This window comes from Dendrobium catenatum, unplaced genomic scaffold (assembly GCF_001605985.2).
Source record: "Dendrobium catenatum unplaced genomic scaffold, ASM160598v2 fragScaff_scaffold_670, whole genome shotgun sequence".
Taxonomy (NCBI): domain Eukaryota; kingdom Viridiplantae; phylum Streptophyta; class Magnoliopsida; order Asparagales; family Orchidaceae; genus Dendrobium; species Dendrobium catenatum.
This window is the reverse complement of record NW_021319132.1, coordinates 464523-524357: the sequence shown is the minus strand read 5'-3', so window position 1 is coordinate 524357 and position 59835 is coordinate 464523. Positions and strand designations below refer to the sequence as shown.

At 32.7% G+C, this 59835-nt stretch overlaps 2 protein-coding genes across 2 annotated transcripts; one reads left to right on the top strand and one right to left on the bottom strand.

Moving 5' to 3' along the window:
• The first annotated feature begins 15380 nt into the window (after window positions 1-15380).
• Window positions 15381-20384, top strand: LOC110094813 (putative transcription factor bHLH041). Its single transcript, XM_028695740.1, has 8 exons — window positions 15381-15496; window positions 15626-15748; window positions 15850-15985; window positions 16106-16120; window positions 16222-16284; window positions 16364-17011; window positions 17398-17751; window positions 20307-20384. Exons 1-8 carry the CDS (start codon window positions 15381-15383, stop codon window positions 20382-20384), a joined length of 1533 nt encoding a protein of 510 aa, XP_028551573.1.
• Window positions 20385-41677: 21293 nt separating this feature from the next.
• On the bottom strand, window positions 41678-42680 carry LOC110094803 (PRA1 family protein F3-like). The gene has a single exon (XM_020820130.2). It carries the CDS (start codon window positions 42568-42570, stop codon window positions 41992-41994), a length of 579 nt encoding a protein of 192 aa, XP_020675789.1. The 5' UTR covers window positions 42571-42680; the 3' UTR covers window positions 41678-41991.
• Between the last annotated feature and the right edge of the window lie 17155 nt (window positions 42681-59835).

Here is a 59835-nt window from a genome sequence, read left to right as displayed (position 1 = left end):
GAGAGAGAGAGAGAGAGAGAGAGAGAGAGAGAGAGAGAGAGAGAGATTTAACTAATTTGTGACTCATAAAATAGCATGTCTCAATAAGGCCTTTGCAAATGAGCCAAATTTAAATGCCTACGATGTTTGGCTAATGGCACTACATTTTATACTAAAAAAATAGGATATACTAAGATTCATTTAGATTTTTAAAATATTAACCAACAAAGTATGTAATGATTTTCTTAGTTAAAAAAAGTTTTAAAGGTCACTTTAGATGAATTAATTTTATGCTATAAAAAAATATAATACTTAAGAACCTATTAACAAATAAGTATTATTTCATACAAAATTACATTACATTAAAAATGAAAAAAAATATGATTCGATTCATCATAGAAAATATTAAAAATTTAAAAATATTTATCAAAGATCAATATAGACAAATTATTCTTAATACACTCTAAAAATGAAATAAATAAATATACATAATACATCTATGATCGTAGATATATATTGAAATAAAAATGCACGTGCGTTTAGAAAATGCACGTGTGTCTTCAATTGCTCCACTTATATAGAATATCCTAACTCTAATATGCCTAAGAGTGTGTTCTATTGTAATAACTAGTGTATCTTAAATTAGGTGGATGAGCAAGTTAATCAAATTAATTAATTTTGATTGTAAGAATGTTTAATAAATTTTGAATAATTTAAAAAATTAATAATTTAAGTTTTGAGGGTGAAGTAGAAATAATTCACTAAAGGGTTGATTATTATGCCACAACATATAATCCTAAGTTTCTAATTTTTCTAATATTGAGATTTTTTTTCATGTTCTTATTGTTTTTTAGAAAATTATTCATTAATGGATTTATTGATTAATTGAACTTTTTTTTTTGAAGAGGATGGATTTATCTTTATTGCGTCTTAGAATATTCACGGCGGTTGAGAAATATAAAGTTTAACGCCTTAGCTTTGTACGAAGATCTACACGCATACAGATAAAGAGAGAGGTGCAACATTTATAAGAGACACTAAGACTTTTACGTAAAAAATCCTAATAGGAAAAAAACCATGGTGCATAGCCCAGCTTGAATAATTCTATTATTATTTATAGTCGATTACAAATGAGACCCTTCCTTGGAAGAAGGCCTTGACTTGATGTTATAAATATATATCATATAACGTGTAGTACATGATGGGAGTTGAAAGAATCATTATTGATATGTCTGCTTGGTTAGCAGAACCATAGTCGGCGAGCTATCGATGGGAGCTCGAAAGACCTTTTTTTGGCGACGGAGGTTAGAATGACTATAGTTGGCTGGCGACAGTAGTCATAAAGACTATTATCTGGTGGAGGAAGTCGAAAAGACTATAGTTGGCAAGCGACAGAGGTTGGATGGACCGTAGTCGGCGGGCGACAGTGGTCTGAAAGACTATTGTCTTGTGGAAGAAATCAGAAGGATTATTGACTGGCAGAAGTCTGATGTCGGGTTGAAATCCTACGACGGGCTAAAGTCCGACATACGGTGGAAGTCAGAGTAGAAGTCCGACGATAGACAAAAGTTTAGCGAAGTGTCAAAGTTCAGCATCGAGTAGAAGTCCAACAAAAGTCTAGCTAAGGGGAAACGTTTGGCCTCGGGTAGAAATTCGATGTCGGATAAGAGTCTGATGATAGGCGAAAGTCCGGCGTCGGGTAGAAGTCTGGAGGCGGGCTGAAGTCCGGCGTCAAGTAGGAGTTTGGGGTTGGGTAGAAGTCTGGTGATGGGCGGAAGTCCGGCAGTGGTTGAGGAGGAGTCTGGTGGCAAGAGAGCTCTCTTCCTTCTCTTTATTTTCTTCCTTCTCTTCTTGCTTCCTTCTCTTCTTGCTTCCTTCTCTTCTCTTCTTTCTTGGTCCCCTTCTTCTCCGCTTCCCCCTCTTGGGTGATCTATTTATAATTGTTTGAGAGTGGCATGCCTAGTAAATAGAAGGAAGATTAAGGGTAAATTGGGAGTAGTTTGAATGGACGACTGATGCTAAATCCCTTAATCTTGGACTGTTTATTGAGCATTTGAATGTCTTAATAATATCAAAATTTGGTGATCTTGGGCTCATTGGATTTTTCACATTGAGCCTCTTGATTTGACTTATGCATGTCATATTTGGAAAATGTTTGACAATCTAAATTACGGATTGAATCTTCAAGATGCACTTTTGGTCTTTGATTTGGACTCATTTGAGCTCAGATTGAGTCGAATTTGGTGTCGTTGGATTTATATTTTTGAGACATTTAGTATGACTATAAATTTGTTAAAATTAGAGTTTAGATGATTTCCAATTTAATTTTTAAAGTTTCTAACTTGATTTTTGCTTCGAGATTCATGCCTGATTAAGACAATTTTTTGATGATATATTAGTTTCTCCTAATTTTCAGACATCGAAGTTTCAGAAGTTCAGAAATACTTGTCACAACATTCCAAATTTGGTGAATCATAATAAATGCTGAAAAATTGCATTCCAACATTTTTAATTGGCTAAAAATTGATCATAAAAATACTGTTGAGCTCCAAAAGTATCAAAATGGGATCCGGAACATCAAAAAATTATTCTAGAGACCCCAAAAATGTCTGATTTGGATTGTTTGGATACTAAAATCAGGCTCAAACATAAGTGCACAGCCAAATTGGCCGGCCGTTGCCCACTGCCGGTGGTGGCACGTGTGTTGCGCCTAAATAGGCGTGCCCTTCTAGGCGCGCAATTTGAGCAGAGCAGCTAGTATTGAGTCTACTGTAATTGTTTTGATATTTTTTAATTAAGTGGGGCTCACAATTTTTTTAAAGAGGATCGACAGCTGTAGCCTCCCCTCTTATTTTTTTTTTTCACTTTTTCTTTCCTTTTTTTTTTTTTTTGGATTTTCTTACTATTTTTTTTTTAAATCCAAAGATTGCACATTTGGGCCCCAAATGTTTTCTAGAAAAATCTAGAAAATATAAAAAAAGTTTCTAGAAAGATATTTTTAAAAATTTTGAATGATTTTGGATGCAAATTTCCCCCCTATTTTCAAATGAGACCCCCCCCCGTTTCAACCTATAAATAGTCCCCAAAGGCAAGGGAAAATTTGGTCATCTTTTTCTCTGTTCTCCCTCTAACTTTCTTATTGTTGATGCCTTCCAATGTTTTTAGTTGGTGGATCCCCTACTTAAATTCAGTGCCCCTCTCCTTATGTAGAAGTTAGAATTTTTGGCGTTCCCCTCCTTTACTTCCCCACTTTTCTTTTCTACTTTAGAGGCTTTCTATTATTTTTGGTAGGTGGCATCCCCTACCCAAATTCAAAGCCCCTCTTTTGTACAGAAAGAATTTTTTCTACTTTCATTTTCTTCTCCTTTGAATTTTCTCTTACATTAGAGTCATTCCACTATTTCAGATAGGTGACATCCTCTATTAAACTTTAGTGTTCCTCTCTTGTGTAGAAGGAGCTTTCTCTTCCTTTCTTTTTCTTTTCAAGTGTTCTTCTTCTTATATTAGAATAATTTCATTAGTTAAGATATGTGTCATCCTCTATCAAGCTTCAATGCCCCTCTCTTATGTAGAAAAAGTCACGATGAGAGTTTTTTCTCTCCGTAAATAACCCTTGATAGAAGAAGATCAACTGCCTCTTGCATGTGAGGGCGATTTTAGAAGATTTGGCGATAATAGCACCTAGGAGGAAAGTTGGTGATTGTTAGTAGACAGATATAATTTTGATGATATTTGAGTAGAAGTTTGATGGTGTTCAATGATTGGGTGGAAAATTTTACTACGATCAACAATTGGGAGAAAGTCCACCGGTGATCGATAATCGAGTGGAAGTCTGATATCAATCGATTGCTAAGTGGAAATTTTTTTGCAATCGACAGTCGAGTGGATAACTGAAAAAGAGAGTTGAAGAGTGTGTTGTTAATAGAAATCAAGCAAGAAGCTAATGATGGATGATATGAATTAAGTAAATGATCGAAGGCAGACATCAAATTATGTGCTGATGATGGAAGTGGTCTAGTTACATTCTGCTAACGCAATATGCATTCTTACTAACATATGTGGACATTAGATATCTCTGATTGAAGGGGTCAAAGTAGTGTGCCTTGTAGTAGCCTAATGATATATTAATAGTGTCAAATGTGTGGAGGCCTTATAATGACCAATCTTTAACTTTTCTTTGAAGAAGAAGTTGTAGGAGATGCTTATACAGATGATGTTGGTATAACTTTAATTTCATCTTCTTATGAGAATAAATGCATACTTAAATCTAATGTTGAATCTATGTAAATCCAATGATATTATAAATGAAGTTGAGATTATTGTATGAGCTTGATGCTTATTTTTCATTTGAAATAAACTTGTCCCTTAGAGGAAGCTAAATTATTTATGCATCTTAGAAACATGCTTTGATATATTGCCCCTATTTTTTTTAGGCTTTTTTAGACTGTTAAGGTCTTTATATGAGTGATGACTTTATCAATCAATTACTTTCATGAAATCTTTTTAGAGAATGTTGTTCACTCAGAGTATTGCTCGATGATTTTGACCTTTATAGAAGAAGTTAAGAGAATCCACCAAGAATATATGACATATCCGAGGTTGTATGTTAGAGCATTGCTCGATAAAGTTAACATATATGAAAAAAGTTGAGAGAATCCACCAAGGATGTATAAACTTTCCAAGGTTATATGTCAGAGTATTGCTCGATGACGTTAACTTATATAGAAGAGGTCGAGAGAATCCACTAAAGATATATGACTTATCAGAGGTTGTATGTCAGGACACTGTTTGATGACGTTAACCTATATGAAAGAGATCGAGAGAATCCACCAAGGATGTATGATATATCCAAGGTTATATATTATAATACTGCTCGATGATGTTAACCTATATGGAAGATGTCGAAAGAATACACCAAGGATGTGAACTATCCGTGGTTGTTTGTCATAGCACTGCGTTATGTGCAAGAGGTCAAAAAAATCTACCAAGGATGTATGACATATCTGAGGTTATATATTAGAGCACTACTCGATGATATTAACATATATGGAAGAGGTCGAGAGAATCTACCAATGATGTATGACCTATCCGAGATTGTATGTTTGAGCACTATTCGATCATATTAACATATATGGAAGAGGTTGAGAAAATCCATCAAGGATGTATGGCCTATTTGAGATTATACATCAGAGCACTGCTCGATGATATTAACCTATATGAAAGATGTCGAATTGAAACCCCTTGGGATCAATTTTGTCTTGACTAGGAGGGGGTGAATGTCGTATGTATCATGAATCAAATGTGAAGAATGATATATCTTTAGACCATTACTTTCTTTTTGAGGTTAAGACCAAGGAGTAGAAGTCCAACTAGGGACTACATAAAGCTTGAAATTTATTAAAAGCATCATTGCATTTGCTAGAATCTTTATGATCTTAAGATATCGTCTTGAATATTTGAAGAGTTGGAGGAATCTTTTTGACTAGGCTATAGTTAAGGTTGTCCCCCACTCAATTTTTAATTTCCATGAAATTGATGCAGCAATAGTTGATGCCAGGACATAGATATAAACAACCTTTTGAGGTTGGAGCGAAAATTGCCCGCTAGTCAGGAACCACGTTCCCATAGACGATGCCAAAATGTTGTGTTTTAGAATATTTGCTGCGATAGATAAATATAAAGTTTAACATCTTAGCTTTATATTAAGTTCTAACATGCATACAAATAAAGAGAGGGGATGCAACATTTATAAGGGACACCAATATTTTTATGTGGAAAATCCTAAAAAGAGAAAAAAAAAATCATGGGGCTTAACCTAGCTTGAATGAATCCACTATTATTTACAATCGATTACAAATGAGGCCCTTCATTGAAAGAAAGACTTGGCTCAATGTAATAAATATACATCATATAAAGTGCATTACATGATGGGATTTGAAAGAATCATTATTGAAATGTCTATTTGGTCAGCAGAACCATAATCGACGAGCTACGAGGTCAGAAAGACCCTTTTTTGGTGATGGAGGTCGGAAGGAGTGTAGTTGGAGGGCGACGAAGGTCGGAAGGACCATTGTCTAGTGACAGAGGTCGGAAAAACTATAGTTAACGGGTGATAATGGTCAGAAAGAATATTGTCTAGCGGAGGAAGTTGGAAAGACAACCCGCTAGAGGTTAGAAGGACCGTAGTAGGTGGGCAACATTGGTCAGAAAGATTATTGTCTGGTGGAGGAAGTCGGAAGAACCTTTGGTGGGCGGAAGTCCGGTGTCGAGTAGAAATCCAGCGACGGGCAGAAGTCCAGCATCAAGTGGAAGTCCGACACCGGGTAAATGTTTGGCGACGGGTCAAAGTTCAGCATCAGGTAGAAGTCCAACTAAAGTTTGGCTACGGGCAAAAGTCCGACATCGAGTAGAAATCCGAGTAGGAGTCTGGCGGTTTATTTATAATTTTATGAGTGGCATGGTTAGTAAATAGGAGGAAGATCAAGGGTAAATTGAGAGTGGTTTGAATGGATGACCGATGTTGAATCCCTTGATCTTGGACTGCTTATTGAGCATTTATAGTCTTCATGATATTAGAATTCAGCGATCATGGGCTCATTGGATTCCTCTCGTCAAGCTGCTTGATTCGACTATAAGCATGTCATGTTTGAAAATTGTTTGACAATCCAAATTATGGATTGAATTTTTCAAATGTGCTTCGGGTCTTTTATTTGGACTCATTTGAGCTCGGATTGAGTCGAATTTGATGTTGTTGGGTTCGTATTCTTTAGACGTTCAGTTCGAGTGCAAGTTTGTTGAAATTAGAGTTTAGATGATTTCCGATTTAATTTTTGAAATTTTTAACTTGATTTTGCTTCAAGATCGTGCCCTATCAGGATACTTTTTTTATGGTTTGTATTTCTTTTATTATTACTTTAACATTTGCCCAACTTTCAAATCTAGCAAGGAATGTCTCTATTTGGTGCTTCTATTGTGTATTTATAAGATTATTGGTCTATTTGCGGCAGCTGTAATTTTTTATAGATGTGGTATTAAAGTTGTTAGGAGAAAATTGACTTTTTTTGAAACCAAATGTGATTATTATGAATATATTCTTTTTTGAAAAATCATTTAGTAGCGTTTTTATAGCTACTAAATATTAGTAGATCTGATAGCAAATAATAACTTTTTACTAAAGTTTTTATTTAAATAAAGAGAAAATAGCAAGAAAGTAATAGTAAAATAAAATTTTGGTTGTGGCCTGAAAAGTAAAACAATCAAAAAGCTACCACAAATAAAGTATAAGAAATTTTCGTGAAATAAAATTAGAATAAATCATCAAATCAATGTCTACTTATGATTAATTTGATTTTTTGGCTTTAATCTAAATAAACCCTAAAGTTAATTTTTGATGTGAAAGAAGTATAAGAAAATATTTGTTTTGTACAATTGCTCTCTTTTATGATTTCATAGTTATTGACATAAAGTATGCAGACTTATTAATATTTATATAAAATAAAAATAGTTTTCATTTGTGCAATATATTAAGGTCTTATCAAATAAATCCAAAGGCATTATGGAGCAATTCCTCAAATAATATTGAATGTCGATTCATTTCGGAAATATTAAATTTCTATTTCACTGAAGTCAGGAAAAGCAATGAACCTCTCTCAAGTAGAATCCAAGATTCTCAGGACAGCAATTATTCTATTTGTCTTTGTTGACAGTAAATTTGTTTTCTTTTTAATTTCAAAAATTGACGAAAACGGCTAGCTAAGGCTGTTTGAAAATTAAGGGTGTAAAGTATTTTAATTATAGAATATTAAAAATATTATTTTTTGTTTGATGAAAAAAAAAATGAATTTTAAATAATTCATTTGCCCTTTTTGGTGTATTTTAAAATAGGCTGATTTGGCTGATTCCAGAATCTCACTGCCACTATTATTATCGCAGACTGCTGCTAACTGCCATTGCTAGCTATTGTCAATTATCGATTGCTGTTATCACCACCATAGGTTGTTGCCTATAGCTTTTGCCATCGCCTGCTACTATTGATTGATATCATTATCAATCACTGTAGTCACCACTGTCGCTGGTTGCACCACTACCACTAACCATGATTTTCAACAACTGCTATCGAGCTTCATAGGGAATATATTTTTATTTCAAAATAAATACACAAAATAAAATATTCTCTGTATATTTTACTCTCATCATTAAAACTAAAAATTTTCAAATATATTATATTTTTTAATCCAATAATCTTATGATGTTGCATTCATTTTTTCAATCAACCAAATGACCCCAATGCAATTCAACAAAAGAGGGAACCCATCTATTCAAAATATTATTGAAATAATATGAAATAACAATTTTAAAAAGGTTGAAAGATGAACTCAATCATATATATATATAGCTAATAGAGGTGGGGGCGGCGATTATGCGATTGATAACAAAGTTGTGAATGATGTGCCTAGTGAGGAAAATTCACCTGCTTGCAATCTACACCAAAATTCTAATGATATTAATGTTCCGAGTAATGCCATTGCAGTTCAGGAAGATATCTCATTGTATGTTCATTTAGTTGGGGAAGAGGAGGACAACATTACCTTGGCTTTGGAGGAAGGTGAATTTCGACCTTTGGAAACTCATGGCCATACTTCTTATTGCTTAAAGGAATCGGTTTCAAAAGTTAATATTAATTGGGATGAAGATGATAAGTTTATGGAGGATGATTCTCCTTGTTTGCATAAGGAATCAGGTATGGATGGTAAATCTCCTTATCCGTCTAATTATAATAGTGATGCTCTTTATGATTCTAAGGATATGAATATTGAAGCTAGATGCTTTACTAAGGATGACCATGATACTAGTTTTATTAAATTTCAGAGTAAAAGAGGTCGTAAGCCTAAGCATGTTACCATACAAATTGCCAGATCTAATGTTAGAAATACTCACTCAAATACTTCCCATTAAACTTGTGTTTTTATGTTTAACACCATTATTTGGAATGTTAGGGGAATTGGATGTCTTTCTTCTAGGACTCGAGTTAAGAACTTATGTCGTATTCATAATATTTTCATTCTTGTTTTACTTGAACCACTTATACCTTCTACTAGGTTGGATTTTATTACATCTTATCTTGGTTTTAATCATGCTATTTCTAATATGTCAAACAAAATTTGGGTTATGTGGAAAAATCATATTAAAATTGATGTTGTTGGAGATTTTACTCAGGTTTTGCATTGTAAAATTGAGGTCTTTAACTTTCATTGTTGTGCTTCCTTTGTGTATGTTGCGCCCTCTCTTTATATTAGAAAATTACTATGGAAACAACTTAAGAATTTCTATAATATTTGCCAGCATCCTTGGTTGGTGGGTGACGATTTTAATGCTATCTCTAATTCTTCTGAAAGGATTGGCGGAGCTTCTCCATCTTCTCATTCCATGTCCGATTTTAATAATATGATCATGTCTTGTAATTTGATTGATATTAGTTTTGTGGGTAATCAATTTACCTGGAATAGGGCTCACTAATGGCAAAGATTGGATCATGTGTTATTTAATGACTTCTGGATTAATTAATGATATTAATGTTACTACTGTGCATCATCTTAGTAGAACTTTGTCTGATCATTCTCCTCTGCTGGTTACTATTAAGAATAATCCTACTAATGCTAGCTCTACCTTTAGATTTCAAAATATGTGGTTACTTAACAGCTCTTTTTTTTATGTTGTAAATCATAACTGGAATGCCCCTCTTCATCATGATAATTCTATTGTTGGTATGAGTAGATTATGGCTTAAACTTAAAAGGTTAAAGAAAGCTTTAAATTGGTGGAACCATAATGTTTTTAAGAATCTTTTTACTAATATTCTCCTTGCTAAAAATTGTGTTCAGTTAAATGAGATTTCTTGACAGAATGGTCCTTCTGATACCCATTTGTCTGTGCTTCAGCAGTCTAAAATTGATCTTGTTAAACTAAAAGCTCAAGAAGAGATCTATTGGAAGCAGAAAGCTGCTGCTAGGCATCTGGTTGAGGGTGATAGTAATACCAAGTATTTTCATGCCTTAACTAAGAGGAACAAGATTAAGAATAGCATTAAGAACATTCAAAAGGGGGATGGCTCTTATGCTAATGACCAGGGTGAGATTTCTTCTTTAGCTGTTCATTACTTTAATAATCTTTTTAACAAAGGTTTCAATCCTATGGTGTCGATTGATGCCTCTTTTATTCCGAAAATTATTTATCCTGAGGATAATATGCTTCTTTGTGCTCCTCCTTTTGAGGAGGTGAAAAACATGCTAGATTACATGAATTTTTACTCTGTGGCTGGTCCCGATGGTTATACGACTCTCTTTTTTCAGAAGTGCTGGCATACTATTAAAGATGATATTTATTCGATTGTTCTGGATTTTTTTGATGGCAATCCTTTCCCTAAGTTTTTTACATCTACCTCTTTAGTTCTTATTCCTAAAAATAATAGTGTTCAAACTTGGAATGATTTATGGCCAACCAGTCTTTGTACTTTTTTTAATAAATTGGTTTCCAAAATTATCTCTAATCGCCTTCTGTTTTCTTGCCTAAAATTATTTCTCCTTTTCAAACGGGCTCTGTGAATGGTAGGGCTATCACTGAGAATATTCTTCTTGCTCATGAATTAACTCAAGATTTGGATGTTAGGACTAGAGGGGGTAATATTATTTTGAAATTTGATTTCGCCAAAGCTTATGATAATATTAATTGGAATTTTATATACTACATGCTTGATCTTTTCGGGTTCAATTCTTGTTTTATCAACCTTATTAAGAATTGTATTGATAATGTTCATTTTTTCATCATTCTGAATGGTACTAGTCATGATTTCTTTAAGTCCTCTAATGGTTTAAGGCAAGGTGATCCTATTTCTCCTACCCTCTTTATTATTGCGGCTGAATTTCTATCTAGAGGTATTTCAAATTTATTTGAGCTTAACCCTAGGCTGTATTATAAAACTTTGAAAGGTTTTCATATTTCCCACTTATGTTTTGCGGGCGATTTCATTGTATTCACTAATGCAACTATTAATAGATTTCAGAAATTGTTGGATTTTTTTAACAATTTTGAATTAGTTAGTGGGCTCTCTTTTAGTAAACATAAATGTTGCTTTATTGCTTCTAAGAACATTTTGAATACTAGGATTTTAGCTATTAATCATTCCTCTGGTTATACTCACTCTAAATTACCTTTAAAGTATTTGGGGGTTCCTCTTTTTAGAGGTAGGAGACATACTTTTCTTTTCGATGATCTCATTTCTACTGTTCAAAATAAACTCTTATCCTGGAAGTCTAATTTTTTGAGTTTTGAAGGCAGACTTACTCTTTCCAAAAGTGTTCTTTGTGCTTTACCTGTCTACATGTTTCAATCCATTTCTCCCACTAAAGAAGTGTGCTGCAGAATTCACAAAATGCTTAATAAGTTCTTCTGGAAAGGTACATCTTCTACTTCTAAAATTACTTGGGCTTCGTGGAATAATTATTGTGGTGTGTTGAATGAAGGTGGCCTTGGTTGCAAGGATCTTCATGATCTTGCAAAGGCTTTCTCTTATAAACTCTAGTTTACTTTCCGTGCTAATGATAACCTTTGGGATACTTATATGCACTATAAGTATTGTATTGGTCGGCATCCTACTAACATTGTTCCTAAGCAGCGGGATTCCAAAGTGTGGAAAAGACTTTGCAAAGTTAAATGGGAGGTAGAACCGCTAATTTCATGGGGCCTTAGGGAAGGTAACATCTTTTTTTGGCAAGATAAGTGGCTTGGCAATGATTCCATTGATTAATTCTGTTTTAAATTCTTCTTCTATTGCTCTTATTAAAGTTAATCAATTCTTTAATAATAATGGTTGGGATTATGATAAGCTTTCAAGTAATCTCCCTGAATGTCTTACTAATCGTATTTTAGTTATCCCGATTAATGCCTCGGCTAAAGACACTATTATGTGTAATCTTTCTAATAATAGTGCTTTTTATATTAAGAAGGCTTGGAATTATTTCAGAAAGAAAGGAAACAATGATAAGGTTTATAATATGATTTGGCATAAAAGCATCCCTTCCACGGTTTATATTTTTATGTGGAGACTTTTACATAAATTTATCCCTACATAGGATAGACTTCTTTCTAAGGGTTTCAGTTTAGCCTCTAATTGCCAATGTTGTTATCATGGTGAGAATTTACATCATGTTTTTATTTCGGGTCCTATTGCCATTAGAACTTCGACTTTCTTTGATGATTTATTCAATCTGAATTGCTTTAATGCTCATACGTCTCTTCGTAGTTTACTCAATTCTTGGTTTATTGCTACTAAAGGCCATATTTGTAATATTATTCCCTCCCTCATTATTTGGTTTCTTTGGTTAGAGAGGAACAATTCGGTTTTTAAGGGTACTAAAATGAATAATCAAAATGTTATTTATAGGGTGAAAGATAAGATTTTGGCTTTGGTGGCTATTAGTTTGATTAACATGAAGAGCTTTTAAAGATTGCTATCCTGCTAGTAATTTATTAGGGATTATTTGGAACCGGCCTACCTCTATTATTAATGTTGATTACTGGTTTAAGCCTCCTCCTAATTTCCTTAAATTTAATGTTGCTGTGGTTATTGTGGATGGTAAGGCTGGCTGTGCGGGTCTTATAAGGGATTCCTTGGTAATTTGCTGGTTGCCTTTGCGGGGCCTACTCAAACTGCTCATCCTCATACGAATATTCTTAAGACTATTCTGTATGGTTTACATTTATGTATTTCTCTAAATGTCTCTAATCTGTATATTGAGGTTACCTCTGGAGTTGTTATCGCTCCGTTGCGTGAGTTGGTCGATGTTGGTTGCTCTCATAATGATTTTTAAATTGTTAAGGACATTAGAAGACTTTTGTTGCAATTTCATTACCATCTGTCTCAGGTTATCAAGTTGGGTAACTCGTCTGCCTCTTGGTTGGCTAACTGGGGGTGTAGGTTAGATTATATCACTGATTTAATCCCTACTACTATTCCTATTTACCTTAAAGGTTTACTTTATCAAGACAAATGTGGTACCCTTATGTCAAACTTTAATTGTGCTGGTTGTTTTCTATTTCTTTGTTTTTATTTAGGTGCTCTGTGGTTTTTTATTGGCCTAATTCCTTTGAATTTAAGCTATTATTGGGTTTTCTTCTTTGAATTTCCTGTGGATTTCTATTACTGGAAGGCTCTATTTTTTCGTAGCATGGTTCTTTATGGTGATTTTACTTGTCTGATTGGCTGCAATTCTTTGGGCTTAGAGGTTCTTGATTGCGTCATCTGCTGGAATTTTATTATTTCTGCAATGGTTCTGGGTTTTTGGACTAGGGCTATGATGTGGTGGGTTTTTGGGCTGTATCTCAATCCTTTAGTTGCTCTCCATCCTGGGGTGCTTGACTGTTGGTTGGGTTGGCTCTCTTTAATGTGGTGGTATATTGGGGCTAATTTGTCTTGTATTGTTTGGTTGGGTGGCTTGACGGGCGATGGTTCTTCGTCTTATCATCTTGTTGGGGGTGAGGGCTGGTGGTTGCAGCTTGCTAGGCTGTGGTGTGTTTTCTCTTTAAGCAGTAATATCTCTTGTATTGATTATTTATGGTTTAGCTGGAGAGTGTTATTTCTGTGCTCTAGTCCGCATCCCATATGTTGGATTGAGCGGCTTTTGGATTGGGCTGATGAACCTGATATACTCGAGAATTTCCTGAGCTCTCATAGTCTGACTCTTAGGCCTTGCATTAATTGGAAGTTTCTGATTATTTTAAAATTTTTAGTTGTTATTTACACATTTGACTATCTTGATGTTGCTAACAGCCTTTTTGGGTATAGCTTGTGTTTGTGTTCTTTCTCCTTTTTGCAGGTTCGACAATTTACTAAGGCCCCACAGGATATTATCAGATTGCTTTTCAATGATTGGAAGGTCCTCTTCGTCTTATTTATGTGGAGCATTTTTAGGTCTACTGTTCTTTTAGGCTGGAAGATTGTGCTGAACGAGATCATTCTGATCAGCCTTTTTTGGGTGGAGCTTACTTTGGATCAGTCCAAGGTTTTTTGGAGAAAGATTGGGTTTTTTGACGATTTTAATATCTTTCTTTTTTGGATGCCAGTCTATAACATCATTAACTTGTTTATAGGTTGCTTTATCTCTTTTGTTTGGGGAGTTTATTGGCTTTTAGGTTCTTTTTTTGATTTGTTTTGTAGCTCCTTTGAGCATTTACGAGCCGATGGACTCCTTTAGGTCTTTGTATTCCTTTTTGAGGTTTAACATGTAATCCCCTTTGGGGTTAAAAAAAAAAAGAGGTGGGGGCGGCGATCAACTGTACGATGGTAGTGGTGGCTCCCACTGACAAGGTGCACAACATCAGTAGGTAAGCAGTAGTGGTGGCGGTGGCGGCCAGTGGAGATGGTCGCCACTGAGGATGGTGGTAGCGATGACCATTGGTGATGGTAGTAACAATTATTGAAAGGGGTTGTGGTAGTGGCGATGAACATATTCGTCTATCACTAGTAGCTAGTGATGATGACGATAGTTACTACTGCTGGTTTCCATCGACAATGATCACCAGCAAGGTTAATTTGTCAATGATTGTCGTTGGCTGTGTAAATGATTAAACCAACAAGGTTGATGACGACGGTGGCTTGGTTTTTATTTTTTAATTAAAAGACACTAAAGATCTTGATGTATTTTAAAAAAATATAAATAAAACTTATTTAGAAATATTTTAGGCAAACAAGTATTTTAAAAAATAAAAAATAAAAAAATTGATGCCAACTAAACCAAATCTTTGATGTTCTAACTTAAATTTAGCTAAGAATAAAACTTACATAACATGTTCATCAAGATAAAAGACAACTTTTTTTCCATTTTATATGAATATGACACTTATAAATAGTTATGCAAATTTAGTTAAGAAAACAAATTACATGACATGTCATGAAGAATAATTTATGCCTATTTTATAAGATAAAAATTATTATTTTGTGAAACAAAAAGTGTGATCTTATAATCAAAATTTAACTCAAAACATGTTGAACAAATATTTCAAATTGGATTTGCATACCAGGAACTTTACAAGGCAAGAAAAAGCAAGCCAATAGAGCTTCAAGGAATAATAAAATATGATATATAGAATAATAAGAGCAACTTGTACCATTCTGCCATCTCATTTGACCCTTTTCAATACTTTTCAAGCAAAGACTTTGAACTGACTTTTATTTCTTTTTTTCTCTCTGCGTGGCTTCCTACCACTGATTGTTTTTCCATTTCTCAATCAATTTTCCTTTCCTCTTACATATATCACACACAATCAAAAACCCTAATCTCATAACAGTATGGAAGCTTCATCTTCTTTCTTATATAGCTATAATTCTTCTCTTCACCTTATTCATGCATGGACTCTCTCTTTCTTCTTAGTCCAGAGGCTCGCTCATATTTCTTACAAACAGAAGCCCAAAATCTCGGATGTGCATATATATGCTTATGGTATTATCTTCCTCATCCATCCAAGTATGCCATCACTCTCTTCTCTTTTATTTCCATACAAACACAAATCGAAATTATTTTATGAGTTTTTCCTTCTAATCATGTAATAAGAGTACTTAATTTGTTTATATTTTGATTTTGGTTTATATATAGTTGTTTGATCTCCATGGATGGATGGTATAATGAAGATGATAGGCAACCGAGCTCTTCTTCGGGTGGCTATAAGAGGAAGCTCTTTGAAGATTATAAGCGTTCATTTTTCAGCGTGGAGAGTGGGTATAATTAATATCTATCATACACTCAAGTGGCCGAAAAAGGCTTCAAGTTATTTATATGACAGATTTTTGAGTTATTTTTGTTTTTTTTTTTGCTTCTAGTTATGTTCCTGGCTTGGCTTTTAAGCAAGGATTGCCCTATATACAGCTAGAGGACTCTGATTTAATGAACTCAGCATCAACTTTTGCACAATTGGAGTTCTACAAGGTGACATTAATGGCATGTGCTCTCATTGCTGTAGTTTTAAATTGTTCAGATTTTTAGTTGAGTTGTTGTGTAGGAGATTTGATAAAGAAAAGAATATTAGAATAATTAAAATGATTTTATTCTAATTTATTTTCTCTTTTCTTCATGCAGGAAGCTGGAATAAAAGTTGGTATCAGATATCAGACTCAATCTTCTCATTTATTTCTCATTCATTCTTTACTTATTCGTTTTCCATTTCACTAAAATCTGATTAATTTAATGAGCAGAAGGCCGTGTTCATTGGATGCCAGTGTGGAGAGATTGAACTAGGATCATTAACTGCCAATAATGTAAGTTACTTAATGGAAAATTAAATTTAGAACTATAGATAATATGTAGTATCTGAAAGTTTAAGAGGTTCATTTACAGGCAAACATACAAATGTTATTCAACCAAGACTTCATTAACTTTCAACGATCTCAACCTCAGCTTGGAGATCTTCTCCTACCTGATCAGAAAATACTTTCATCTTCTTCAACCTCTTCTCTAAAATCTCTCTCAGTTGGAAGTCCAGAATACACTTCCTTTATTCTGAGCAATCCAGCTACAGATCAATCTGGATCAGATCAAGCATTTAAACTTGGAAAAGCTTTAACTCCACACCATCAAATAAATATGGATTCTTATAACTTATACAGAAATATCTTACTTCCTTCTCCTCAAAGTGATGATGATGCATTAACAAGAGCAATTTTGGCTGTGCTCTCAGCTTCTTCTCAGAAAGATCTTCAGCAGCAGGAAGAAAGTAGAGTAACTCAGGCTTCCAGCTCATTCCAGCCGTTCGGTTCGATTTCGGCGAGTTTTGAACCGAATTTAAGGTTACAAGGGCAAAGAATGATAAAGAAATCTATATCATTATTGAGAAAGATGTATTCATTGAAGCATGCTGAAGCTAGAAGGCAAGAAAGGTTACCTATTAGCAGTAAACTGCATCATGTGATGGCTGAGCGGAAAAGGAGAGTGAGGATAAATGAGAGCTTGCGTGATCTCAGAATGTTACTTCCTCCTGGATCTAAGGTAAGTCTCACTTCATGTTCTTTATCCTCAAATTACTTTTAGATTTACCATTTTAATATACCTACATCATGCAAACTTCCACTCAAATGAAATCTAACTGTGATCAATTGATTCAATTTGCTACAACTTTTATGAAGTTCTAACATATATTTAATCTTGAGAAGACCATCTATACTACCCAAAAATTTATAACATTTGATTTTGTGGATCAACAATCAAAACTTAATAACATTTTCACAAATTTGATTTGTCCAACCTGGCTGCAAATAAAATTTTATGTGAAATTTTTTGAGAGTGTCACAGTATTAGTTAATTACCTATGGCCATAACTAGTTCCTCATTTCTGTTTACCTCATGCAAAATGGTGAACCTTAATCTTGTAACAGAAGGACTATGTAACAGTGCTTTCCAAGACAAAAGATTACTTGAGAACTCTGAAAGCTCAGATCAATGAGCTCGAGGAGAGGAATCGAAAGCTTGAAATGGTACTAAAATCAAATAAACAACCTCCTCAAGTTACTGAATCGAATGAAAGGGTAGAAATTCAAGTTATCAGAGCATCAGAATCAACATCAGAAGCACAGCAAATATACCTCTTAATAATTGTGAGAGAAGAGGTGAACATGATAGACTTTCTTCTTAAAGTTCTTGAGTGCTTAAAGCGGATGGGAATAATGAATTTGACTACAATTGATGCAAGCTCAAATCCTACAATGGCAAGCCTTACATTACAAGTACAGGTATGGGAAATTACTTAGTTTTTTTTTTCCATCAAAATTAAAACAACTTCTAATCAAAAACTCTTATCAACTGAACAAGTTGAAACCGATTATAAATTTTAATATAACGTATATATATATTAATCATCTCCATTCAAATAATTATTTCAAGCTTAAACAATATCTTGTCAACTAAGATTTCGTTTGAGACGACTTTTTTGGTGATTCTCAAAGCAGCTATTTTGTACAAAAATTATAAATTTTTACTAGAAAGCTACTTTAAAAAGCACGAAGAAAGCTGTCCAAAACAAAACCTAAGCAAGAAGATTTTATAATTTTTCATTGCATGTTCACCTAATATATGATTTATCATTGAGCTTGAAATCTTCCATGATAAATAAGAGATCATGCATGAATGAAGAAAAGAAAATATATTACATCAGAATATCTTGATAAATTTTGCATATGTATTTGAAGATAACTCATTTAAATATATATATACAAATAATAAAACATTTAAATATTTTCCTAATAAAAAATTGGCATAGAATTTCAAATATTTTTAGCATATTAATTTTTTTATAAAGCTTTTGATTAGTAAATTTATTGATAATTAGTTACTAGTTAGTAGTCAAAATTTAAGCTTTGGTAAAACATTATTTAAGAAAATAAATAGAATTTAAAAACTAAACAAATATAATTTAAAAAAAAAATGTAAAAAAACATTATTCAGGCTAAATGTTTTTCAAATTTTGAAAATTTATAGAATAGTCATATCATTATTCATTTATGCAAGTGATAAAGCAATAGCAATAAGGACTAGAATTAATTATTGAATCACTCACTACCTTTCATATTTAAGAAGAATAATAAATATCTTTTCAATTCCATGATATTTGCACCCAACTATAAAATGTTTAAGAGCATTTTTGGAAAAAAAAGAAGGATTGAGAGTATTATTAATTATTTAGAGTTTTAAAATATAAGATATAAACATTTTAATCGCACAATATTAGAAATTTAAGCTATGGTCACACATTATTTAAAAAAGAAAAGAAAATAATTTAAAATTATTGCTGATATGATGATAATTACTAATATTCAACTAATAACTTAAAAGAGCAAAAAAAAAAAAAAGATAATATTTTAGGCTAAAGGATTAGTAATTCTTGAAAATTCATAAAATTGTTATATAATTATTTAGTTATCTAAAAGCCAAAAAATTATAATTTAGGAAAACATTAATAATTAAATCAGCACCTTTCATATTTATGGACAGCTTGATTTTAAATATTTAGGATTTATTATTTTGAGAATGCAGTGTAAGTTATTAACAGAGTATTTTATTTTTTCAAAATTATTTTATTGGTTGTAAAATAAATCTTTGGGATTTATTTTTTGTATTTGATTGACTATAAAATGAATCCAATTTTTTGACTGCTATAAAATGTTATCTAATTTGTATTTTTTGACACGTTTATTTAGATTAGTAATTAGTCTAGTAAAAAATAATAAAATATTTAGATTTCTAGTAAAAAAATAAGATATTTCTAATTTATTATTTTAAATAGTAATAAAAATTTTCTAAACTTGAATCTTTAAAAATAATAATTAATTTTCGAATTAAAAAAAAAAAAGAAACGGTGGATGAACAGTGCGACACCAATATTGGTGTCGCACTGTTCATCCCCAATCAAATGGCGCATAGAATAGCGCACGGTTGGAGCGAAGGAAGAACGACAAACACTTGTTTGCCGTTCCATTGGAGTTGCCCTAACTTAGACGAACTATAAATAAATTCATAAAAACTGCTTTAGAGTATTCCAATATTTTACTTCATAAGAAAGACATGAAAAATTAAAATTTATTTATTCTTTTTTTTAAATTTACACTGATAATACATCAAATCAAATAGTCCCTAAACCCCCTCAATCATTTATAAATTCAATTAATGCAGACATGCATTCAAATAGTGTCTGAAATACTTTTTGATCACCAACCCAATCACCAAATCTGAGCATCCGAAACATTCCAGATTACAATTCTCTACCTAATTTAATATTTAAGCAATATATGAAGATCAATGACCAGTCCAAATCACCACTTTGTATCATATTTGAATTGGTGTGACACAATTAATTAATGTCAACAACATCTATCATTCAAAGTTTAAGTTTAATGATATTTTGTAAGCAAGGAAATTAAATATTAATTACTAGACATAATTTGTTAAAAGTGATTGAAAAATTCTTTATCATAGTTTTGTTATGCTCAGGCTTCGTTTGGGATTGCTTTCGTATTGCTTATTCAACTAGTTTTTTAGAACGAGAAAGTTGCTTTAAAAACCAGTAAGATAGTCATCCCAAATGAAGTCTTAGGCTTTGTTTGGGACGGCTTTTTTACTGTTTCATAAATCAGTTTTTAGTAGAAAAATTACAAATTTTATGCTAAAAAGCAAATTAAAAAGTCGTCCCAAATGAAGTCTTAGACAAATCTTGCTCAAGGCAACATTATTTATAATTAATTAAAAAAAATTGCTGAAGTTTCATATATATGCTGGTGTGGTATCTCTGCAGGCTAGTGATTGGGATGAGGAGTCCTTAAAGAAGTCCTTGACCATGGCAATACTTGATGCAGACAAAGGAACCCCCTAAAACCCCCTAAAAAATTTCAGTGGTGACCAGTCAATATTGACCAGTACTGTTTATTTAAATTCCATCCATCTACTTCTTTGGTATAGTAGAAAAGCAAAAAAGCTGTGCTTGAGATTAAAAAATCACTTATATCTATCATTCAAAGACGATCGAGGTGGTTTTCAAAGGAGAAACTTGAAAATAAGAGATGTGGAAGGCATGAAGGTTCCATGAAGGTAACAGGAAGATTCATGGAAGGAGACAGGAAGTAATATAGCTATGTAAATATACCAATTTTGATAGAAGAACTATAACTTTGTCAAGCTATTTTCTTTTAAAGTTGTTCGACATTTCTAAAGTTCTTATTTTACTTATAGAGACATTTGCCAAATGAGAGAGAGAGAGAAATAATATTCGGGTTGTTTTTAGTGAATCTCTATTTTTTCTTCTGTTTTTTTGACTTGTCATCGAATTTTACTGTGCTTGTCCTCGTTTGATTCTATGGCTAATTATATTAATGCATAATAGAAGGATTAACAGATAAATTAGTTACTGTATTTGGATAACAAAAGTCAATAACCATAATTTAAAATAGACAATTATATTGATGGAAAGGATTAACAAGTGGACTTTGGCTCTAATTCCTTGAGATTTTGATTTAAGATTTTTTCTGTTAATTTTTTATTTTTAATTTTAGCTCGTGAAATTTAAAGTTTGTGGTTTTTTTTTTTAGTTATGGATTACACTTGCCATTCAATACATACATACATACATACATATATACATATAAAGTCATGATAAGAATGTTGTTTCTTTCCGTGACAACTTACAATGAAATGAACATTAGCTTGCATAACTGTAAAATTACCATATTCTTCTTAACACATACATCCTTTGAGACCATGTGCTTTATATCAAACATCATTCTTTTTTATGTATTGGTCATTGAAATTCTCAAGTTAAATGTATGATAGAAAGATTGTTTTTATTTTATGTACATAGTTCATATATCTTAGTCATTAATGGGTAATATGATTAGTTCTTAAATAAATATAACAAATAGATGTACAAAGTTAGTGAACGTAGATGTATAATAGATTAATACAAGAATCTAATGGATTTACTACCAAATATCTCATCGAGTTGAATATTTTGTGTATGTAACTACTCAATCACCGCTTTTTCATTTTGAGAGAGAGTTCGGATGTCCATAGTTTAAAAACAAAATTTAAGTATACCTAAAATTAGATAAAATTTGAGTTAATTTGTATTAGAGGAGTTTCTAACCTATTTACAAGTTTAGGTTATCAAATGGAGAATGCAAGCTACTTGTTGATTCTCATTGCTATTCTTCAACAAGTTATGCATCATTAAATAAATAATAAAAAAAGAAGTACAAGGAAATGATATTTGATTCAATTAGCATGCATTTTTTTGCAAAATCTATTGAAGAGCCTCCTGATATTAAATCCAAAATTTTTATGAATTATTATGAATAGTTCAATGCTATGGCTTGTTGGTAATGCCACTTAGTGTAACAACTTAATAATTATCAAAATAAATTTAAAATGAAAATATAAATTTCTATCTGAACTAGAGTGCTGCGATGTTGTACGTGCTTATGGACACAACATCGTTAAAGTTATGAACATAACGGTGCCAAAAATTGCTATTGCTCCATTAAAGGTTCTATTCAACAATAATTAAGGATTTATCATGAATCACATCGGCTCTAGGTTAGAGCGCCATAGTGCTGCAAAATAAAATGAGTATTTTTATATATTTTTCTCTCCACTTAGTTTTTTCTCTCTTTTGGCTTGCCGTGGAAGGAAATGAGGAAGGGGAGAAGGAAAAAGGGAGAAAGGAAAGAGAAATCAAGATTTTGGTCACCAGTCTGTTTTGTTACTTTTACGAAAATTAATCAGATCTTTGTAGGTGACTTTGCCCTTGATTTCAAATATTGATTTTAACTGTTTGATTTCGGCCAAAAATAATTTTTTTACATTTTTTTATTTAGTAAACTTCTAGTGCACAACTTTTTATATATCATAGTACTGATTATTAATTTTATAATTTCACTGGATAAAATGATAATTATTATTCTTTATTACTTAAGAAAATCATGCAAGCCAGAGCTCTTTACTTATTTAGTGTGATTATTGAGATGCATTCATTATACTAATTTACTGTCACTATGTATGTTTATTGTTACTACACTATTTCATTATTGCTGCTATAGATTTTATTATTATTTGTTTACTACTACTAATTCACTATCACTATTATTATTATTATTATTATTAATTTATAGTTTATTGACTTAGTAATATTGAGCACGTGATTATTACTACTAAGCATGTGATATAAGATACTAATTTGATATTGATATAAAATAACTGAATATCATGTGCCTACGAATTTAATAGAATTACATTATTATGGATTTTTGACCAACTTCATAGAGGCTTCAGTTTCACTGATTTATAAGATTTCTTTATTCATTTGATTGAATTGCTATGATGTATAATTTATAAGAATGATTGTTTAATGTTGTATTATTTTGACATACATAATGGTTTATTTGTTTACAAATTTTATTATTTTTGTATTGCACTATTTTACTGGCCTTCATATTGTATTGGTTTACTGGTTCACAAATATATTTTATCATATATTATATATGTTTTTTACTATTTTTGCATATATTCATGATCATATTGAATGTTTCTGTTATGAATTGAATGATTACATGCATATTATTTGTTTATCATACTTTGAGTTCAGTTGTAGGATTTTAGTAACATGCTGTGCTTTTTGTCCATTATATGTGGCTTAATGATTTCAGGTAAAGAATAAGGACCAGGAGTGTGAGACCGATCAGATATAAGAGTCTTCAAGTTTTTCTATCTTTTGTTTTTTTATTATTTTTTTGTACTCAAGAATGAGATGGAATGTTGTATTTGTATGGCTCATATATATATATATATATATGGTGTGTGTGTGATTTTTTAAGCAATAAATATAAATGTATATTGATGTTTTGATCAGTAACATTTGGTGAGGGGCAAACTAGTTTATAACCCTCCATAAGAGGCTTATTTAGATGATAAATATGCTAGAGGAGTTGATTTGGTGGTGGAGTGAATGTTTGGAGTGCAATAGGGGTTAGCTTAGGGTTTGGGATAGAAAATTCAATTAGCAATAAGCTAACTTCAAATAATTAGATACCCCTGAAGACTCATCAAAAAATCATCACACCACTTGTAAAAACTTTATTAAGATTGTTCGTAGAAACATGCCAAGTTTATGGTAATTATCGAGTAAGAGGAGAAAGATAAAGATAGAAGAGAGTTTCTATTATTTGGACAGATCTAACATGATAAGAAAGGACCATGTATACAATCAGTATGTTTTCCATCTTGTAGTCTTTTCATTAAGGGTCATTACTAGGACCAACGAATACTTTGATGACATCTTCTATTTTTTTCCTTGACTTCTTATAAACTCTTTCACCATGCATCACCATGGTTTCCTCTAATAAGATATATAATTTTTAGGATTGTATGAGATCACGAAAAAAGAGTGGTATTGTTGCTAGAAGTTAGGAACTTGATGACCCAATTTTACGTGAAGACACTAAACTTAAATGAGTTGAGGAGAGGTCTTCAGAAAGTTTTGTTGTAGGCAGTTAGAGCATAAATTAATAACCAAGAAGTCCATTTAGTGGGATTCTTATAAGAGTCATTATTTACCTTAATATCCTTTTTTTTTTGAAAGTTTCTTTAACAACCTTTGAAATTATCATGCCTTTAAAAGCCCATATTTCCAAAGAAAAACCTACATTTCCTTAAAGATTTTTGGGTTAAACTCCCATTTTTATGAATTGGGTTAAAGAAAATGACATTTGTTGAACTACCATTGTTAACTAGTAACCTTAATACTTTTTATCAATAAAAGATCAATAGAACAAATATATGTGACAACATCATAAATATTTTAAAAAGTAGAAAAATTGTAATATATGGTTATAAATTTGGAAATAGGAGAATTTCTTATATTTAGACTTTGAACTCTACTTTAAATTCAAAATTTTACTGGTTTGTATTCTTGATACCCATGAATGATCTATCTCTTCATGGCATTGTAACAGTATTAACTTCCAACATACATCACACCATTTTAATTATGAAATGTGGGCTTTCCTAGGAGAACAAGAACAATGTTCCATTAACATTAAAACATGATAAGAAGATTAGGAGGGAGAGGTATAAATGTAGTCGACAATATTTATGAGAGAGCTAAGAAAAAAGGATGTGTTGTATGAAGTCTCCCAATGCTGATGCTTTTAAGAAACTATAACATGCTCATTATTTAACCAATCTTACTAACTAACTCCTCTTAGTTATAGCCCATCCAAGGTTCTCTTAGAAATAGTATTATCATTAATATTGATCAATTCTATGATATCATCAATTTTGAAGCCATAATCATCACTTGAAAGTTACAAGAATATCAACACATGTTCTAGCTAGATCACATATTGAAGTATCATTCAATATATTTATTAATATGCCAATACAATTATAAGTTAGGTATAAGTATTTTTATTATCATAGAATAATTATATGGGATTCAAGATGTGGTGATGCACACTATAGTTAAAGAGATGTAGATGTGTCAGGTTCAAGAGGGTTATGCCAAGAATATGGAGCAATCCTTAAAGCGAAAAGTGGATGATAATGAAGAGAATTTGCAGAATGAGGAGCCGCTCACAAATGTGAAAGGGCCTACCTATGAACAAGAAGGGTCTTTTGGAGATTACTTTCATAGAACTCAACACAATCTTATCATGCTAACATCGTGATTCTTCACTTGTAATGCACATATTATTAAGCTACATGAAGACATCAAAATTGAGGATGGTGCCCTCCATAAAAATTATAAATAATCCCTTACTTGGTTTATTCTAGGAGATTTATTATAATCCTTTGAGAATTATTATAAGCTTCAATCATTGACTAATACTAACTTAAGATTGTTTAATTATACCATATGAGTCATCGCATCATTGCCTACATCATAATCTCTACTAGTATTGTAGCTATCACAACTCCATGACTAACCTTAACCTTTGATTGCTTCGAAATGTCTTCTCTCGATATATGTGATATAGTCATCTTCTGTAAGACTTTTACAACAACTATTTCATCAAATATCAAACACATTTCAACATCATCATTATCACTACAGGAAAAATTGTCAATTACAGGAAAATTTTTTCGGCGGCTTGCCGGCAGACTATTTTCCGACGGCTTTCTAGCGGCCTATTTTTTCAGAAGAATCTACGGCGATTTTTTGGTGGCTTTCCAACAGTTTTGTTTTCGACAGCTTTTCCAGCTTTTCCGGTGGTTTTTCTTAATTAATTTAATTAACTAATAATTTTGGTTTATTTTAATTAATTATTAATTTAATAACTTAGTCTAAATAATTATTAACAAAATAATATATTTAATTAATTAATAACTTTAATATTTTATTTTTATTAATTTTTAATCATAATTTTCATATGATATAGTTTAAATAAATTATAATATGAATTCTAACACATTTTCCCTCTCAGTAAAATGGTTGGGATCTAGCAAAAAGGAGTGGACTCGATTCGAATCTCGGGCAGGGTTAACAGCTGGGGAGCAGGCGAGTAACAGGCAGGGCGGAAGCTCTAGCAGGCAGCACGGGAAGGCCACATGGCAAGTAGTGGGCAGGGCGGGAGATTGAGTGGGCAGTGGGCAGCACAGCTCGGGCTGGGCGGGTAGCGCGGGTAGGCCGCATGATGGGCAACCAAGCAGGGCGGGGGTTGCTGGGCAACCGATCATTTTTTTAATTAAATTTCAGATATTTTTCGGTGGCCTTTTTCCACCAAAAAATTGCCATAAATATTTGCCGTCGGAAAATACTACCGGAAATATTTTTCCCGCGTGTGTTTTACCGGCAAAAAAATTGTAGTCGGAAAGCCGCCAGAAATTTACAAAACCGCCAGAAAATGACCATTTTCTGTCGGAAAATGACCATTTTTTGCCAAAAAATGCCGCTGGTAATAATTAATTTTCATGTAGTGTATTGACTACACCTAAAACTCATTTATTTATATTATATGGAATCCTCTAGTTAAAGGCAAGAGGAATACCTTATAATTCCATTTTATACTACTAGAAGTTGTTTAGTTATGCCAGTCCATGTGATTTCACTCATTTTGATTTGTTATAAAAATTAGTTTCGATATAAAAATTATGATAATTGGGATAAATGTAAAGAAGCACATAAGGAATGTAAGAAAGAAATATGTGATATAAAGATTTTAGCTTTTAATTATTTATATAATAGATTAGATATTAAGGAGGGAGAAAGATATATGTATAAGTTAGCTAAACAAAGAGATATGAGTAGTAAGAATTTAATTAAGTGAAGTGTATTAAGGATGAAGATCAAAAAATATTTTTCTTAAAAGATGCTATTCAATAAAGGTAGATGAGATATTTTTAAAACTTTTTAATGAATATTATGAAAATACGATTGACTTTAGTGACCTTAGCATCCTAAATGAAAATAAAAATTTTTGTTTTTATCGACATATTAGTAAAATCGAAGTTAGGGAGGCTTTAAAGAAAATGAAGTGTGGAAAAGATGTTGGACCTGATGATATTCCAATAGAGGTGTGAAAATACTTAGGAGATGAAGGAATTTCTTAGCTTACTAAACATTTTAATACTTTTTTAAAGACTAAAAAGATGTCAGATGAGTGGAGAATCAGCGTGTTAATTCCTATTTTTAAGAATAAAGGCGATGCACAAGATTGTGCGAATTATAGAGAAATTAAGTTAATGTGTTATACTTTAAAACTATTGGAGCGAGTTATAGAGCATAGATTATGTCGTGATACTAATGTTTCTCAAAATCAATTTGGATTCATGCTAGGTAGTTTTACTATGGAAGCCATACATTTATTGAGAGGTTTGATGGAGAAGTATAGAGAGAATAAGGAGGAACTACATATATTCAAATCATTAAAGATATGCATGCATGAGCTATTACTTGTGTTTCAAACACAAGGTGGTTTGGCCAATTATTTTCCTATTTTGATTGGATTACATCAAGGATTCATATTAAGGCCATATCTTTTTTTCTTTAGTTATGGATGTTCTTACTAGACATTTGCTAGAGGATATACCTTGGTGTTTGCTTTTTGTTGATAATATTCTTCCTGTTGAAAAGACTAGAGGGAGTAGAAGGTAATCTTGAATTATGGAGGTCAAACTTAGAGTCTAAAGGTTTTTGCTTGAGTAGATCTAAAATTGAATATATGAAGTGTAATTTTAGTTGCAATATATCTAGTGAGGGGATTGTGACTTTGGGATATCAAGTAAATAATAAGAGTACACATTTTAGATATATTGGATCTTTTGTTCAGAGTGATTGTGAAATAGATGGGGATATTATCAGCATAATTGAAATTGGATGGTTGAAATGGAGGAATGCATCGGGCTTGTTGTGTGATAGAAAAGTCCAGCTCAAACTTAATGGAAAATTCTATAAGTTGGTAGTGAGACCTGCAATGCTTTATAGTGCCAAATGTTGGCCATTAAAAGAGAAGCATAATACTAATTAAGTTAAGTGTTTTAGAGATGAGGATGCTCAGGTGGATGAATGACTTTACCCTTAGAGATAGGATATGAAATGAGCATATACGTGAAAAGGTTTGAGTAGTTCATGTGAAAGATAAGATTAGAGAGAGTCACCTTAGATGGTTTGGTCATATAAAATGACGGCGGCCTTCCAATAACCCGATTAGAAATGTAGATGTATTAGATTTGACTTATGTTAATAAAGGAAGAGGTAGACCTAAAAAGACTTGGTTATAAAATATTAGAAATGATCTTTCTTTATTACATTTAAACAATAATTTGACTTTTAACAGGACACAATGGAGAAAAAAGGATTCATGTAGCCAACCCCACGTAGTGGGACAAAGGCTTGATGTTGTTTTATTTAAATTCTATATCTATACCCTCTGACTTATATTATTGTTCGAGTTCTGAATCAAAAGAGACTAGGATACTTGAATTCAAATTTCTAACTTTACTCTACAATGTATATTTTAGTGAGCAAGGCACTATTATAATATTTACTATATAGGATGTAATTATCAATATGAAACATCATTATAAATCATTTTCACTATTCAAGGAATTTTAATAATCCAAGGGCTCCTCATATTTTGTGCCCCTGTACTTTTCCATCCCACTTGACGACTCTCTTTATCACGCTTTTAGATGACCATTTCATCTTTGTTTAGGAGAGCACCTCTGACTTTTATTTTTGTTTCTCTTTCTATAAGGTGATAGATTACAAACAAGTTCATCTCAAAGTGTTTGATATTACGACACAAACATATTTTATGAATGTAATTGGTTGATCTCAAGGATTAGATCAATTGGTTACTTTTAATAATGTAATCTATTGATCTAATTCTAGAGATTTTGTGATAGATGCACTATGACATTATTAACCTGATCGATATAAGTATAAATATAAGTTTAATATGATGATCAATGGCACATTAAATAACAAGAAAATTGACGGCTATGATGATTGATTGTGACACATTAAATAATATAAGTTTAATATCAATTTTATATGATACATCAATTTCGTCTTATTTTTACAAATTTTCAAAATAGGATGCAAAAATAGATGTGGATATTATCAGCATAATTGAAATTGGATGGTTGAAATGGAGGAATGCATCGGGCTTGTTGTGTGATAGAAAAGTCCAGCTCAAACTTAATGGAAAATTATATAAGTTGGTAGTGAGACCTGCAATGCTTTATAGTGCCGAATGTTGGCCATTAAAAGAGAAGCATAATACTAATTAAGTTAAGTGTTTTAGAGATGAGGATGCTCAAGTGGATGAATTATTTTACCCTTAGAGATAGGATATGAAATGAGCATATACGTGAAAAGGTTGGAGTAGTTCATGTGAAAGATAAGATTAGAGAGAGTCACCTTAGATGGTTTGATCATATAAAATGACGGCGGCCTTCCAATGACCCGGTTAGAAAAGTAGATGCATGAGATTTGACTTATGTTAATAAAGGCAGAGGTAGACCTAAAAAGACTTGGTTAGAAAATATTAGAAATGATCTTTCTTTATTACATTTAAACATGAATTTGACTTTTAACATAACACAATGGAGAAAAAGGATTCATATAGCCAACCCCAAGTAGTGGGACAAAGGCTTGATGTTGGTTTATTTAAATTATATATCTCTACCCTCTGACTTATATTATTGTTCTAGTTATGAATAAAAAGAGACTAGGATACTTGAATTCAAATTTCTAACTTTACTTTGTAAGTTATCTTTTAGCGAGCAAGGCACTTTGATTGTGACACATTAAATAATATAAGTTTAATATCAATTTTATATGATACATCAATTTTGTCTTATTTTTACAAATTTTCAAAATAGGATGCAAATTTTCAAGCAGAATGTTCAATAAAAAAAAGAATTTATTTGTAATTCAGGATGTCAAATTTGAAAACTTTGTACCCCAATCCGGGTAAAAAAATTAGAATGCTTTGTAATTTAGAAAAAAAAAAGAAAATAAATCATTGGAAATATTAAAAGACGACACGTGTACAACTTAGACCAAAATTGCATTATGGGTCAACGCAACAAGGGAAATCTGGAAAGGCGGCAAGGGAAATTTCAAAATGAGCACGTGAGAATTTCAGGCTTTCATGATGAGATGGGTAGCTCGGGTCCACAAAGAGGAAGGCGCTGGCCATTTAGTACGCCCACTTTGGTTGGCTTTTGAAATCTAAATAATGTCCAGAGCAAAGCCTTGAAAGGGGAAAATTTGTATTCTTATGGGAGACTTTATTTTATTTTATTGAGGTTTAAATATGAAATAACATATATATATTTTTTATGACTTAGGGAGATGTCATTTCTATTTTGTTTTCTTTTAAGTCTTAGGCTTCGTTTGAGACAATTTTTTTGCTGCTTCTTAAAGTAACTTTTTAGTGCAAAAAAGAAAATTTTTGTATTAAAAAGTTGCTTTGAGAAGCAATAAGAAAGTCATCCCAAACGAGCCTTAATCGAGCACTGCCCTCTACTCCTCAGAAGTGGTGTATGGCAAGAATGTGCTTTAAAGTTAGGCCTATTTTGAGACGAGTACAATATATATGTTATTTGTATTACGCTCATCTTAAAGTAAATCAAACGATTTAAAAATTATCATAACCCAAAATTTGGTTAGAATATCTTGATAGTTTTTTTCCCTCTCGCTTCTTGCTCCCAATCTCCTTTGTGAGCTCATAGATCTCATGGTCAATGTGGCTGTTTAGAAGGAGGAGAACTGTGTCACTAAGGTCGGTCGACTTCGGTGGAGAATGCAACATAATAATAGATGTGGTCAATGAGCTCATAATAATTGGAGTGGATGTACTCCAAAAATTTAGATTAGATGTAGAAGGAATATATTTGATGTAAAAATAATAAAAAGTGATGTCAAACATGCAAATCATGTTTGTATATGTTCGATCCAAATTTTTCTATGGACGATAGCAGACCTTAATTGTAAAATTCGTTTAGACGTAAGTGAATATATAGAGCACATAAGAAGCCATGTAATATCTTTGAATAAGAAACAAAGCATGAAGTCTAAAATATTCCTCCTGACTCTTTATTTATAGGATTAAAAGGGTTACAAGAAATACTACACATAAAAAAATAAAAATAAAAACACAATACATGACTGGACAAGTACAAATTGGTATAGATCGACCTGTGGACTAGACTGATATGTATTAATGTGACCATCTATCTCTAATGTGGATCAAGGTGCCTCTGCTGAGCACCCTGTGTAGGCAATGGCTACTTGAGGGCATGTCCTGAATTGGTCCTCCAGGTTGAACACGTACCTTAGGTGAGTTTACACAGGTGTGAATGCCTTAGAAGAATGGCTAGTCCGTTTGGGCATGCCACGAGTCTTCTAACAAACACAATTAATGAGGCTATGATTCTTGGCTTTGTAGGTATGTATTTCTTATAGCTTGGATGAGAACACCTATGGAAGGCAAATGATATTGATTTTGGATAACTTTGGAAAAAGTTGAGCCTTCATAGGACAAATGCCTCTTCAAGTGAAGGATTATGGAGTTGATTTTTTGGGTCAAATTACTCACTCATAACATGTGCATCCTTAGTTGAGATCCTCAGGGGAAAGTTCTAATAGCGCAATCTTCATCTAGGTGAATTCCTATCCATCCTTGACTTATTTTTGATGAATGTTCCTCAATGTGAGGCTTATTTGGGCGAATATGTCTATTGACCAAACTCATCATGGGAATACTTGCTTGGTATTTGTGAGTTGCTTATATTGTCATATTTGGCTATATAGTAGTGTATGAAGTTCAAAACCTTGTTTTATACCGCATAATTGTTTGCAAATTAGGCCAAAAAATAACATAAAAGTTGTTGATTTTTTTTTTAATGAAAGATTTATGATTTATCAATTATTTTGTAGCTCATAAGTTATTTTATTTTTTTGGTTCTAGCTTTTTTTCATATGATAAAAGATGAGAAAAGATAGATTCAAATTTCTTGGGCTTTGACTTCTTGGTTGCCGGGTGTTTTATTGATTTAACTTTGTAATGTTGATTGACATCTTGAGGCTTTTAGGTTTTTACAATTTTGTTTGTAGCTCTTGGAGCAATAGTGGGCTGTGGATTTCTTTAAAGACTTTGTAATTAAACTTTTTGATATTATAAAATCCTTCCTATAATCCCATTCCCTTAGAAAACTTGATCAGACAAAATCTGTTTCACTGAAAAATATATACAGCCCATCCTTCCTCTTTGCAAATCTTTTGAACTGAAAATGTTATTTTACAAGGCTGATCGCGTTTCAGAACGCATTCCTCTTGGCAACTTCAAGCTTCAAAGCTACATTCTTTAGGAAGGAATACAAAGTGCTCATTGCTAATAGGGTTTCTCAAAGTGATTGTAAGACCTTCTATAGCTTTCGGTTTTAAATTTTCTTCTTGCAGCATTTAGTAAACTGAAATGAAAGCTGAAATGAAAGCTATTTTGTCTTCAGAACTTTTATTGCAGATTTGCTCGAGTCTTCTTCAAGTGCTTTATATAGTTTTGTATAGTTGAGGGAAGTTTACACCGAGCCTTAAAATTCATCTTTCATATTTATTATAAAAAATCAGAAGTTTAGCTTTCCTAATCCAAATCCTTCCAAAATATAGTTTCGTTTGTAGTTTACATAAAATTAGATTTTTGGTTAAAGGCGCTTCATGTTTACAACTCATTATTAGCTTCCATAATCTGAAATTGATTTAGACAAGGTAGCAATACATTTCTTAAAGGATGAAGGCTTTGTTTGAGATAGCTTTTTTATGACTTTTTAAAGCAGCTTTCTATTAAAAAATTTCTAATTCAATAAATTTTTTACTAAAAAACTGTTTTATTAAGCAATAAAAAAGCTGTCCCAATTAAAGCCGAAGTTGTGGAAGCTTATAAAACCAGCCTATGACGACGACTCAAATTGTCTTGACCGAAAAGGAAAGAGGTGAGAACTTGGTGGGATCCTAATCTGGATGTTGGTTTGGTATGGATGTAGGAAAGGTTAGATGCTGAATCATATAAAAATTTGAATGTTCTCAAATTGCTCTATAGCTTAGAATTTGATTTCTTGTGCTTACATTTTTTAATTGATTTGTTCATGCTTTATTGTTCTTGGGATAAATGAAAGAATTGATGCCTAATAAAAGTGAAACTCATTAAGTAAGATAATATTAAGAAATTTATAGGTATCATGACCAACATTCTTTCTAGGTCACGCAGGCATCGCATTAGGCGTTAAGGTCCATAAGAAGAACCCAGTCAAGCCCACCATTAGTTGACATCCATCCTAGCATTGCCTCCCTTTATGGCCACGTATAGTAGCACATCCATATGAGATTCCTTTTTTTGTTGAATTCCTTAAGTTTAAGCTCTTTCAAATGTGGAATTATGTTGAAATTATATTAGCTCATATTTTGATTTTGGCAATTTTTTTTTGGAGTTTTTATAACTTGAACTCACAAATCTTCTTCGCCATTTTGTTGTTATTGCAGTATTTTACTTGCACAAATTTTTTCATAATTTTTTAGCAACGGTGAAAATCCTTAAGAAATTGATACCTATCGATACAAGAATTTCGGGACCATCATGTGTCCGTTTTGCAAATCGATTTCACCAATATTTTTAAATAAAATAATTTATTTTGTGGTTATTATTCTATAAATTTTAAAGTCTTAAAATGATTATTTGAATTTTATACTAAGGATTTAATTAAATTAAATAATGTATTAATATTATATTAAAATATCTAAAAGTATAAAATTTTTATTTAAATTCTTTTTCTCTATTCTATTTCAGACTAACAATGGTAGTTTAAGAGAAATTAGAGAAAAAAGAAACACAGTTTTGGAGGTCGCAGTGTGATTTTTGTTAGTTAGCCCAATTGAAAAAATATCTCTTCTTGCGGTAAGGAATCTTTACCCTATTTTTGATTTCAAAGATTTTATATTTTTGATCTTTTTTTGATTTTATATTTATGTTACCAAAAAACGTAAATAATTTTGTAATGGTAAAACTTTAACCATGTAACTTTTTGTATGTTACAAATATCATAATTATGAGCATTTTGAATATTTATTTGAGATTTTTTACTATATGATTTTGAAACTACAGTGATATTTATCTGCCCAGAAATTTATTTTTACATCTAAAAATAGTTGTGTAACACAATAAAAGTCTTAAAATATTATTTTATACAATTCATAGTATTTTGATAATTTTCTAAAAATATACATTTTTACTAATATGATTCTTTTAGAATATTCTCAATTAAGCTCAATTATACATTATTTATTATAATGCATTGAAAATTAATGTAGATATGTGATTGAGATTACTGTTATAATTCTGTGACAATAATGTGTGTGTAAAAAGACAAGTCTGTTCACAAATTAGTTGGAGATTGATTGACTTATATAGGATAGTGGGCAAATGAGCTATCCTTTAAATACTGTGATTTAGTGTTATCCTATAATGATTCACGTGATACTAATTGAGAGTTATAAGGAGATGATTAATGTGTCGATGGGCAAAGAGTGACGACTCTGTTTATTGAGCAAACAGTTTATTGATTATGATAATATACTAAAAAATATCGTGATACTCAGAACTTCTTATTTGTTTAGTGTGACTACTAAAATACATATTTTTTATGCATTATTCTTATTAATGTATAAATTTATTATTACTGCATGGATTTACTGCTATTGCATTATTCTACTATTTTTATAACTAGATTGTTATTATATACTATTTGATACTACTGATTCATTGTATTCATACTAAGCATATAATATATTAAGCATGTGATATAGAATAATGGAATAATATGGATACACTCCTATATGATTTTATTGTATTGACATGATTTATATAGTTTTTACTAATGTTCATATTTGATGCTTTATCCAATTTATGTACTAATTGATATTAAAGATATAACGATTGCTATATAGATTTGACACTCGTACTGATTTATTATTTTACTGACTTCCATATTATAGTATTTTACTATTTGTATATTTCATTACTACTACATATAAATTTTATCATTTCTGCACTGATTTAATGATCATATGAATGCAACTGCTATGATATGAGTGTTGACATGCATATTACTCTTTTGTCATGCTTCGATTTCAGTTGTAGGTTTTCGTGACCTGCTGGGCTTTTTAAGCTCATTATATGTGGTAAAATGATTTTAGGTTAGGGCAAGGGAGTGGGGAGCAACAATGTGAGGATGGTTAGAATTTTTTAGTTTTGTTTTGTGCTCAGGGTATAATAATTATAATATAATTATATAAATTCTGAATAGCGTATATAATTTTTAAGAATAAATATAGTTATTTACGTTGATATTTTAAATTATAGAATCGATTTTATTATTTATTACTAATAGATGATATTAGATAGCTTTAGTTGTTATTTATTTAAAGGATAAATGAATAATTATTCCAATTTATATTATGGGGCATCACAGAAATTATATTACTTTTCATCTATATTTATTCATATGCAAGGTACTATCTTAGAAGCAGCATTACACCTACTTATGGTATGTGAATCACCAGTGAATTGTCCAAGATTTATGGCTTGGTAAAGAATGGTGGGTCTTGATTGTGTTAGTTATTTTAGGTACATTCAAATGGAAAGTATTGCCCTGTGGGAGAATATGAGAGAATCAATTGTGGCCAGTGGGCATGGGGGAGTAGAATAAAAAAGTTCTATAAACTGCTACATGTAGTGGTTTAGGTCATGGGCTACACTATACATGTTAAAGGCACTAGTCAAGCTTCCCACCACTTACTATCCTCGAGCCCCCTTCGAGCAACATTTGGTAAGTCATACTTAATCATCATTTTATAGCCTTGTCACTTATGTCATATTCAACTAAATTGTTCATATGTTAATTGTAACACTATTTCTTTCTTGAGATGGAGAGCACCTTACAGCTTTATTTGGTGGAAATGATGATACATCCATTCAATGGGCTATAAATAGAGCTGAAGAGCTCACTCATGTAGTGTGCAGGCAAATACACATAATTGAAACTAGCCGTGAAGAAAACCCAGTCGAGGGTCAACCTAACCTTTACTACTGCATTGACTTTTTTGTTGACCCTTATGTTATAGATGTTGGCCCATCCTCTTACGTTGATCAAGGCCCAACCCATCACAAGACTTCTTCAGTTACCCTATATAGTAGATAGGTTGTCATGGTTCAATCCAAGGTATGCTTCGTTCGACCACCATACTGCCTAAAGGCTAGCATATATTAAGCAACCTAACATAGATATTGAGGAGTGGCATGACTTATGAGGCATACCAATTCAGCCACCTTAGCATTACACACTTGGCACTGATGCCATACCACGCAAGAAATTACGGAAGCGTTAGATTATGTTATGTTAAAGTTGTTATCATGTATCGTTGTTATCATGTGATGTTCTAAAATGCATGTTGGTGGAAGCACTAATTAGAATGTGGAAAGGAATAAAATCCCTCTAAAAATAAATAGTAAATAATTTCATGTGAGAATGCGGCAAGGAATAAAATCCCTCTAAAAATAAGTAGTAAATAATTTCACTTTCACATTAACAACGAGGAGCAACCACCAAATTGATATTGTTAGATAGCCCCGATTTGACAATTATCATCATATCATCGTTGTTTGATCACAGTTGTTGAACCTCCATCAACACTAGACTAACAACAACAAACCCCTTATGATTGAATGCCTTTATTAAATTGCTGCCACGTGACCAACATCATTGGATCACCACAATCTAATCATCTCTATCACCAGATTACCACCATTGGCCTTCGCTACCTCAAGGCTGTTCTTGGGTCACTGCCCCCAACTAATACTAATGGATCTTTGTCAGTCAATCAAAATCATTTGAATGCCTTTCACCCCATATACACTATAATTTTTTCTATTAACACTACGGGAAAACCCGTCATTATCGGCGGATAATATCCACCGCTCATACAAGATTTCCGTCGGAATTATAGGTTTACGACGCACTTTCCGGCGGAATTCCATGCGCCGGTTTGGAGCGCGTCGATAAAAGTCTTCCGGCGCATAATATGCACCGGAAACCTTTCCAGCGCACTTTCTGACGCATTACCGGCGCAAAAAATGATGGCAGTCGTCGACATTTCGACCGCTGAATCCGGCGCCATATGCGCCGGTAATTTGTGTCATATGCATGCGTCGGTAATTTGTGTCCTATGCATGCGCTGGTAATTACCGGCGAATAAAACGCTGTTTATACGCCGTAAATAACCTGTGGGATGTTTACGGCGCAAAATATGCGTCGGAAATCTCCGGCGGAGACGACGCCGGAACGTACTCAACTTAATTTTTTACTTCTCTTTTAATGGCCAACATTATGTGACATAAAGCATTGCAGGTCTCACCATCATTTATAGAATTTTCTCTTAAGTTTGAGTGGTCATTTTCTATCACACAACAGGTTTGATGTATTCCTCCACTTTAACCAACCAACTTGAATTCTACTAATAACATGTTTTCTTATTAATGACTTGATCGCCCAAAGCACTTCTCCATAGCATATGTAAATGCTTTCTTTTCTAAAATTAACTCTCCATAGCACTTCTCTTTGAACTTTATAATATGTTTTTTTTCTAATTCAATAAGTATCATATGTAAATCCTTCTTATTCACTCTATATTTCACCATGGATAAAGAAAAAAAGATATGGGCTATGATCCTTGATGTAATCTAACTGAAATAGAAAATATTTGGTCAAAGCATGCACATGCATGCAATGTGTTTAAACACAACATATGTAGATCCTCCTTACTCTCTCTATAAGTGTCCATAATAGACACTTATTCTCAAAAAATGTATAGCTTCCATAATAGACACTTATTCTCAATATGATTAAGCAATCCAAAGGCTAGTACTACCTTCCCACTACCTAAATCAACACTTGGAGATATCAAGACCATCTATCTTGGAAATGTATGGTAAGAACATCCATGGCTAAAGCAAAAAGCATACAATAGGGTACATCCTCTTGCAAATGTATGGTAAGAACATCCATGGCTAAAGCAAAAAAGAAATTCATGGCTAAAGCAAAAAAGATATGTTCTTAAACCTAATCTATGTAATCCAACTGAAATAAGAAAAAATTTCGTCAAAAGAAACGAAAAAAACAAAACCTTCCGTCGGCGAAGATGAACGACCGTCGGCGGTGAAGCGACCACAAAAGCTATGAGACTCGTCGGCAAACTCCTCTGACCGTCAGCGACGGCGATCTACGGGCGAGGTGAGAGAACGGAAGGAAAGAAGTGACGGGCCAGAGGGGCTCGGTTTCGGAAAATAGGGCTTTCGGCGGCGGATTTTCGCCTGCAGAATCATGGCCCCCGTTTCAGTGTCGGCAAGCTGTTTGATATTTGGCCTCACCGAATTCAATTAATGCTTTCTTCACCAGGTGAAATGTTACTAATCTAAAGAGTCCTTTGATATCATTTTTACTTTTATTTTGATTATATTTTAATATTAAATAAAATATAATTAGTGTTTTAAAAATATATTATTTTCATTTTTTACTGAATATTGAATAAAGTATATTTAAGTTATGGTTTTAAAAATGCTCAAAATACCTCATAATAATTTTAAAAATAGTTGTTATAAGAAATATGATATATTTATAATGTTTGTAATTATTTAAATGAATATAAAATAAATAGATAAGATTATTATTTTTTTTATTTCATTTGAACTAAATCGAATGAAATGTAAAATTCAATGATGATACTAGTTTTTTTTTCAAAAGAAAAATTCCAATTGATTAGAAGTGCATTACACCACTAGATCATATTATGGCCACAAATAGAAGATTACAATTAGAGAAACAATAGTCAACTTGTCCAACATCAAAGTGACCAAGAAAAAATTGAAAAACACCACAAAAACAAATGGACTCATATCATGACCTGGTTGTCAGAGAAGAGCCATCCAAGGAGGTAATTAAGTAAACAGCCAAAATATCAAAGCGACAGAAAACCAAACCAGTCAAACTAACAAGTAAGAATCACCGATGTTGCCATCAAAACCCTAGCCATATGAGGTGCTTGCAGAATAACTGCTTCATCATAGTCCTATCTCGTTCCATCGTCGTAAGAAACAAACAATAGCAAAAGTAATCGAAAAACTACCACCACCAAACATCCAAAAAGAACAAATCATTTCTTTTTGGATTTACTATTTCTATGCTTAGCAATGTTTTTGAAAAACCCAACATTCTCAATTTGATGAAAGCTTAACTCAAATTGTCCTGATCACAATTAGAAAATTGCTCCTCTCCTGCAGAAGAATTGTTATCATGTAACCAGTCAACTTGCCTCGCAACGTCATTCCTCACCAGGTGAACTAATATATCAATATTGGAAATAACAGTTATAGGGACATCAACCAGCAAAGCTTCACCACACATAGAATGTAAAGATGTCGAATGATCACCCGACACCTCCACAACATCAACACAAGTAGGACTAGCTATGAGGTTAATGCAACAATTATTATCATTCAAGGAACCATTAGCACCATCAAAACTAATCTATCTTAGAACAATCAATAGGTAAAGGCGCCACATCCTCCCCAACCGAAATGTCATTATCCTGTCCGACAATAGCATCAATATGACCCAGGATCAACTCCAAATCCTTGGCAATAGAGGAATCAACATTTATCAAAGCCAGATTCAAAACATTGACTCCATTATCTGAAATAATAATGCCCTCGGTGGCCTATACCCCTGGTTCAAATGATTCATTCACGACTAAAGGAACCCCATCAGCAACTTCCCCACACCCAAGCTTAGCAACCCAAATAGCCTCCCCCCTCGAAACATCAACAGACCCGCAAGGAGGAACCCCAACAACAACATTAACATGAATAGAACCATTCAACAAAGTAGAAAATTCATTATCAATTAACTTAACAGGAAACGAAGGTCTAACATCGACATTTAACGGGACAACAGCTATAATCTAGGTCATTCGTAAGTTTAATCAAGATATGCGTTGAATCGACCAGAGTAATAAAAAAATCGGCATTGAGCTTCAGGTTCAAAAAAAAATCTATGGATGGAGTCCAGGCTAGGCCACCGGGCCGGAAAAAAGCCAAGAAGGGAAAACTAGAACGGAGCTGCAAGTGACAGAATCTCTTCCTCAGAGATCCACAAAAAGGGTATACCGAGGAAGGAAGAAGATTTAAGCTCCGAAAAACAAACATTAGAGGGAGAACCATATAAAGCTTCGACGAAAGAGCACGAATAGTTGGATCCAAACAAAAAACCAGGATCAAACAGATGCTTTGGCGCCATTCCAGTCACTAACGATCGGAAAAAAAATGAAACAACTACAAAAAAATGATCCAAAACCGCAAAAGAAAGGAAAGAAAAACTTCCCTGAACACGCAGCGGCGGCAGACGCCGCTGGGGGGACGCAAGAGAGAGCGGGAGCAAGCCCTAAATCTCGAGAGCGAGAGAAGCCGTAAGAGCGAGCATAATAGCTAATAGACAATAAGAGCTATGATTAATGACAATAGTCATAGTAGTAAACCATGATGGGAGTAACCATCAGCCATAATGAGGTGAAATTATTCTGTACGGATACGAACATAGTCCGGAGGCAAATCAGAACACGCCACATCACCTGTTTGTTGTGTACCGCAACTAGGGGTGCAAACAAGTCGAGTCGAGTTTAAGCCTTATCACCTCGGCTCATCAGTATGAAAGCTAGCTACAACTCGAACTCGAGTCGAGCTCGATAGACGTGCTCGAACTCGAGCTCGTCCGACTGTAAATGAGCTCGAGCCAACTCGCAAGCTATGGACAATATTTTTTTAACATAGACAAGATATAAAAAAAATGCAATGTTCAACATTTAAATAAAACTTAGAGGATCTTTATTATTTTTTTAATGTTTAAATTTAATTAATAAAATAAAATTATTTAAAAATATAAATAATTATTCGAGCCGACTCACGAGCTCACGAGTCGAGCCAGTTTAAGCTCGAACTCGAGCTCGTTTACTAAATGAGCACAAATTTGAGCTTGAGCTCGACTCGTGAGCTTGATAAGCTCGGCTCATGAGCCCATAAACGAGTCGAGCTCAAGCAGGCTCGCGAGACTTACACCCCTAATCGCGACTGTGTACTGAATGACGTGGGGCTTTCTGATTTGCCTCCAAACAGTCAGATGTCTGCACATAATAATTTCTCATAATGAGAGACCGAAGGGGGTACAAAGGCTACGATGGGTAATCAAACGAGGCTTATGGTGGCTTGTGATAGCCAATGACAAGAGTGATATTAGCTTATGTTGTGTTTAAAATTTTGCCGAAAAATAAATGAATTTTGAATACATAAAAAAATGAATTATGAATTAAATTTTGAATTTCACAAAATTTTATTTTGCATTGCATAATTAGCAAATCAACAACAAATTTTAAACCTTCTATATTTAAAAAAATTATTTTTCATCAACCAAATAACTCCTTAATGAAACACATAACCCATATATAATTATGTAGTCTACAATCCACATACGAGCTACGCGTTATAATTTCAAAAGCAATATAATTGAATGTAGTTGCAAATCAATATCCATTATAATATATATTTATATAAATAATACACCTTAAAAATAATTTATGCACATCACAAGCATTCCGAATACACAAACCAGAACCCTAACCCTAGAACAGCAGATTGGGGAAGATTTGGCAATAGAATAACGAAATTACAAAGAAAAACAAAAAATCCCCAATCCATTTTCTTCAAGAACATCTCAAAGATGAAAGCCCTAAATCGTCGAAACATTGAAAAACGAAATCGATACAGAATCAGAAACATATGTATAAGTATTAAATCAAATCACAATCCAACCTGTTTGGTAGTTCATTAAGATTTCCGCGAAGGTCCACCTGATTCTCCAATGGCTGCGTACCAGCCTCCCGGCCCCACTGCCTCCTCATCGAGGAAGTGATCATCGGTCCTCCGAAACAGTGCGTGAAGCAAAACAACCACCACTGCAATCAGCAACGAGATCAGAATATTTGCAGTAGCGTCGGTGAGCAGCAGAAGAACGAGAGTCAATACAGAGAGAGCGATGAGAATATATAGGTCATTGATAGTGCGTCCAAGAACGGTAATAGGTTCGTCGCGTAGGAAATAGAGGAAAAGCCAGGCAACCATCGCGACAACGAAGGCGATCAGTGAGATCGGGTGCCAGAGGAGGCTGAGGAAGACGATGAGGAGGACGACGATGGCATAGTTCATGGCAAAGTACCCGGCGTTGGTTCTGATACGGAGGTAGGAATCACCCAGGCTCAGCGGAAGGGAGAAGGCGTGAAAATGGACCATCTCCCGCCATGACCGCAGAGTCGCGAGAGCCGATCGGCCGCGGGCTTTGGCGCGGGAGATGAAATCCAGCGGCGAGGATTCGCCGGAAGCAGTCGGGATTGTGCCATAGGTCGCCATCTTGATCTGAACTGGGATTTTCCCCGCGAGGGGTTTTGGAGAAGTCGGAAGGGTTGAATTGCGAAACTTATGGGAGAAGAAGGATCCTTCAATAATATATGAGGTTTGATTTTTCAAAGATAGTAATCATGATTAGTTAATTAGGGAGAGAGGAGAGGGTTTCTTGAAAAGAATTTTTTCTTCTCCTCTTAATTTGTGGATCTTTCTATTGATTTCACTCTGCTTAAATCGGCTATGGACCAGGGCTCTTCATTTGCGGGAGAGAATTTATTATGTGCGGACGTTGAACGTCATATTGAGACCAATCAGAATGAGCCATGTCGGTATTGCAGCTCGGTACTGCTCGGTATCTCGGCTCGGTACTGTTGACGTGGCTCATTTTCGTTGGTCTTCGGATGTAGAGCTGCGTTCGGCGTCTACACAAAATAATCTCTTCATTCGGAAAGGCTTCATCTGACATGAAAGATTGGAAAGGGTTATTGACTGCTCGTTAATACACATCCAAACAATTTTTTTGTCTTTTGTTCCATCTTCAGATAATCTTGCTCGTTTTACTGAAGATTATGCTTCGACTGCCTTTGAAAAATGGAGCATAACATTGGTTGGTTATTCCCTACATCCTAGATAAGAGACCTTATTTTGAAGCCTTTTGATCTGTTATGCTTAAAACCTGAAAATTGAAAGGTACTCTTACTCTTCTTTCGTTAAGGGAAGGTTTTTTCTTGCTTAAATTTTCCTATTATGAAGACTATGATTTAGTTTGGATTGGAGGACCTTGATTCTTTTTTGATAAACCTTTTATTATTCAGCATTGTTCTCCCTTATTTTGACCAAAATGAGAGGAATTTGTTTATATTCCTCTATGGATTAAGATCCTAGACCTTCCTTTAGTATGTTAAATGCCTTAGGGTATTTTGAAGATTGCGAGTCTGGTTGGGATTCCTATTGTTGTAGATTCCCTAGCAACTGAGCAAACTAGACTTACTTTTGCTCGGGATTGTGTTTTGATTAACGAAGATTATTCTCTTCCAAAAGAAGTTAAGTTTTCATATCCCAGTAATATTATTCATCGAAGGTTGTTTATGATTGGAAGCTAATGTCGTGTTTAGGACGAGGTTCAATTGTTCATCCTTCTTTGTGTCCTAATAAGCCTCATATTTCTCAGTATAAAGTTTCAAAAGAACCTAGTAGGGGAATTGAAGGAGTAGAAGTAGAAGGGTTTGGAGGACTGCTTCTAAACCTTCTCGACCTTCTCAACCTTCTCAACCTTCTCGTCCTCTAGACTCTTTTCAAGAAATATTGCATTCTAAATCTATTCTTTTGTGGACTTCTGTTGTTTTCCCTAATTTAATTGCTATAAAGAATGTAGAAGTTTTGTCTTCAGGTGTTAAATATGATATACCTAATTTAAATTCTCATAAAGAAGATCTTCCTTCTAATTCTTTAGATAATTATTCAAATGTGGTGACTGCTTCTAAATTATTTCTTGTCTAAGCTCTTCAGTTAAGGATTCTAATATCCATAACAAGTTTTAGGTTTTACAATCAATGGATGCTTCCTTTAAGGAGCAATAGGAAGGCGAATGATTAATTTTTTTACGTACTAAGGATAATGCCTCTTTTCAAGACCTTACAACTGTGCAACCTATTATTATGGTGCCTCTAGCTTCTGGTAAGTCTACAAGATCCAAAATTGCTAAAAGGAAATTATTTCTAATATTAAGCCTTAATTTTTTTTCCCAATATTGCATCTTGAAATGTTAGCGTCTTCAATAATATGGATAAAATTAATGCTTGTAAATATCTTGTTAAAAAATATAAAGTGGATTTTATTTATATTCTTGAAGCTAATACCATGTTGGATCAGATTGATGATCCTTGGTTTGCTTCTAGACATAGAATTTTCAGCAGGAAGATAGTTTCAATAATTTTAATTTTTTTAATATTGGTAGAGTTTAGTTAAAATGGAATGCATATTGTGTTTCTTTCACTAATATTCTCTCAAGTAGTTAATTTATTCATAACTCGTTAAGGTTTGGCTCTTCTCCTATTTTTAATACTGCTATCTATGCTTTTAATTTGGTTGTTGAATGGTTTACCTTATGACAGAATAATCTTAGTTGGGCTTGTAACATTCCTTCTCCTTAGATTTTATTAGGTGATTTTAATAGCTGCACGTTTGTGAATGAAAAAAATATGGTGGTAATTTTATCCCTAGTGGTAAGCTGTGGGAGTTAATCTTGTTTTCAATATTGGTATTCATGAACTTATTTCTATTGGGCATTTTTTAAACTTGGTTTAATAAAAAAAAGTTATTGTCCTATTCATATTAAGTTGGATAGGGTTTTGGTTAATAGCTTTTGGTTGGATCTTTTTCTTTCTTCCAATTATTTATTGGAAAATTCTAATTGTTCTGATCATTCTCTTCTTATTATTTGTAATAAAGGTTTGGCTAATAATAATCAAAGATTCCTTTTTAAAAATTTATGGTCAAAGAGGTCTGAATTTTGGGATTTGCTTATTTATATTTTTACTTCTTATGATGTTGGAAATCCTATTAATGATCTTTATTCTATGTTGCATAATCTTAAAGGTATCATAAATAAATAGCTCTGTGAATCTTCTAAGCATGTTTCTATTACTATTGAGGCTCTCCAAAAGCAGCATGGTATTTTGTTAAATCAAATACAAAGGATTCCTTTGGATCAGAACCTTAATATGGATTTAAAAGAGGTTATATTCTTAATTATAATGTCTTTATGGTCCTCTTGGATTATTCAAAGGGCTAAAGCTAAATAGTTTTCTTATGGTGAAGATGATTTGGGCGTTCTTTACTCTAAAATTTGTTGCAAGCAAAATAGAATAATGATTCAAGAAATCTTCACTTATGAGGGGATTGTTTTAGATCCTAGAGGTATTTTTAAAGCTTTTGTGCAACATTTTAAGAAATTATAATTCTCCTTAATCGACTTTAGCTTCTTTCAATGCTATTTTGGTTGGTAAGACTACTGTTGATGTTCTTCCTCCTTCTCTTATTACTCCTATTACTTTAGATGAGTTAAGAAGGTGATTTTCTCTAGCCCTTCTTCTTCTTCACGTGGTCCTTATGATTTTACTTTTGTACTCTTTAAGAATTCTTGGGATATTATGGGACGTTCTTTTAATTTCTAAAGTTGTTTTGCATTATTTTAATATTGATTTTGAGCCCAGGGCTGCTAAAGCCATTGTTATAGCTCTTATTCCTAAAAATTTTAATGCCTCTAAAATTTCTAATTTTAGGCTTAATATTTTTTATAAAATTGTGAAAAAAAATTGGGCTAATAGGATAGTGGGTGTTATGCCTTTTATCATTCATTCTAATCAAGTTTGTTTTATTAAAAAGAGGGTTTCTACAATTAATATTTTATTTGCTTATGAACTTTTAAGAGATTTTAATTATATGGCTAAAGACAAGTTTTTTATGCTAAATTGAATATTCATAAGGCTTTTATACTATCTCTAAAGATTTTGTATACTTTTGGATGACCTAGAATGGTTTTCCTAATATTTTAATTTTATGGATCAAAGGATGTATTGAATATATCTTTATCTCGATTGTGCTTAATAGTTCTTTAAATAGTTTTTTTAGCTCTTCTTCGCATTTTCTTCAAGATTGTCTTTGTTCACCTATTTTTTTTGCATTGTTATGGATGCTTTACTATGTTGTTTGATGATAAATTTAATAATGTAAATTTTAGGGGGTTAATGCTAGTGAGATTTCTATATCTCATCTTCTTTATGATGATGATGCTATGGTTTTTTGGGAAAGCTTGATCTATTTTGAATGCAAAAAAGTTAAGGGAGATTTTTTATTACTTTTCTAGTTCTTCTGGCCTATTTATTAATAAGAACAACAGTACAATTATTTTCTCAAAATACTTTGGTATTTGGGAATGCTTATATCCTATAAAGGCTTACTTCTTCTAATTTTCATCATTTCTTAGTCATATTGCTAAGCTTCTTGCTGGTTTTAAAGTGAAGGTTCTTTCTTTAGTAGGAAGAACTCAATTTTTAAAATTTACTATTTGTAACATTATTTCTTATTGGATTAAGGGGGCCTTCTTTTCCAAAGTTCTGCTTTAAAATTTTAAAGAAAAATTATTCTAATTTTTTGTTCTTTGGGGATTCTTCTCTTAGGAAAATTCACATTATTGCTTGGAAAGAGGTTTGTAAGCCTAAGAATATTGGGGGGCCTTGATATTTCTGATCTTAGTGCTCTATGTTTTGCTTTCAGTTATTCTCTTATTTGGCTTATTTTAAACGATATTTATCTTTTGGCTAGCTGGATTAAGTACAAGCATATTTCTTTTTAGAAGCCCTTTTCATAAAAAGACTCTTTGTTTTTTAGGAATACATGTTCAATTGCTAGAATATTGAAAGCAAGGTTCTTTTGATATTTCTACTAATAGTTATCTTTCTCTTTATTGACATCTTTGCATGGGGGAAGAGTTCTTCATGAACTGATTGGTTTCATTCTTGATTTTTATTTTAATAAGGGCATTGCTGGGGATTGGATTATATCTAGTTGCTGGTACTTTCCAGATTATCTCTCTACTAATTTTGTTTAGAATGTTTTTGCTATTCCCATATTAAATCAGAATATTTCTAACATGTCTTGGGGTGCGGTGTCTCTTTCTTCATTTAATATGTTTCATGCTACCTTCTATGATGGTTTAAAAAAGGTGGAATGGTGCTCCTTTATTTGGCACAAGAGGTATGCTATGAGATTTTCTTGTTTTCCTTGGATAATTATATTGGAAGGTTTAAAAATTGTTGATATTCTTGCTAAGTGGAATTTGAATGTTCATCTTACTTGTATTCTTTGTAATAATGCTAAGGAAAATCATAATCATTTTTTCTTTTTCAATGTGATTTATCTTTTTGCATTATTTCTAATTTAGTGTCTGATTTGACTTATTTTATGCTTGGACCTACTTTTATTCAAGTGTTTGATTTTATTCTGACCTCTAATCTGGATAAGAATTCTAAAAATTTGTTTTACCTAATTAATTATTGTTCTATATATTTTCTATAGAGATAAATGAATAATAGGATGTTTGCAAGTAAGCATTGTAGTTTTGTTGCAATTTGTAGGCTTACCAAGAATGCTATTACGGCTAAAATTTCTTTTGGAAAATTTTTCATGAAATTAAGCATTTGGTTAGGTAATGTGTTTGTTTTTGAAGTGTTTGGGTTATTGGGTGATTTGGTTGGTTTGGCTGTGTTGGTTTGTTATTATGATTTTGGGAAGATGATGATTTGGATTCTCAATTTTTCCTCTTAAATGGTAGATTTGACAACCAAGTATCTACTTTGGAAGGCCATCTCTAGCAACCAAGGATTTGGTAATTTTTTATTGAACCTATTTATTTAGGGTGAAGAATTTTAATTTCAGTTATAGGTCGAGTTGTATTTATGGAGGATCCTCCAATTTGAGTCCAAGAGTTAGAGATTTTTTTGTTTTTCAAATTTTATATAATTTATTTTCCTTATTATATTTCAGGTGTGGCTATCTATTAGTGTAGGGTGCTTGGGTTGTAGCTGACCAATTTCTTTTTATATGGATTTTTTCTTGGAACAATTTTTTTAACCTAAATTGAATTGTTTGTTTAGTTGTAGAGGCTGATTTTTGAAGCAGGGGATTCTTTGAACCTGTCCTGGAGAGTTTTTCTGTTGTTGAATTTTGTTGTTCTGGCTGAGTTGGATTTTATATTGGGTAGCAGTGGTTGATTTTCTTCCTTGAGTGTGTTTTGAAGTTTGGGGTTGCTTGAGCCTTTCATTAGTGAAAGGATTCTTTTAGGGTGATTTGCCTTTTTTTAATATTAGTTTTCTAACAGCTTTTTGTAAGTTTAAAAGTACTTCTTAAAAATATATTATATTAATCCATTTTGTAGAGTTTTCATTTTTAATGAAATTGGACGTGTTTGCTCCTAATTTTACCAAAAAAAAATAATTGATTAGTTTACATGGTTGAAATGAATTAGAAGAATGCAACTCATAAGCGGTGGCAGTTATATTAGAATTAGAATTTCATACTTAAAAGGCATTCAACAACCTTTTAAATTAGGGTCTTCCATTTGCTTATGCTTATGTATTATTACATAAAAAGAATATTAGTGGAAGTAGAAAATAAAATTATTTATATAGTTTTAAATAAAATTTCACATAGAATTACATTAGTCAAATGTAATATATGATAGATAAAATATGTAGAAATTCAAAGAAGAGAAAAAAATCTGAAGGTCTTCTTTAGCTGAGATGAATCAACTAATTATAGCTAGATATTAAACTGAAAAAATTCAAAATTAGGAAATATGTGAGTACAATTTAATGAGATATGAAGCATGGGGAGCACATCTTATATCGGTAAAGAAAATTTGGAGGTGCTATAGTTGGAGATATTGGATAGTGTTAGATGATGATGGATATCAAACATTGGGTGTTTAAGTACAACTATCATTAATTGATGTAAAGGTCAAGTGATAATCGGATGTCAAGCAACAAATGTTGAATGATTGAGAGATGTCAAAGTAATCATTCTCTAGAAAGAATGGAAATTTAGGTGATTGTCAACATGAAAGAATTGCATAATTCTTCTCTATGGTTTAAGACAGTTCTAGAAACCAAATAACTTTGAATTTGTTCATTCCATCATGGAAGGTCTTTCTTGTAATAGTAAATTTTGTCATTTGGTATCTATCTTTCCATAATAATAAAAGGGTCAATGAATCATATTGCCTATGTGGCTAATGGGTGTGCCCAAGGTAAATTCGCCTGAATTTAGAGTGGCTATAATTTTTAGCAATACAATGCTAAATCGATCAGGCCTAATTTTTATGGATGTTTAAATATCCTTAGAAGAGTAATTAATGAGGATGAGCATCACGCCGATCTTTAGGCAGTGGGGGTTAGAATGTGGCATTTTCATTTCTTAAGGGAGCCATCCCATAATTCCTCGCCATTCACGTGGATATAAAAATAAAGGCGAGTGATGGAGGACAAGATAGCATGATCAAATATTGTGATAATTTGTAAGTTTAATCCAAATGAAATGCTCCATTGTTCATTAATTTCTTCCTCCACTCACTTTCCCTTTAATGTCCAAGGTGTAACTTGATGCCTTCAATGAGAAGTATCTCCCATTGGGGTTTACTTCCAATCCTTCAACTACGAATGAGAGAAACACCACACTAGTTGGTCTAGTGCTATAGTACTTCTTGACTAAACTCTGGCATGGCATACTTAGGCCCTCCATTTTGAAAATCATTATCTTTCTAAGGGAGTTTCATATTATTCTAGAGCAAATGACTTAATAACCTTTAGTTATTTGTGGCATAATGGGCACATCATGGTTAAGGATGCCATCCTTCTCTACCCATAAGAAGTAATTTTTCCAACTCCATTAGTATGGTGGGCATTTATATACAATTCCATGCCACTAAAAATTCCTAAAGGCCATAAGCTTAAAGAATTGATTAAAAAAATTAAAATATTAATCGATGTAGAATACCAATTGATCGAGAAAATAAAGCTAATGGTCCACTAATAAATTTCAAGCAAGAGCTCTAGGAAGTTTCAAAGTAAAAGTCTAATCAAAGTCCACCACAAGAGCCTACTTATGAAGAAATATTTAAATTTAGAGTCTAAAAATTTAAATTTTGGATTTATGATCTAGAAATTTGACTTTCATTTTGGAGTACCTATCCATTTAATAAGTGTTGGAAGATAAAATAAATTAATGAAGGTGGTTAGCATCTTCTTCATTAATGGCCACCCACCTTATTTCTCTAAAAAAATCGTATCTTTTTTTTGAATGAAAGTGGCTAAAGAGTTAAATTAATTCTTATAAATAGGGATAAAATGCATTGAAATATTTTTGCTATAGAATGATAAAAGGATTTTGGAGAAATTTATTCGCTTTTATCAGAGCTTTGTCATCTAAATTGACCAACTTTAGTGAAACTTATTAGTTAATTATATTTTCTGCTTATTATTACTCTTCTTTTTTTTTTTCAAACCTATTTATCAACTTCATCTATAACTCAATTATCTCTCAAGTCTAGCCATCCACAACTTAAGTATAAGAATCAACCCAAACCTTACATGGTAGCCCTTGACCTAGATTAAGCTCCTCTGCAAATAATCTTATTCTCCACCCCTATATAAGTCCTTAAATCTTATAAAAATCTATCAATGGCTATACATCATTATTTTTTATCCTAAGTTAACCCATTACATCTATTTCTCTTTATTTTTCCTTCATTAAAAAAATTCCATAAAGAGTTAAACTACATCAACTAGACTAAGCTAGTCATGACTTTCCCTTCACCATACCCTTCAAAACTCCTCACTATATCACAATAAACCTAAAGCTAGTTCTCCAATCCTAAAATAGTTATCTATAATCATTTTAAGTCATTAATATCAAGTTAAAATTTCCAAACATTATTAAATTCAGAATAAGAATGAAGTGTGGAGAGAATAATTTTAGTTGTAATTTGTTTTCAGCATAAGAATGAAGTGTGGAGCTTTTCTTGGGATAGATTTGTCTTCTATTTTGTGAGTATTTTAAAAATTCTTGAGGTGAATTGATTTTATTTTCTAATAATAATTTAAATTTGTAGTATTAGCATAAAAAAAGTATTTTATGTAACCCAATATAGGTTGCAAAAAATTCTTACTAGTTGAGCTCCACTATATAACCTAGACTTTCTCATGTGAATTCACCCTTAAAAATTTTTTTCCCTTAAGAGAAAACAATGGTATGAGAATGATCCACTCTACTAATAACCCCAATTTTATAAAACAACAACAACAACATGAAGCCTTTATCCCACTATGTATAGTTGGCTACATGATTCATTTTTCTCTATTGTATTCTAACCTTGGTAAGAGACTGAACCATTAATAAGAGTAAAATCATCATTTAAATCTAATAAAAAAGATCATTTCTAATATTTTCTAACCAAGTCATTTTAGGTCTACCTCTACCACTTTTAACGTAGGCCAAATCTTCTACATTCAACTCCTAACTAGGTCATAAGCAGGTCGATGTTTTATGTGACCAAACCCTCTAAGACGACTCTATGTAATTTTATTGCAAAATTATATTTTAATTACTTTTTTTTAATACTTACAATTAACTCTAGAAGTTTATTTAGATAAACTTGTGACACTAACTTTCTAAGGACTAAAAGCTTAATAATTTTATGTTTTTAAATTTATAATTAAATGTGTGCTAAAATTTATTTTTTTAGATTGAATAGAAATTTATAAAAAAAAAACCTAAATTGATTAAGAATGGTTTTGGACGTAAGAGGTCTTGCACCCTCATTTCTCTTGAATGTTTTCTTAATATGAAATTCCACTTTGATTAAACATTTATATCAATTTTTCTTTATCTCTCTTTCTCACATCTAAACAACATTTTCCTCTTACCTCACTTCATACATTATTTTTAAAAAAATCTACATGATACTTAAATTAGTCTCTTAGGACCATTTGAAAATCTAAGAAATGATGGTAAGTGGCGAGGATTCGTCAAAAGGAGTTGTGATTGTGCTATATGTTGCTAGCTCAATCTTAAATGGGGACAATTTTTTTAGGCAAGAGGGTTTGAAGAAGTTGAAAGGGTTGAATTATTGAAAATTATTTAAGAAAGAAAAATGATTCTTCAATAATATATAAGGTTTGATTTTTCACATACAATAATTATTGATGGGCTATTAGTTTATGTGATTGAAATGAATAGAAGGAATGCAACTAGCAATAAGAGGCAATTATATTTGAATAAGAATCATAGTTGAGTACTTAATATACATATAAATTTATATTTCCCATTTTTTCTAAGCTTATGTATTGGTGCATTGAAGAATATTTACAGAAATAGCAAAAAAATTGTAATTTCATTTCAAACAAAAATTTTATATCTATTATATGTTGAAAGCAACATATAGTACATAAAATTTTTTACAAAGCATTTTATAAAAGATGAATATTAGAAGTCCTTGTTCAATTGAAATTATGTTACTATATGTAGTTCTAATTTATAATTGAATGCCTTTTCTCCAAAATAAGGAAGTTCTTAAATACAATTTAATGAGATTTGAATTATGCATGGTACCTCTAACAATGGTAGCAAAGGAAATTTAAAGCTGTTAGAGTTGGCAATGGATGTTGATTGAACTTGAATGAAAAATGATGAGGGATATCAAACATAGAATGTTTGAGAATAGTAGCCATTAGATGATATCAAATATCAAGTGATGACTACATGTTGAGTGAAAAATGTCTGGTGATTAAGGATTGGTAAAGCAATTTTTCTCTGAAAGGAATGAGAAATTATATGATTGGTGCAAATACAAAAGAATTTTCTTATTCTTCTTGATAGTTAAAGAAAGTACTAAAAACTAAACTTGTTCCATTGCAAAAGCTCTCTCTTGCAAGATCAAATGTAAGCATAAATGTGTAATGACAACACAAATAAAGGATATGATTTAGTTTGTTTAGTCACTTTAATATACTATTGAGAAATAAAATCTATAGCTTAAGGGTTAAAACTAGGGGAATTTCAAGCTCTTAATTAACATAATCCCTTTCTTTCTTGGAGTTAATGTCTCAAAAGGTCTCTTTTGCACAATTCTCTTTCTTCTTTCAAATATGGCAAATATACATGTCATCCTCCCCTAATAGTCTATCATGAATGTAGGTGAATCACTCATGGTCAAAGAGTTCGGTTATAAAGGTATCATATAGAATGGACCACATGGAACTTAATAGGCCTACTTAAATACTTACACGTTGATCATTTGATTTGCTAATGATTTTAGTGTGGGTAGTTATAGTATAATTATTGAAGCTATTGCATGATTTATTTCTACACAAGGGATGGTCAATAAAGTTAGTAGTGTCATGGTGAAAAGAATTTATATGTGATAGAGAACATTAGGATCATGTTCTATCGTCTGACAAAAGCATGTGTATCTATGTGAACACTCACACTTGATTTTTGAATGTAATGACTAGTGGTGAGAGCCTCCCTAATAAGGTGCATTTGACCCAATTGGCTTTTGCAATGTTGTTGATACACATATTGTGAAATCTTCAATGAAGAAATTATGATCCTTTTTTGCATTATATAGTAACAAATTTAGGCAAAAAATTAGGAATCCACAATTCCCCCTAATATTGAAGTGCAAACATAAGTTAGACCTTTAGAATAACCAAAACATAAATTTTTGGCACCCTTCCCTATCCAAAAGAATGGTTCAATGCCTATATATATATATATATATCACCTATCAGTTGAGAGAGAGGTATCAAAATTAAGGCATCATCAAATTTTAAATGAACTATATAATGATACTTTTGTGCATACTCGATCTTGAAATTTATAGTTTCTTATGGTGGTATTATGGGACCTAACAATCTTAAAAAAATTAAAGGAATGATGTGGGGGGCTTTCTATAAGCCAAGGAGAAGAAAATAATGAGAAGGGATTTTGTTGAGACTATAAAGAAAAAAGTTAAACGGACCACCTAACAAAGGTGACGACCAAAAATTAGTAAAGCAGGTTACTCTAGAAGTGATGGTGATGAGGATAAAAATATAGATGTTATTGGCCCAATAAATATGTGTCAAGGAAATACGTATATAATGTGTGACCGATGGGAGAGCCTAATTGAGAAGTCAATAATATGAGTAGCCTAAATAAAGATGAAATTGCATAACCAAGGGAAAGCATAAATGCATTACTGTTCATTTAATGTTTAATTATTATAAATCCCAAAATAATATATTTATAATAGTTATGATGCTCAGTAAGTATAAATAGTTTATCGTGATAAGTACATCATGGCTATAAGAGAAAAGAATGACCAACCGATGCATAAAGAAAATCCAGCCTACAGCCAAGAAACACCTCATTCTATAAGATCAATACCCTTTCTTGAAAATATAAAAGAACTAAATAATGAGCACATACGTAGCAAATAATCAATATTTATGACTAAAGTTAATGCATCAATAAGAAATAGTAAGCACATGTCTATAAGAACTTGTAGAAGTTAATAGGAACAATAACTTATATATCATATCATTAGTATACAATCATACTATATACATATCAATCATCTCCTCATCATATACCATATGTTCTAATTAGCATTCTATTAGTCTAGCTGGATGTCAGTCAATCAATCCTATCAACAATCAATCTATCTTTATCATTGACATGCCATATATACTATTTTTATATTGTATGCGAGTGCTATATTTATCTTCAATCATGCATGTATAATCTATCATATATGCATATTTATATGTTTTCAATAAGGTAGTACAACCAACTTTAATGTAGTATTTTTAACATTTTAACCCTAAGTATAAGCTAATTCGTTATCAATATTTATCTAAAATTATCATTCATAAATCTTAAATTAATTTCATAGGCGGCTTTCAATAAATCATTATGAGTTGTCACTTTCTATCCATCGATATAATAAATCAATCAGTTATAGGCTAACTAATATCTATGATTACACCATAAACTTCTATTTTAAGAAAAGCTCGGCATCCCACCCTCTTGTACATGATATTATATTTTACAAGCTAACCCATATTAATTGTAACAACCATCCTTCCTTGCTTAAACTTAAATTCCACATTTATCTTATATCAATCATATCATTTTTCTATGCATTAATATCATGTATGACAATCAATATATTATTCACTTTATTTAGAAAATCCTAACAATCTACCCAGTAAATTTTCCTTATAAACTTGTCAAAATGCTTATAATAATGATATATGTCACATATTAAAAATCACGCAGTGAAAGATCATTAAAATAAAAGATAATGCATTTTCACTAGATTAATGAGGGAGAAATACACTAAACTCATAATCATTAAAAAAATAAGTAAACTAGAGATCACTTACTATGTGCAAAATAATTTTTCTAACACTGGCGACAAACATAAATGCATCAGAGAGCTTTCTCTCTCTTCTCTCTCTCTCTCTCTTTATCTCTTTCGCTTTATCCTTGTCCTCTCCTCTTCCTTTATTTCCTTCCCTGGTAAGCCACAAAATGAGAGAGGAGCTTATATAGTGATAAGGTATACTTATATTAAACATATAAAAAACCCATTTTAGTGTCCAATTTCACAATGCTTAGGATTGATCTGATGCCATTATTTTCATGGCTAAGGAACCTTGATATGTAATTGATGAACTTCAATGTTTGTTTAAGGAATAATTGGAGGTGATACACACTCTCAAAGCAAAGGTATCAAACCTAGCATTAGAAGGGTTAGTTCAAGGATATTTATTTTGTACTAGGGGATTAATGATGTGTTGATCACTCTTAAATGGTTAAAAGAATTTTATTTGAAGTTTTACACATAGGAAGTGGAGATATTTTTATGTGTCGGTCAGGGGCGTAGGATAATCCAATCCTAAAACTCCCTTTTTATGTTTCACATTAGGTTTATGGCGTGGAGAAAAATTGAGGACATGAATAGGTTGAAAACACCACATTACCACTGAATGTCTTGTCTTGCTAAATCATACATTAATACATACATAAATTGATAGCACTAATAGCTTTTAAAGTTACATTGATAATATTTATAGTATTGGATCCATAGATAATTTTTAAGTATATGTTGCATAAGAATAGATAATTAAAATCGATATAAATGATGACATTAACACCTATATATTATAATTTTTGTATTGATTAATAAACAGATATATCATGTCTTATTTTATGAAATTATTGATTCTTGTATCAACTATTGATTCATTGAATGATTTCTTGCTTTTGTTATTGATAATTTTGAGCATTAAGAATAATAACGGATTGTGGGCTCCGAAAATTCGGCCCCGGCCTCTGCCCGCCACTGTTTTTTGCTTTTTCTTTGACGAGGTGGAGTTTTAATGGAATTAAGTTCTGGGGTAAATTTTGGAAGGCATATGGGTTTGTCGATAAGACACTACCCAGAGATTTTGCCCTCATTTTGTGAGGACTTTATGATCCAAGTTCTAGTTTACTATAGACGCAATCCCCTATAGTTAATTACCCCTCCCGATTACAAGAGAGAACTTTCGAATAAGGCTTGTCGTCAATCAGATACATAGAGAATACGTGTTATCTTGCATATAGTAGCAGCATAGGTATGGAATTTTGGAAATTTGAAGATTTGGATGTTTGGGAATTTGAAGGTTTTGTATTTAAAATAGAAAATTTTACCATCTTGCACTTAAAGCGGATGGTGGGGGAATGGATGATAGACCCGATCAAGATCCCATGGTTCCGTCATCCCGGGCCATCGTGGTCCCTAGTCTACTTAGTCAGAGGAGGTAGTCGACCTAACCTGACATAAGGATCCTTATCGGCAGTCATGGGTTGCTTCGTCCAAGGGGACCTTGTAGATCTAGGTTGGATATTTGCCTAAGGGGACAAATTTGAATCCACCCTATCGATTATATTTTATTGATTCATATCTCAAGGATTTGATGTCATTAAGGAACATATTGACTCTGGCCATAACCGATATTTCGTGGTGCCATTTGGCGGCAAAATCACTCAGTTTAGAGGGCCCCGGGTCATAACCGTTTATCCTGCGGTATCATTTGATGGCAAAATCACCGATTAGAGGACGCGTACCACATCCTTACTAGCAGGAGATTATTTGAGAATGGATCCTAGTGATATTTTTGACTAAGCATTAGCTATTTGTGAGCTGAAGTAGTTTTTAATTTGTCCACCTTGGCAAATTATTGCGGAGGGTGGATGGATTTTTGCTTTAAGTGTTCAATGGTTTGATTTTTAATTTTAAACATCTTGAGATTGGAATAATATTAGAATTTTGGACTTTTAATGGACATTTGAAATATTTGGAATGGACCCCTCTGGTTGAGATTTTCGTTCAACACGGCCATCATCGGGGTGTGGGGCCATTCATTGACTAAACATTGTCGACCTTATCAACCTGCCGATAGGGGATCGAGTTTTATAGGCTTCATGCCTTTGTTCGTGAATTCTATTGATTATAGGCCATGAAGGCCTAATATGAATGTATTAAAACAAATACACCGGTTATCACAATCGTGTATTTGTTTGAAGGTTCGAACCCTGTCAACTCCTATTGATCCGTATATGAGGATTAGGTTCGAACTTGAATTCACTTATTGACCTGTGTAGCATCCATAAATGTCACGTGTGTATTTATAACACGCTTGATGGGGCCCATGCGAGTGTTTGGGGGGCATTTTATAATTATACCCTATCTACTCCTTTTTACCTGCCTAGGAGTATCAAGTTTAAATTTAATAACCTGCGCAGCATCCCTAGACGTCAAGTGTGTACCAATAACATGCTCGCTAGGGCCCATGCGGGTTTTGTGATTGCATTTACCTCTTGTGTACCTATGTGTATACAAATTATAATGCACGTGCAGGGGTATTTTGAAAATATTGTTGTTGTGCAGGTAACTGCCATTTGAGTGCACACAACATTTTATTTTAGAGCTTATACACGCCTTCTGTTCTCTAGTACAAGTGTTGCAGATCTGGTGGAGGTCGTTGTAGATTGTAGATGCCTTCTATCCGCTTGCATGAATGTTACAGATCTGATGGCGTGGCATTACAACTTCTGAATAGAGTTGTTCGCTGCTTTGTACAGGTAGACTGTCGTGCACTACTTATTTTCTACAGGTGGATTTTAGTGCACTAACGAATCTCCTACATTGGATCGTATGAGCTCGCACTTGTCGTATTCTTCATGCCTTTTTTTGTGATTTTTGATCTTTTCAGTACATCCGCTACTGCTGCATCTAGGTAGGTAGATGTATTCCTTCACATACTGAATTTGACTTCAGGATACTGCATTTACTGAAGACTTTCTACATCTATCCATAAGTGGCATGTGGTATGTATATCTATCTTTGTAGAGAGATTGTATGTATTGCAGATCTTCTGATGTTATAGAAGGGCCTTCACATTTATCACAGTTCTTCTATATTGTGTATATGAAAGATCTTCTACAACGACTTGAAGGAGTTTGCATTTGTTGTATTTCTTCATCCATATTTGTAAGCGGGATATTGGTTGTATAACAAACTTCCTACAGTAATTCATAGGTGTGGACCTCCGAAAGAGCACCGCACAAACGGGTCAATTGGAAGGTACAAATTGGATCGTGCATACGACTAACCATTGAGGATAGAGGCTGTCGCCAACACACCCCGATGGGTAGCAATATACACGACCTAGTCACGGGTTTCCCCCACCCGATGCAAGAGCTCGAATGGGGTTTAGTAGATGTGGGGCCAAGTTTCCCACGGGCGCAAGCCCCCGTGGTTAATTACATCCCAGGCCAGAGCCTGAGAAAACTCTCGATTAAGGATCATACATTATCCTCTCCTAAAGTGGGATCGGTACGAGGGTATAGAATAGGAAATTCTACTCAAAGGGAAGAAAGGTCCGAAGGGTTGAATCAACATGCGTGATTCACACCAGCATTCGAAGGCTCTAGTGTACTAAAGAGAAACTGGAGAAAGAAAAGTCAGGCAATCAACCACATACGTGAGAGAAGGATGGAGGTGGCGTCATCCTGTGACATGGATAAGTAGGATTTATAGTCCCTGAAAGGAAGAGACCCACCTACTATTTAAGACACACTACGAGATCGAATGTAGTAGCCTTGAATCCTAAATCTGGATTGGGCTTAGTGCTCTATGAAACACTAAGACCTGTGTCCTAGATAATGCAGTGCAAAACCTGGACTTATCCCGGCCTGGATTGGGGGAGCCAGCTAACCACCTAGTCGCTTTAAAACCACGCTATCAAGTTAGTTATGAGAGATGGGTGGGTGGTACAGTTATTTGGAAATAGGACTGACATCTAGAGAGTTTCCTAAGTAGTCGTGAACTTATGTGGGTCAGATGCTTCTAGCTAATGCAATTAAATTTTAATTAAATTAGTTTCTAATGCAATGCATGCTAGTTGAAATGTCAGCTCATGAATGCTATAGAACTTTAAAAACAGGCTTATAGAAAATAATTTTTTTGAAAGACTGGGTCTCCCTAGGTCCGGCACTTCATCCTCATAGGCCAGATTATCCGGACTCTACCCGCAGGCAGGGAGATGTCTTATAACAAGGAAAGAAGGATGCAGTAATATGCATGAGACCCCGGGCGGCTCCGGCAATTCCCTAGGTTCA

Bases quoted from the DNA above. Each gene is read 5' to 3' on its own strand.
- LOC110094803 (XM_020820130.2), bottom strand. From the start codon at position 42,570: ATGGCGACCTATGGCACAATCCCGACTGCTTCCGGCGAATCCTCGCCG.
- LOC110094813 (XM_028695740.1), top strand. From the start codon at position 15,381: ATGGACTCTCTCTTTCTTCTTAGTCCAGAGGCTCGCTCATATTTCTTA. The intron at 17,012-17,397 runs GTAAGTCTCACT...ATCTTGTAACAG, and splicing joins TACTTCCTCCTGGATCTAAG to AAGGACTATGTAACAGTGCT. The intron at 17,752-20,306 runs GTATGGGAAATT...GTATCTCTGCAG, and splicing joins GCCTTACATTACAAGTACAG to GCTAGTGATTGGGATGAGGA.